This window comes from Drosophila ficusphila, unplaced genomic scaffold (genome assembly GCF_018152265.1).
Source record: "Drosophila ficusphila isolate 14025-0441.05 unplaced genomic scaffold, ASM1815226v1 contig_414, whole genome shotgun sequence".
Classification (NCBI taxonomy): domain Eukaryota; kingdom Metazoa; phylum Arthropoda; class Insecta; order Diptera; family Drosophilidae; genus Drosophila; species Drosophila ficusphila.
In genome coordinates, this window is record NW_025064328.1 from 20,179,404 (window position 1) to 20,251,492 (window position 72,089).

General features: G+C 44.3%; 2 protein-coding genes across 2 annotated transcripts; one reads left to right on the forward strand and one right to left on the reverse strand.

Annotated features, from left to right (window-relative positions):
- Positions 1-27,552: 27,552 nt before the first annotated feature.
- On the reverse strand, positions 27,553-58,002 carry LOC108099993 (mucin-5AC). The gene is given in 5 exon segments (XM_017203689.2): positions 27,553-32,378; positions 32,380-34,459; positions 37,901-38,423; positions 49,835-49,889; positions 57,445-58,002. Coding segments are annotated over 3 exon segments (6,672 nt in total). The 5' UTR covers positions 38,254-38,423; positions 49,835-49,889; positions 57,445-58,002; the 3' UTR covers positions 27,553-28,139.
- Positions 58,003-70,020: 12,018 nt separating this feature from the next.
- Positions 70,021-70,188, forward strand: LOC108099988. The gene has a single exon (XM_017203685.1). The coding sequence runs from the start codon at positions 70,021-70,023 to the stop codon at positions 70,186-70,188; it is 168 nt and encodes a 55-aa protein (XP_017059174.1).
- The last annotated feature ends 1,901 nt before the right edge of the window (positions 70,189-72,089 follow it).

Genomic DNA, 72,089 nt, shown 5'->3' on the forward strand with positions numbered 1-72,089 from the left:
CACAAACAAACATTCGAAAATGTGTGTATGGTGTATATGCGTGGGGTGACTGTGTGCGTGTGCGGGACTGTGACGGCAGCCCAGCGCCACGCCCCTAGATTCCTTTCTAACGCCTCCGTAGTCTGCTTTCAGGTGCCGACAATATGAAATGTGCGGCGACTCAGGCAGATTTCCCGTTGCTTCGCTCTGCCTGCACATTTCGGCACAGTGGCTGCAAGAAGTATATGAAAAGTGTTATCCATTACGACTAATATGGAAAAGTTCGATTTGAGGTTTTGCCGAACCATTCTGAGAACGTTTGTATACGTTGAATTTTTTCGATCGCGCAACATTCGCTCTACACTTCCATCTCCAATAGCATGTTCAAAAAGAAGAATTTCTATTTAGATTTGTTAAAAAGTTCATGAATTCATAGCTGCACATAGTACATAATTGGCAAGCGAAAACACTAGAGTTTATTAAGGCTATAAAAGCCGGAAGGCGATTTTTCTTATTTTATAAATCAGCAAAGCAAGTTTCCAGAAACGTACTTTATTTACCCACTGTTCAGCAAAGGGACTTTGTGATCCCTATTATTGTTTATGTTCTTGCTGCTGCTTACATTTGCTTGGCAGTCCCTTAGTCACCTGCCCCAACCCGTCCCCGCCGCCCTTTCTTCAGGGCGCTCAATGAATCGCTCGATTCCGTTGTGTGCATCGGTATGTTAAATAAATTTGCATACTTTAGTTCATCGTTAGTTTGGCAAAAGCTCAATTTTCTATGCAAAAATGCAGGTCTGATGATGGCAAAAAAGCAAACGAGTTACAATGCCAAAATAAAGAAAGACGGCAACAAGAGAATTAAGCTGGAGATTCGGCCGGGAGTTCTGAATGGATGTGTGCGGGCTCTGGACTGGGGGTGTGGATACATGCTAATGAGGCATTTGTTTTGCACAATATTCCTGTGTCCTTTGTCCCATGAATGATTTTCTGTCGGCACAAAAACGGCGATGCCTGTCAGCTCGCTAAGACTTGATTTATAAGCCCGCAATGTGTGGGCATCTCTTTTTGCCGGCTGCTCCGTTGCCCAAATCTAAGCTTTCTGCTCCCCTGCCCCGGAAATCTCGCTTTGTTTTTGCTGGCCGTGGCTTTAATGGCGCATTTAAGCGCAACCGCAGCCCGTAACAACATCAGCAGCAACCATCCTGACTTGCATGTGTGCACTTTATGTACTGGCCATGACTGTAGTGTATGCCGGGTGTATGCGGCTTGTTCGCAGGAGCACGTGTGCCACGGTTTGGCCCAAAACCCCCTTTGGTTAAAATGCCGAGACACACGCTTGCGCGAAATTTTATGATAGTATTTTGGTGTAATGGCTTACCGCATTGTAGCTTTCAGCACAGCCGCCTCTCCCACTGCTGCCGCTTTGGCTGCTGGCTGCTCATGTAATCTAGTGCTGAAATATGGTTTTAAGGTAAATTCAAGGCAATTTACCATATTGGCCGCAATACAATTTCCGCCGAGCAACACGACAGCAGCGGCTGAACAACGGCAACTGCCGCATAAGGCCACATAAATACCCAGCGGCGGCGGCAGCGGTAGCAGCAACAACAACCGCAGCAGGAATAACACTGCAATGGCAGCGACATGTGTATTTAAATTTGCTGTGGCTTATGTTATTTGTCTTTGCGCTGGTTGTTGTTTTTATTATTATAACAGAGCTGCAGCAACAACCCAATAGCGAATAGCAATTACTTATGATAATAAGCCCCCGATATACAAGCGGATATGAGCTTATAATACCTTAATCTGAAGTGTGTAATGTCCCAAGGGGCTTGCAATACTTACCTCATTATAAAATTCGTACAATACAATCAAACTCTGCAACGAAGGTTAGAAAACAATGTTTCGTAAGCTTTTAACTCCAATAATAATAATATAACTGATATTCAGGTGGAAAACGGACACAGAACAACTCTCACACAGCCTCAAACAATCAATAAACATAATTAAAGGCCTCTCAAGCCCAAAATCCAACTGCAACACATCCACATTTCTAAGCGTCACAAAAGCAACTATCACAAACAAATCTACGAAAAGTAAAATCAACAAATTTTGGCGCACTTCGAACGACAACTATCGACAACATTTTATACGAAGCACGCGCAGACCCACTAGAAGATAGACGGAACCTTCTACCCACAAAAATTATAAAATCCTTGATTGACGCCATAAACTCTCCAATAATAAAAATCCTAAAATCATACCGACCCTCAAAGCGACCACAATACAAATCAACAATAGACCGCATAATAGAAAACTCCGAAGCCCACAAACTCCCTCTTAACCAGGTTACTCAACAACACACACAGACCACACCTCTCTCGGCAAACCGAAGCTTATATACACTTGCAGTCATCAAATATGTCAAAATACATAAAGGCTCAACATCATCGAAGCTATGACGATTTTTCTATTAATTTTCCATATTTCGACCATTGTTCATAGCGCAGCTTTATGATATAGTCGTCTGATTTTAATAAAATTTAATTCGTAATTCAAGAGTCCTTAGAAAACTCTATATTCCAAAAATCATGTTTGTCTGATGAAAAACAACGATGTTATAATTTTATTTCCATTAGTTCTATATAGATTTTTCGATCTTTCCTTTGGCAGCTATATGATAATCCAACAACTATGGATTTTAATGAAATTTTTTCTCAATTCAAGGGTTATTAAAAAAAATCATATTTTGAAAATGATACTCGTGGGATTAAAAACAACAACCCTACTACACAACTTTTAGGAAAGTTTCATCAAGATAGCTTTAAAACTGAGAGACAAGTTTGCGTAGAAACGGACAGACGTACATACATACGTATTTGGATTCTGATCGTGTTGCTGATGAAGAATATAGAGTATATACTTAATGGGGTCTGAAGTGTCTTCTTCACTGCGTTGCAAACTTCTGACGATAATTAATTCGTTAGGATAATGGATATTAACGAACGATGTTCGCGAAACCAAAAAGCAAGTCCTGAAGGTAATCGTTACACTACACCCAGTTCACCTTTTCAAATTACGCGAATTCTAGCCTTTGGAAAGTATTTCAAATTTACTAGTGGGTAGCCTAGGATTGGTATGGCTTTAAACACTCCTCCCAAAATTTTTAATGTCAGCCAATGATGGCATAATTACAAGCAGTGATTTATTAGATCAATTTTAAAGTGTACCAGAGGTTGTAAACTTGGTGCCTGAGGTGTGGTCGTATTTGGTACTGAAGTTCACCCGAATTGACGGCAATTTCAAATACTCCACGCCCCTCTTAGGGAGGAGACTTGTTGTCTGGCTGTTCTCTGCCCCAAAGTTGGTCAGCCAACTGCATAATTAATGTACTTTGCAAACACGAGGGGTGCACTTGAGTGCCTGCTGATTGATTTACCTGCACCCCCGGCTACAGGTTACTATTAGCAGCGCTGCCAAAGTACGCTTGATTAGCTTTAAGGACTTTAAAACGCAAACAGCAATTTGGCAAATGACATTCCGGAAAGCACCAAAGAAACGGAAGCTAGTTGTGCAAAGAAACACAAACACCAGCGGCAGAAAAAGGAGGGTTTGGAGAAATGCAAAATTAATTACCAGAATGCAAATTAATTGCTGTCCGTTTGCTTGCTTGCAGCTTGGCAAGCGCATAAATCTCTTGTCTGAGCTTCAGCCATCGCTGACGATTGCCTCCAGTGGGAGATAGCAACGGCGCAAAACGTATCAGCCAAAAGAAAACGGAGACGCCCCAAATCCGCACATGTGTACACTGCGGGAGAGAGTTCGAGCTTCAACTTGTGATTAGCCTTACTGGTAAATTACAGAACATTTTAGTTATACTTGATGACCTAAATTTTTTCTAACTGGTATAAAAATAATGGTATAAATAATTAACAATGCATTTGATGTAATACTAATACTAACAAGGAAAAGAAGTAGCTTTACCAGCAAAATTTAAAAATAGGTAAAGTTAAAGTGTGGTTCGTTTTATCTTATATGTAAGTTACAATATAACGATGTGTAACGTTTAATGGTTTCGAATAAAATTATTTTTGTTCAAAACTGGGCCTGGCCAGATGAAAGATCCTGCCAACTATTTGAACTTTTATCAGGCTTCAAAATGGTTCGACTTTAAAGATTGTAACGCAATAGCTTAAGGTCGGAAGGTCATGTAAATTTTTGCAGTGTAGCAATACACATGCTACATAGACATGCATGGCAATGACAAACAAATTGCCTAACGCCGCAGCAGCAACGAGCCAACCAAAAATCTAGTTGTGGCTGGCGGCCCAGAATGGTAGCGAAATGGTTGAAGGGGTGTGGATGGACTGGCTGAGCGACCGAATGAATTGCGTTGCCGTACGAACAGTACTCCTAACTCCACTCCAACTCCACTGCCAACCACCGCGGTAGACAAACCAGGAATTGCCACTGCCACTGGCAGCTCACGTCCGTTGTCAGCGTTGAAAGTGCCAATTGTGTAAGCTTATTTGCCAAAAACTTGAAAGGAATTAGCTGGAAAAGTGTGATTTTAAAAAAGCCCGGAATGCCTAATAGGAATAAGGAGATATGGAAAAATACTGAATGGAGGAAAGTTAATGTAACCTACAGGCACTCGAAAGCCTCTTAGCAGCGGAATGAAAGCTATTGATTTAAAGCTAAGTACTTAACTCTATAAGGGGCTTAAGGATTGAAAATCGTTTAAAATGCCGATGCCGTTACAATTTTTAACATAACTTTTTTCTGATCTAGTAAAAAATTAGATCAAAAAGGTTATCTTCCTTTCAATAGGGTGTGAAAAATACCCATTGCCTACTCTGTAATTTCTATACCCAGAAAAATCATAAACTGTTTTTTATTGACTCAATTTTGTATAAAACAAGAACGGAAGCTAGCTTCGGCAAGCCGAAGTCACAGTCACAAGCAAGCCCTCACAGTCATCAAATATGTCAGTCAAAATGCATTAAGGCTAAAATGATGAAGACCACCATGTTATAATTTTATTTCCGTTATTTCTATATAGATTTTTCGTCCCTTTTATGGCAGCTATATGATAACGTTAAATTTGATCAAAATCGAACAATTATATTATATAGCAGCCATATGAACAATAGTCGAAAATATGTAAAATTAATAGAAAAATCGTCATAGCTTCGATGTTTTTTTAGCCTTTATGCATTTTGATCGCCATATTTGATGACTGCAAGGATATATAAGCTTCGGTTTGCCTTCCTTGTTTTCCAATATTTATATAAATACATTAGAATCCGCTTATAGCGACTTTCAAGGGACCGACGAGTTTTCGTCGTTATACCCGGAAGACGCACTAAGCAAATGGATATACATAAGTGTATAAGTCTGGGTACCAATCAAGCCATCGAGTTTTCGTCGCAATACCCGGACGGACACTATAAGCGGAGTCGTTATAACAGGATTCTACTGTACTTTAGAATCCGGTTATAGCGACTTTCAAGGGATCGACGATTTTTTGTCGTTATACCCGGAAGACGCACTAAGCAAAAGGAGAAAAAAGATGTTTTTTTGTTTATTTATGGTTACCGTAATACCTAGGTTTTTCCTGGCTTTGTCACCGTTTGAGACGACTCACCGTGCTTCGACCAGGTTCTTTTACGCTTTATGTTGTCATATGTGATCCATTTTTCATCACCAGTGACTAACCGATCCAGAAATGAGTCGAGTTTATTACGGTGCAACAAAGATTCGCAGATTGATACACGGTCGAAAAGGTTTTTTTGGGATAACTCATGAGGCACCCATACATCGAGCTTTTTTGTTACATTTTTCGCCTTTAAATGCCTATGGACGGTTTCCGTGCTTAGTTGGAGCTCCTCTGCGATGGTTCTAATAGTCACATGACGATCTCGATCCACTAATTTCATGATTTTATCCGTATCAACGGTCACTGGTCGTCCGGAAGGCTTGGGTGTCTCGGTATTAAAATTGCCACTTCGGAACCGCCTAAACCACTGTTCGGCGGTTTGAATCGAAAGTTTGTTATCTTCTAAGACAGCAATAATCTGTCTGCGAGATTCCGCAGAAGTTTTTCCCTGTGCGAAATAAAATTTCAAAATTGCCCGAATTTCTGCGTTTGTGAACTCCATTTCAATCGATTGTAATTTTTTAACGTGGAAGCTCATGTAAACAAACTATATGTCATTTTAAAGGTGATACCAATACCTTTCAAACGATATACAGCATTGCCAGATATGATTATATTTGACTTCACAAGCGAAGCGCGAAATTTGAATCTAAAAACCGGTATGTCATTACCAAACAACCTAATATTTACCAGTGATTTTGGCACCCTACTCTCTCTTTTAACTTTGGCTGTCGCATTTACAACGCTGCTGCGAGAGAGAGAGAGTCGAACTGCAATACCTACAGTGGCTCGCAGCTTATTTCGTGCAGTTACCTAAAAAAAGTTCAAATCGTTATTCCTGCTAAACTAAAAAAGATAACTGAAAAATTTAAACGCAGTATTTTAATATGGAATATTAACTTATTTATTGAACGAAAGCGATTTTCTTAATCATAAAAACAAACAAATTATTTAATAAAAACAAAATGTACAGGGTTTTCGATGCCGCAGCTTATTTCGTGCAGCAGATTCTTCTTAACTTATTATTAGTAATTTAACAGATACGGTTTTGTATGTCCATTTTTCTGGTTCAGGACATCTTTGAGATGATTTCCCATGAAGCAAAATAACTTTTTAGTGGTTTCCACTGGAATTTTTTGCCATTCTTCCATAAGAACAGTTTTCAGGTCGTTTTTGTTCGAAATCTTCCTCTTCCTTATAGCGATGTCCAATATTTCCCAAAAATTTTCGATCTCATTTAAATCTGGAGACTGTGCTAGCGTTATAACGACATGTGGGCAGTTCCAGGTAACCCAAGACTTCACAATTCCTGCTGAATGCTTCGGATCGTTGTCCTGGTAAAATCGAAAACGATCGCGTATGCCCAGTTTTTTAGCAGTTTGCAGTAGGTTATCCTCTAAAATGTTGAGGTACATTGTGGCGTCCTTGATGCCATCCATGAAAATGACTTTACCCATGCCAGAGGCTGCCTTACAGGCCCAAACCATGGCCTGACCAGCGCCATGTTTGATCGTAGGTTTCAGGTGCTTATTTTCAAACTCTGTATTTGGTCGCCGCCTCACAAATTGTCGTCCATCTGAACCAAAAATGTTACATTTTGACTCGTCAGCAAAAATAAAGTCATCCCAAAACAAAATCAGTGAAAGTATGTGCTCCTGTGACCAAATACAGAGTTTGAAAATAAGCACCTGAAACCTACGATCAAACATGGCGCTGGTCAGGCCATGGTTTGGGCCTGTAAGGCAGCCTCTGGCATGGGTAAAGTCATTTTCATGGATGGCATCAAGGACGCCACAATGTACCTCAACATTTTAGAGGATAACCTACTGCAAACTGCTAAAAAACTGGGCATACGCGATCGTTTTCGATTTTACCAGGACAACGATCCGAAGCATTCAGCAGGAATTGTGAAGTCTTGGGTTACCTGGAACTGCCCACATGTCGTTATAACGCTAGCACAGTCTCCAGATTTAAATGAGATCGAAAATTTTTGGGAAATATTGGACATCGCTATAAGGAAGAGGAAGATTTCGAACAAAAACGACCTGAAAACTGTTCTTATGGAAGAATGGCAAAAAATTCCAGTGGAAACCACTAAAAAGTTAGTTTGCTCCGTGGAAAATCTACTCAAAGCTGTCCTGAACCAGAAAGAAGGACATACAAAATTGTAGCTGTTAAATTACTAATAATAAGTTAAGTAGAATCTGCTGCACGAAATAAGCTGCGGCATCGAAAAACCCTGTACATTTTGTTTTTATTAAATAATTTTTTTGTTTTTATGATTAAGAAAATCGCTTTCGTTCAATAAATATTCCATATTAAAATACTGCGTTTAAATTTTTCAGTTATCTTTTTTAGTTTAGCAGGAATAACGATTTGAACTTTTTTTAGGTAACTGCACGAAATAAGCTGCGAGCCACTGTACGTCACTCTGCGTATGCAGTCCACATAGCCTATTCCATGAAATATCCCGTTATATTATACATACATTTCTAACAGTGTGTTTTTATGCACTGTATTTTTTGAAAAATTTGGTTCCTATAAGCGGTTTGTCGCTAAAAGCGGAAACGCACTAAGCGGAGGCCCTTTCATATAAGTTTGTATGGGGACCAACCAAACCATCGAGTTTTCGACCCACAACCAGCGGAGTCGTTATAACAGGATTCTACTGCATGTAGATAGATACATACATATATCATCCTGATTTTATTTTGTTTTTTTCCTGTTTCAAGTAATTCATTGAAAAAAAAAAAAATAAAATCACTAACAAGAAATTAGTGGAAAAAACACGAGAAGAAAATTAAATCAATTACAGGGAATTCGTGTACAAACACAAGCGATTTAAAAATTCGGGAAAATACACATATGACAAAGAAAAATACATTTATGGCGCGTTCATCTCGTTGGTTTCCGGGTAATCACATCAGAGTAACGAGATAGAAAATCAGCGATATTTGATATATCAGGTGAAAAAATATAAAAAAATATCGATATTTTGATATATTTTCCAAAAGGCTATTTTCAAGCCAAGTTTTTGCTTTTACTGTATTTTTTCGTATAAAAAAAAGCAATCAGGACACGAAACTCCTTTTTTTATATTGTGGAAAAACCCAAAGGTTTTGTAACTTAGAAGCATGTGGTTCCAGCTTATGGTAATCGACACTATCGATAAAAATATCTATGATTGCTTGTTACTGTCCCCTATATGTCGGGCCGGGAACTATACCATTCGATAATTACACAAATGTTAGAAAACTTTCAGAAATATAATTTTAAAACTGAGAAACATTACCATCAAAATAGACAATTAAACATACGTAAACGTCTAGATTTAAATGGTTGTCAAGAGCATATTATATATACTTTAAGGATGGTCTAAGGTGTTTTAAAATCCCCTGCAAGTTCAATTTTCACAAATTTTTTGTGTTTTGAAAAAGGACTTCCAAAATGTTCAATTTTTAAATTAACCTAATTTTTTAACTAGTTGACGGTTGATCAATGTGTCAATCTTCAAAAGTTAATGTGTTGAGAATGAGTATGTCCTCAGTGGCGGATTTACCATATAGGCAACATAGGCAGCTGCCTAGGGCGGCAAATTTTTAGGGGCGGCAAATTTCGACTGTTAACACTACATAAAATACTACTTTTTAATAGACACAAAAAATTTTTACTCTAAGGTCTTCAACTTTAACATATTGTTCAATATACTTCTTTTCGCTGCCGCGAACACGCGGAAATTCAAACGCACAATCATTATAACCGAAAATTACCGTGCGTTTGAATTTCCCGCGCGTTCGCGGCAGCCATCGAGTAGTTCGACCTTTGCTGAAAAAAGCCAAATTTCAATGTGGAAATTCATGCAACCGTGTAACACAAGGTCAATAAAACAATGATATAAAGGTGAAAATTAGGCTGCAGTCTAGGGCGGCAAAATCAAAACTGCCTAGGGCGGCAAATTGTCTTAATCCGCCCCTGTATGTCCTGTTAGTCAAACGGGACGCTAGTTTATTTTTGATTACTTGGGTTTTTATGACATGGGTTTTTATGAACTATTTACATAGTTCAAAGTTATACCAAAGCTATTGTTATTCTAAGGTTATGATGCAAACTCACCTATCCATTTATAACAGCATTTGCGATTCGCAAATGGAAAGGAGATCAATATCCTTGTTTGTGTAAGACAAGGAGTTTATGGAGCTGTAAAATTTTCGAAGGCGCATGGCGTCATGCAGGAAGAAGCATTTGTCGCCATTGTCGTAGTTGTCGCGGCAGTTCATAAAGCCTGCACCAGCTGCAAGCGACTTGTGGATTGTCGTGGGGAGAGCAAGATATTGTGGGCATGGAGTGGAATAGTGCGGTAGAGGAGGCGTGGCGCCGTGCAGTGCATTCGACTGCACTTCATTATTTTGCTCATTTCCTTTTAACGACAATATCAATGGCTATTTTACGCCATTGTCTTGCACTGCATTGTCTATTGTTTCAGCTGGGATGCCATTTTATTTGATTTTCAATTACGTTTAATTAATTAAGTGTAAAAGCGTTGACACCCCCGTCCTCGCAGGACAGACGCACACAGACTCAGTACGGGTGCTGTAACTGAGACTCAATGCGGAAAATGGTGCGTAAAAGAATTGTTCGATGTTTTGTGAACGTCAGCATATCAACCCATTCAAGTCAAACGAGGCATCTCATTACATACCCACACTTATGGGGCACATGTAATGACGACTGAAATGCGTATTAAAATCATCAGAGTTCCATCCAATTTCAATAATAATAAGTTTATATTTTAAAACTTCAACTCAAGTACACTCCGATTACTGGTTCTTTACTAATATTGATGACGCCTATTTCACTTTAAAATTTTAAAATTGCACCCTTGCTCTTTAAAGTATTTACTGACCACTTAACCCAAAGGGTTTGTATGCCATCGTATCAGTGCTTGTTTCGATTAAAAGTTGATAATAACATTTTTAAGCTTTAGGTTTATATATATAAATTTTTTTCATTGGCGAACCAGCTTTTAATTTTATTAAACTTTATTTAATTGCAGTTGTCGTGCAACAAATCACTTTTAAATTTAAGGTAGACCTAATCGTTCAATGACTGCATATTTTCTGTTGTATATTTTAAATTAAGCATAACCAAAAACTGCTAAAGTAAGATAAAACAATTTAAAACTCTCAATTGTACTCGTACTCAGACATAAAATACCAAAAACATTTTAAACAATTAATTTATAAATAATTATTAACTTTCCTTCATATTAAACCAGGAATCATACTTATTTCACAATTTCGATTTGATTTCTTTCAGATGACGTTTTCTAACTACTATTGAATTTCGGATTAAATTTTATCAAAATCGGATAACTCTATCATATAGCTGCCATAGGAAACATCGAAAAATATACATATAAATAAAGAAAAAATTAATATAACGTCGTTGTTTTTAATCCCACGAGCATGGTTTTAAAAATATAGAGCATTTTAATAACCCTTGAAAGTAAAAAAAAATTTTAATTAAAATTTTACAACGTTATCAGCTGGCATATGAAAGATAAAAAAATCTAAAAAGAAATACGATTCTTGAATTACGAATTAAATTTCATCAAAATCGGATAACTATATCATATATTTCTCGGTGCAAGGGTTGTTAAAAAAGTCGATATTGTAAAAATCATGCTCGTGGAATAAAAAACAACGACGTTATTTTTTTTCATTATTTCTATACATATTTTTCGATCTTTCCTATGACAGCTATATGATAGAGTTATCCAATTTTGATAAAATTCAATCCGAAATTCAAAAGTAGTTAGAAAACGCCATCTGGAAGGAATCAAGTCGATCTGATCAAAAACAACGGCCTGAGAATTTTTTATTTCATTCTCTCGTATTGGAGATATCCGATATAGTCGGCCGATCCGGCCCGTTCCGGCTTATATACTGCGTGCAATAACTACACAACTTTTGGGAAAGTTTCAGCAAGATAGCTTTAAAACTGAGAGACTAGTTTGCGCGGAAACGGTCAGGAGGACAGACGTACAGACGTATTCTGATTCTACTCGTGATGCTGATCAAGAATATATATACTTTATGGGGTCTGAGGTGTCTCCTTCACTGCGTTGCAAACTTCTGAATGAAATTACAGTAGAATCCGCTTATAGCGACTTTCAAGGGACCGACGATTTTTCGTCGTTATACCCGGAAGACGCACTAAGCAGAAGGATTTAAGTGTATAATTCTGTCTGGGGACCAATCAAGCCATCCAGCTTTCGTCGCAATACCCGGACGGACACTATAAGCGGAGTCGTTATAACAGGATTCTACTGTATAATACCCTTTTGCTCTGCAAGGCAATAAAAATCGTTAAAGCATCAATGTTGTAAAGCCGACATACATTTTCAACAACATTTACCTATTCGTTACGATAATAAGTATTAAAAAGCTGAGAAGATCGGACAACACAGCTGGAATAGAAATGAACGAGCTAATGGGAAATTCGCAAAACTGGAGAATTACTATATAGTACACTTGATCATTGACGTTGTAAGGATCAAACTAAGCACAGGAACAATAGGAAACAAGGTTTGTGATGACTGCAAGGATATCCTAGAAACTCCATCTGCAATCGTTGTCTTATTGGAGTTTTGGTTGTTTAATTCTATAGATTTTTTTTTTTTAATTTTCGTAAAAGATCTCCAAGTGGCAAAAGCGGTTATTAAGTTTCTAAATGAACGCATAATATAAGGTCATGTGTGCTGGACAGATCATAAAATGGTTTTGTCACAAACTCTCAAAGCGGCTAAAGTGAGTGTTTGCTTACCCTGTTGAGCATGCAAGCCGAGCTTAGTCTTAAGTTTTATGTCAACACAGTTTGGATGTAATCATTTTTGAAGCTTGCTACTGACGTAAACTGGATTTCATTCACTACTTTTACCACACTACAACTCTTACAATGCTCACAAATTTTGGTCAAATGGTGAAATCTTAATTTTACAATTTTCCAATGCATACATCATAAGTAATGGCTTCTAAAAACTCAAAGCCTTAATAAAAGATTTAATAGTGAACGCATGTGAAACCCAAAGTTGATATGATTTTGGGGAGAACCGCGAAAAGTTTTGCCTGGGATAATAATGTCTTTTTTTGAGAGGGCCAAAGCTCATGTACACACATATGTGGGTCTGCGCATTATTCTGGGGTATTGCAAGTTAATTTAAGTTTATTTCCAACAGTTTTTCCCGTTTCGTTTTATGCATAACCCTTGCTGCATGCCACTGTAATAAATTCATTACGAAATTGTCGCTCTATAAAAAGATAAACAAACGCAAACGAAAGAGTTTTTTGGGCGGAGTTGAGAGGGAAAGCTGGGCGGAAATGCACACTGCACAAAACACAAAAACAACAAGAAAACATTTTTATGAGCTTGAAAACGGAACTCGAAACTTTGGTCCAACGGGAAAATGCACTCGGAAATAAAACAGCAGAATGGAGACAAAAAGGGAAAAGAGAAAAGCAGTGAAGAAATTTGCTGGAAATTTTCCGAAAATGCGCACAAAATGAGTGTGCACAAATAATTTCAAAAGTTTGGCCGTTTGTATTGCCAACCATCGCTGGATCGTTGGACGAGAGTTTCCCATGAAGTTAATATATTTTTATAAATCATTTTCCGTTCATGCACGCATATTATTTATAGGGAAAACGTCAAAAAAATAATAATATTGTGTAGGGGAATGTTGTCAGGGTTGGGCCATATTTTGACCTATGCCCATAAGTACTGAACGAATGACAATTTATAATAAGTTTGTACATATTTGGAAAGGTACAAGCAAGAGAAAGTGTTCACAAAAAATAGAGAATTAAAAAACAAAAAAAGTTATAGGCGTTTAAAAAAAAAAAAAAATGTCAGGGATGGGCCATCTTCAGAAAATCGTTGACAATATCGTAACGTGGCGGAATAAAATTGAATTCAGGTAAATCTCACATTATTTTGTTCATTTATTTTATTATTCGGGATTTTACAGTAAATGTCGGTTGAAGAAAATTATTCAGAGTTGCAATTTTACATATAAAATAACTTTTAATGTATTTTTATGCTCAACTTGCGGATGACATGTTGAAATTTTGAGTTATGACACCTTTTTGGCCAGGTTAAAAAAACTTTTCCGAACACTTTTCCTTCACATATCAAGGCTCAAGCCTGACAACGGTCCAACCCTGACAACATTCCCCTAATTTTTTGACATCAGCCCTTTGGACAGCAGAAGCATTGATTCAAACTGAGTAATTGGCGAGTTCATCGCTCCGTCCGTGTCTGCGGACACCGAACACACAATCTCTCCGGAGCCGGCATTTATCTGCAAATCCCCAAGTTGCTCAAGCTAAAGGCCAAAAACAAGAAAAAAACCATCATGTACAAAAAATCCCTGAATTGTTCAGAAGTAATAGAGAAGGAATTTGTCTTTGACTAACCCAGCATAAACTCTAACACGTTTGGCTTAACATGTTAGGACGCGTTTTAAGCTCCGTTCGTTTCAGCTGTTCGGCAAAGGGATAAATCTACATACATATGTATGTACATATGTGTGCACTCTGCCCGGAAAGAGTTGGCTGACAAAAAGCAGGGTTAGAATTTCCGTAATATAATCATATGGAGTCGCGGAGTCACCGCAGAAGGGTAGGTCATGCCGACTCTTGGTTGCACTACTCCGCACCGCTCGCGAACTGGGGCTGCAGGAGAGGGACTCTTAATGACGGTCTGTACGCATACACTTGACTTTCCTAATGGCCCAAAGGGGGTGTGGGTATGGCCAAAGAAGCTAACCAGCCAAGTTGCGTTAGCCAGTCATTCAGGCAGCTAACCAACCAGGCAACTGTCTTTTAATTACACGACTTAACTCCAGATTCTTGAAAGCGCATAAAATGGTGGGCATGTGCGAACGCCTGCTCTTCTTTCCATCAGTGACGTAGGCAATCACGTTTTGGGGTTTCTTTTCTTAGTTTTTTTTGCTTATTGTTCCGTCGAAAATGTTGGTAAGAAACCACTGCTTGATATTGGACCTCCAATGCAATAAGACAATAACTTATAGCCCCTTTTCTTTTTGCTACGTCACTGTCTTGCTCCAGTACATTATTTTCCCGCTTTGTCTACCGATTCAGACGTGTACTTCATGTTGTTTATGGAAGGCCACAATTCGTTTATAGAAAATATGCCAACGGCTCTATTATGACTCCTTGAAAAATTTACAGTCTGTTGCTTGGCGCAAAATAGAGAAGCTCTTTTCTCCTCTGCCTTTCTTATTTCGTGTTGTACCCCTTATTCTCCATTTCGTTTCTCGCTTTTTCCGCTGAAATACTGTGTTCGTGGCAAGCCAAGTTTGGCTGCAATTATGACTGCTTCCAATCTCCGCTCCTCCCGCGCTCCACCTCTTTTGGCCGTTTATATGCCTTCTTTCGTCCATTTAATGTATTTCGCAAGTTTTGCTTTTTGTCTTGCAACTGCTGCTTTTTTTGCGTTGCCTCCTCGTTGCTGATGCTGCTGCAGAGCTATTGTTTTTTAGCCGGAAGTTGCTCAAGTGTTAATAATTTCATTATTTCCGTAACGTTGCACACACACACTGACTCGCACGCCCACACATGCACATGGACACATATGCGCACACTACGGCTGAGACTGGCAGGCCTGCTCCTCTGACTCAGGCCTGGACCGCTGTACTCTACTTGGCCGAATCGGGGTATTTGTACTACAATATGTCCGACTTAATGGGTGGCAGAAAGGCTCGGGGTGTATCTCAATCGCAGCACCGACTAAATCAATGGAGATTCCAGCACACTCTTCAAATTCACAAGAAAAAAGATCATTTTATCTTGTCAATTGTTTTGAAACCAATTAAATTATTTAAAAGGACCTCTGCTATATTCTAGAGACAACAAAAAGGAACTGAAACCATTTAACTGGGAACTGAATACACGAATATTGTTGTTGTTGAAGGAATATTGTTAGAACTGTTAATTAACGATCAAAAAGAAACAGAAGCTTGTAAATGAATGTGACTCGTTTAGTTTAAATGTCTTACCTCAGCTGTATCGCCGGAGAATTTGTTTTTCAAAAGCCCTCGTCTTTTTTATTAAAATTATTTTTTTTAGTAAAATCATATGCTGCATTCTGTGGTCCCAACATGGTGTTACAATAGGGTATAACGGGGAAACATCGTTATATTTCAAAATTCCTGTGATATAAAAACTAAGAAAATTGCTGCATGTGTAGTTTTTACTCTTTTTTTTGAATAAGGCCGCGCGTAGTTTTTTTGCATGGTGTCTTTTTCTGATTTTGCTTTCGGTGTGAGCGTGTGTTTGAGTGTGCGGATGGGGTAAAAATGTAATTACACACGCCAAAAGTAGCAGGTTGTGGGCGTGGATGGCTAAGCATAACTGACTCACAAAAAAGAGGCGCTGCATGTGGTGGGGAGGCAAGACCGGCAACGAAATGTATGGTTTACATCAAAGGATATAATTTAAGGGTCTTAAATAAATTAATACGCCGCCCGGTTTAAACTCGAAACTTTTTTAATCTGCTTTAGTTCTACCGTCGAGAAGGGGTATCTCATTCCATGCCGTCTTCTGTGTGCCTGCGTTAGTCCTAGCAGCAGATAAAAAGCGACCATTTGGCTTAAGGCTAAAGGACTTCACCGAAACGTATTTTGAGCACATGTCAAAGTCGCCAGCGAAAAGTTTTCCCCTTTGCACAGTTGTTACAAATTAGTTTTACTTGTTGGTTTCTATTTTTGGTCATTTTAAGCTGTCCCAAAAATCCACTTCTAATGCACGCCCTTTCACGATAAATCATTGCCTTGGCTGTGCCCAACCATTCGGTAGTTGAAGTCACAATTATGCAGCCGATTTTGTTTATACAAAAAAGCAGAGACCTATTGTTAATCAACAGTTTTGGTAAACCAATCAACGTTCTCGTAAATTAATATGAACAAAATCTCTCTGAATATGCTCTTGCGGCTAGAACGAAATTATATAAAACGGCTAGATTCATTCTTCCTGATTACCTGCGTATTTATGTGGGTTTCAAAATTTGAAAGGGATCGGTTAAGTAGATTTTGACGTCTGATGTTCTCCGACTTTCAAAATGACGTTTTCTGGAAAATCGATTTAAAGTGTTTTTATACGTCAAAATACGTCCATATTCGGTTGTTTAAAACGCTGTAACTCCGTTAGTTAGACTCCAATTGACTCAACATTTTTACACAATGTTTTCGACATATTGGTCTTTAAGAAAAAAAATGCTAATTTCTGAGTGAAATTATAATATATATGATTGTCTGATGAAAAACAACGATCTCATAATTTTATTTCCGTTATTTCTATATAGATTTTTCGATCTTTCCTTTGGCAGTTATATGATAAAGTTGTCGAATTTCAACGAAATTTTTTTCTCGATTCATGGGTTTTTAAAAAACTCCATATTTTGAAAATCAAGCTCCCCATAAAGTAAATATATTCTTGATCAGCATCACGATCTATATCGAAATACGACTGTACGTCTGTCCGCTTGTCCTCCTGTTTGTTTGTACGCAAGCTAGTCTCACAGTTTAATGCTATCTTGCTGAAACTTTACCAAAAGTTTTTGTTTTGCACGGAGTATATAAGGCAGAAGGGGCCGGATCGGGCGACTATATAGGAAAGCTTTCACACGAGAGATTAAAAAACAATTATTATTCGGTTGTTTTTTATCATATAGACTTGATTTTTTCCAGTTGGTGTTTTCTAACCACTATCGAATTTCGAATTAAATTTTACCAAAAGCGGACAACTATATAATGTACCTGGCATAGGAAAGATCGAAAAATCTGTATAGAATTAACCAAAATTCGCGGAAAAAAAATGATAAAATCGTTGTTTTTATCAGACATGCATGATTTTTGGAATATATATTTTTCTAACTACTCTTGAATTATGAATTAAATTTTATCAAAATCAAAAAACTATATCAGATAGCTGACAATAGTCGAAAATATGAAAAATTAATAGAAAAATGATTATAGCTTCGATATTCTTTATCAGTTATGTCAGTGGCGGATTTACGGGGGTGGTTTTAGGGGTTTAAACCCCTACCAAAAAGCCCCGCAGAGCGGTAAAATTGAGTTGAAACTATTCGTTTTCAGATTGAAATTCTAAATCCGCTACTGAGTTATGTATTTTGTTCGACGTATTTGATGACTGCAAGGGTATATAAGCAAACGGCTCGTTTGTCGTGGTTTAATTCATGCATTTTCTGCCGTATTTCCATCATGAATTTGACCATGTCTAATGTCTGGCTAATGCATTGCTACCGTTTGAGTCTCCTGTTATTGATTGCGCCGAATTACAGGCCATAAAACAAATACGATTTTAATCATTCGGTTGATGGGCGGGCAATATGTGGTGATGCTACAAAGTAACGTGAGTCGGTCGTGTAACACACAATGCAGAATAAACTAGCCTGGGACTTTAATATAAATGAAAACGTAACTACCATCACGTCGTTCCTCACGTGTGCTTGGGTTTGTGATGCGGAGCGGAGCAAGGGGATGGCGCGGCAAAAGTGGGCAGCTTCGACCCGCCGATCCGGGCTATGGCTTTCCCACCATTTTCATGCCAAATAAGCTTTCATAAATAATGAAAAGCGCCACTGCGAATGGCGCTAAAGCTCTGTAGATGTGTGCGGGTAATAGGCAAAGCCAACACCACGGGCAATAACCAGCAACAGCAACGAAGCAGGCGCAAATTAGCAGCCAAGGATTACCGGCAATTATTTTCGTTGTATGCATTTGCCGTCATTATTTTGATTGCTTCGTTTGCTTGACGTTCGCCCGCTCCAGAGCCGTCAGCTTAGCCATGAACAGGACAGGATCTGGTCCGGGGCGCCATTGGGCGGCTGGCCAGCAGGAGCACCATTAATGGTAACCGCAATATCAAACGCATGACTGCATACCGAATGAATGGTTTATTTATATTTATAAATTCATCATCATACCCTCCTTGTGGGGCAGTTACCTGGCAAAGTGTGGGAGGGGAGAGTGCTGGATGCCTGAAACCACTCAATCCACCAGGGAAAATATAAAAACTCCCAGTTTAAAGCTTAAAATACAACAGACTTTGAGTATAAATAAATATTTTTTTATATGGGTTTCAACCTGGCGAAAGACCTCTACCCCAACGCACCGCGACTTTGTTATAAAACCTTTGCATTTCCGTTTAGCCACGCACCAGAATAATTGAATTAAAATCATTGATTAATTTTAATAAAAGGGTCCGACATACGCATGTGTTGATTAGTCTTTGGATTCTGACATTTTCTTGTATTTCTGGTCTACAAATTCTAAAATGTTAGAAATATTTAGATAAAAACAAGAAAGGAAGCTAGCTTCGGCAAGCCGAAGCTTATATACCCTTGCAGTCATCAAAAATGTCGAACAAAATACATAAAGGTTAAAGAACATCGAAGCTAAGACGATTTTTCTATTCATTTTCCATATTTTCGACTATTGTTCATATGGCAGCTATGTGATATAGTCGTCTGATTTTGATAAAATTGAATTTGTTATTCAAGAGTCGTTAGAAAACTCTATATTCCAAAAATCATACTTGTCTGATGAAAAACAACGATGTTATAATTTTATTTCCTTTATTTCTATATAGATTTTTCGATCTTTCCTATGGCAGCTATAAGATATAGTAGTCCGATTTTTATGAAATTTTTTTCTATTCAAGGGTATTTGAAAAACTCGATGTTTCAAAAATCATGCTCATAGGATTAAAAACAACGACGTTATAATTTTTTTTCAATATATATATATATATATATTTTATATATATCTTTTCTATATCTTATTATATATTATATCTTTTCTATGGCTATATTATAGAGTTATCCGATTTTGATAATATTTAATCCGAAATTCAATAGTAGTTAGAAAACGCCATCTGAAGGAAATCAAGTCAATCTGATGAAAAACAACGGCGTGAGATTTTCTTATTTTATTCTCTCGTATTGGAGCTATCTGATCCGGCCCGTTCCGACTTATATACTGCGTGCAATAACTTCACACCTTTTGGGAAAGTTTCAGCAAGATAGCTTTAAAACTGAGAGGCTAATTTGCGTAGAAACGCCTTTTGAAATTGTTGACCTGAGCTAAAAGTATTTGATAGTTAAGGCACTAGAACATAGTCTTTGTTTTAAGGGGCACAACTAGTGTGACGGCCTAAAAAAATGGTGATTTTTGGGAATTTTTATAAAAAAAACTACTTGATCAATTCTTTTCAAATTTTCAGAATATATTTATAGATGTTTGAAGAATATACAGTAAAATTTTTAAAGAAAAAAATTAAATATTTTTTAAGCTAGAGCCGATCTCCAACGGCACTAAAAAAAAAAGTGCCCCAACTGCTGCAGTGATTCCGGCCTTCTCGGTGGATGAAATCAAAATATGAAAAATTCTCGTTAAACTAGATGATATTGTCCATACAATGACCTACGATAAAAAAAAAATATCAAAAATTGACAAAATGGCGGCGTTTAGAAAAAAATAATCAAATTTTACCCAAAATTTTGGTCGTTTTTGGCCTGCCAAAATTCGATTTTTGATCAGATCAAAAAACCGATAGGTCATTGTAGGGAGGACTATATATAGAACACGTAAAAAAAATTTGATAGTGATCGGATCATTAGTTTTTGAGTTATCACTGCAGCAAATTCGGAAAATGCAGTTTCGAGAAAAACGCGTTTAAAGATAAAATGATCGTATTCACTGCTATACGAGCGGCTGCTCTTAAAATTGCTATAACTCAAAAACTATTTAAGATATCGATTTGAAATTTTAATATGTTATTTTTAAAGGTTGTATCTACCAAAATATGAAAGAAAAAAAAAAAGATTTTTTTGAAATGTCACACTAGTTGTGCCCCTTAACCTTCGATGTGATTTTTTTTTAATTGGAAGATGAACCGATTTTATAAGAAATTGTTTTTATATAACTGAACGATTCCAAGACCCTAAATCAAAGATAAGGCACGTGCAGAAAAAGTTTTTTTTTTCGAATATTAATGAACGCATGATTTATTTCAAAATGCAACGACATCTTTCGCCTGTGTCCTTTGCCATTTTATGTGCGGCTTTCCCGATGGTTTTTCGGCTGAGCAGGCGGGTTATTTCAAAAAGTACAAGGACAAACATTACATCTATTGAGATGATCGATACACGTGGTCGTGTTTCTTACTTCCAAAAACCGTTTGACTGCTTAGGTAACGAAGTAAGTTATTGGCACAGGGAGAGCGGTATACCGATTAGTATTATCCGTGGGTTACTTTGCTTAATTTACGATGACGGTCAGTCAGTCAATGGTATATTTAATTACGGACCGAAACATCTAACAGTTGCAACCACCTTAACAACAAAATAACAAGGATAACAGCAGGAGCAACATCAGAGCAGACAACCACAGCGTCTACAACCGACTAATTTTAAATGCAGGCGATGGACACGAGACAAAAAAGGAGCATTTTGCAGTTTTCGAAAAATTAAATCAAAGTTTGTGGTGCTGGGCAAAACATGCAAGATTCGCCTAACACCGCAGCACGCACCACCACCCGCATCCATATCCACGTCCTCTCACACACACGGACTCGCAGAAACCCATATTGAGACATATGCATTCAACGGACGTAGGAAAACGTTTATAAACACTCGATACAAAAACCCCGAAATGCGGTGCCGGGGAGTGGCATCCTTTGCAGCGCAGATAACGAAAACTTGTTTAGCAACCATTTTTGGGGAGTGCGGTCGGTACTTGTCCCTGTCCTTGTTGCTGTTCCTGTTGTTAAACCACGGATTCGTAGGGTATAGGGTCACTTGGCTTGGTTGGTTCGCGTTATCGATTACGATTTAAGTCGAAATTCCTTTTTTCGAATAAAGGCCGCTGCTGAGTAGCTCACGATTTTAAATACTTTTTAAAAGAGCAATTGTTTTCGGCTTTGAATTTCTTTTGCGGAGGGTATTTCAAAACCGTTGTGAACTTGTTTCGCTTTGTACTCTGGCGTGCCGGAGGACTCGTGGATGAGGACATGTAGTGTTGGCTAAGCCCAGATCCTGGATGTTGGCGAACTGCCTAGACATGCCTGTTTAAAACCGTTTGCATACATGTGCGGCAACTGGGATGTCCTCGAGAGCGAGTGGGCGCCCCGCAGACTAACGCTGCATATTTGCCGGCCTGTCCTGCCTGCTCCTTTTTGGCTCTTTCGCCCGGAATATGTGGCCAAATTTATCACACGTTAACCGGATGTTGCGTCCTTCTAATGATTTTCGTTGGGGTTCAGTCTTCAGCTCGTCGCCTGGCTGGCAGGCAATGTTTGCCTGCTTCCTAATTTCCGGGTTTCTGGACCAAACGCATAATTCTCGAAATGTATAACATTCATTTCTTGTCTTTGAAAGCCGTCCTGCTGCGCGGCTGGGAAAACAGGAGCTGAGCTTTCACTTTTCGCGCTTAAATTAATCCCATGATGGTTGCTTCGGCTGTTGCTGTTGCTTCCGTTCCCAAATTACCGTTCCCCAGTTGCATGCTAGAATGCTCGGAATGGAAATTGTTCTGAGCTGCGTTAGTCTTATTTGCTCTAGGCTGTAAGTGATTTTAGCAAAGAAATAAGAGTATCAAATGTGGTCGACGATAAAGCTTCTTTTTAAATTGGTTGAAATTTGCAAAATTTGTTGTCTCCCAAAATCGTGAATAACAGGAAAGGAAGCTTTAACAAGCCTAAGCTTATAATCCTAGCAGACAAAACCAAAATCAAAACTGACTATACCATTAATAAATCTTTTTTAATAAGATGTGCTTTTGTGGTTTGTTTAAATTTATCGGATAACTTATTCTAAATGCAACTTTACTTTGGCTCTTTCAGAAGTCATTATTGTTTATATATACACACTTTTTGTTGATCACGTTCTATTATGGTGTGTAAATTGTATCAATAAGTTTTCCATCCACTTAATAAGCAATATGAAAACATTTTGAAAACATAATAATTTTAGGTACAACATTTGACATCAACATTTTTGTTGTTTAAGGTGTTATTGACACAACATTGGTATATTTTAGGTAATGATAGTAAACTTTATTTCAGAACTTAGGACTTTTGATAAAGGCTTAACCCTTTTTGGATGCAAAAGTGATATCTCACAGTTTGGGAACTTAGGAATAGTTTTCGTTTAGTTTCTTTTTTTGATGATTGCCGAGCACCCTGAAAAGTTTTAGGCATCCAAATGACTAAATTTGGGTGTGGTCAGCTCAAAGTTTTTTGCCTATTAAAATTAGATTTATCCAGGAGCATAATTAAAAAAAGAAAGGAAGCTAGCTTCGGAAAGCCGAAGCTTATATACCATTGCAGTCGAACAAAATACATAAAGGGTAAACAGCATCGAAGCTATAACGTTTTTTTCTATTTATTTGTCATATTTTCGATTATTGTTTATATGGCAGCTATATGATATAGACGTCCGATTTTGATAAAACTAAATTCGTTATTCAACTCAGAACTCTATATTTCAAAAATCAAGATTGTCTGATGAAAAACAACGATGTTATAATTTTATTTCCCGTAATTCTATAAAGATTTTTCGATCTTTCCTATGGCAGCTATATGATATAGTTGTCAGATTTTTATGAAATTTTTTTCTCTGTTCAAGGGTAGTTAAAAAAGGCGATGTTGTAAAAATCATGCTCGTGGAATAAAAAACAACGAGGTTGTTCAAAAAGTGTCGCGAATTTTGTATTTTCGCAGGTTACCTCGTATCGAATTTCGATTTTTTTGTGGCGTTATGTTGGCACTCATGTCTCACACTTATGCCGACAAGCTCGGGCCATTTTGAATGTTCACTTAATTGTTGACAGCTGCTTTGCTTTGAATCGTCTTCGATTTTTACCTATTCAAAAAAATGGATCAAAGAACCTGTATCAAATTTTGTGTGAAAAACGAAAACGAAATAAAGTGCGTGGATGCATTCCGAATGTTGACTGTGGCATACGGAGAAGCTACCTTAGGACCGAAGCAACGTTTATCGGTGGTACAAAATGTTCTCAGAAGACCTAGAAGATGTGAACGACGAAGAGCGTGCCGGACGCCCGAGCACTTCGAATGTGAAAGTTTTGCTGACAGTTTTCTTCGATTGCAGGGGCGTGGTGCATCATGAGTTCTTGCCACAGGTAAGAACAGTCAATAAGGAATATTACCTGCAAGTTATGCGCAATTTGCGCGAATAAATCCGCCAGAAACGCCCGGATTTGTGAAAGAACAAAAATTGGCTTTTGCATCACGATAACGCCCCTGCTCACACATCGTTGCTTGTGCGCGACTTTTTGGCCGAAAACAACACATTAATGATGCCGCAGCCACCGTATTTCCCAGATCTGGCCCCCTGTTACTTTTTCTTGTTTCCTAAACTGAAGATTCCATGAGAGGACGACGTTACGCTACGCTTGACGAGATAAAGGCGGCATCGAAGAAGGAGCTGAACAAGACAAAATAAAATGATTTTTTTGAAGTGCTTCGAAGATTGGAAAAACCGTTGGCACAAGTGCATAAAATCTCATGGGGATTAATTTGAAGGAAATAAAATAGATATTCATGAATAAAAAATTTTTTTTTGAAAAAACACAAAATTCGCGATACTTTTTGAACACACCTCGTATATTTAATATTTCGAGCTTTCCTATGGCAGCTATATGATAGAGTTGTCCAATTTCGATAAAATTTAATCCGAAATGCTATAGTATGTAGGTAGAAAACACCATCTGGAAGAAATCATGTCGATTCGATGAAAAACAACGGCGTAATAATTTTTTTCCCGTAATTTTTTTGACCTCTTGTACGGGAGCTATCTGATATAGTCGCCCGATCCGGCCCGTTCCGACTTATATACTGCGTGCAACAACTACACTTTTGGGTAAGTTTCAGCAAGATAGCTTTAAAACTGAGAGACTAGTTTGCGTAGAAACGGACAGACGGACAACTGGACAGACTGACAGACGTAAAGACGAATTTTTATTCAGATCGTACTTTATATATACTTTATATAAATTATAATACCTTTTGCTCTGCAAGGGTATAAAAAAACTCATTTGATGTAAAAACCTACCTAATCAAAAAGATTAAGGGTAAATTCCCATATGCAGGTATAACTCCATAGGTGGTGACTAAAAAATGTATAGATGTTAATGGCAGAGGTATGAAAGTAGTGAAAGAACGAAAACGAACGAGTAGTATGCAAACGGAAAAGGTCGAGCGTGGCGGCAGCAAAGGGAAGGACAACAAAGCTGAAAGGGTTTTCACCGAATCCCTTCATTGTTGCTTCTGTTACCCCCTTTTACTGACACTTGCATAATTTTGGGAGGACCTTCTGAAAAGCAAAATCCATCTCACACAATGCGCAGAGGAAACAAAAGCGACGAAGTATCCAAGTATCCGGCAACAAAGTCCAGATCCGACATCGACTCCGATTCCAGCACAGGAGTCGTAGAGCACGGATCAGGGAAGCGGAAAAGTTTGCTGAACAACAATTACAATAAGCTGGATGGGGCAACAGCTGCGGACAGCTGGGGCGGCCTTGTCCGGCGGAGTCCTGGGCAAAGAACACTGCAGGCAATGGCGGATCGCCGCGAGGAGTGGAAACACTTTTCTTATTACACAATATGCAATCATAATAACAATCATAATAATAACAATGACAGATTTGTCTCTTCCGCGCTAGCTGCTTCTGGCCCTTGAACGCAACACGTGCGGAAATGTTTCGTAGCCACAATAACAATGGCGACAACAGCATCCGCAAAGGCAACAAAAGGCGGTTGAAACTTGAATTTTTTGTGTGCAGAATAAGCTGCACTTACGCGCTTTTTGGTGCATAAATCGCTGCGACACAGCAAATTAGTGACATAATAATGAGAGGCCGGCAGTAGCAACGTGTGTTTATGCAGAAATACAGTAGAATCCGGTTCTAGCGACTTTCAAGGGACCGACGATTTTATGACGATATACCCAAAAGACGCACTTACAAAAAGGAGCAAAAAAAAAAAAAAAATTTCGTCTCAAAACCCGGGCGGACATTATAGGCGAAGTCGTTATAACAGAATTCTATTGTATTTAAAAAATCAAAACGACAAATGTGTAGAAGACGGCAACCATATAGTATACAAGTTACTATATGTGTTATCTTTCTCATTCATAATACCCTTGCAGAGGGCATTATAATTTAAGCTACAATTTCTTGATCAGCAACACGATCTGTACAAACTAGACGTCTATAAGACGTGTGCGTCTGTCCGTCTGTTTGTTCGTTTTTCTGTGTAGACTTGTTTATCGGTTTTAAAGCTATCTTGCAACGTTACCAAAAGTTGTGTAGTTGTTGCACGCAGTATACAAGTCGGAACAGGCCGGATCGGGCGACTTTATTAGATAGCTCCCATAAGAGAGATTGAAAAAAAAATCATTGACTTGGTTTTTCCAGATGGTGTTTTTTAAACTATTTCTACTTAGATTTTTCGATCTTTCCTTTTTCAGCTATATGATAACGATATAGTCGGACGTACTTCGATTCAGATCGTGATGTTGATCAAGAATATACTCTATACACTTTATGGGGTCTGGGGTGTCTCTTTCACTGCGTTGCAAACTTCTGACTGAAATAAAAATACCCTTTTGCTCTCCAAGGGTAAACAAATAATAACATCTTGGTTTTCATCAGACAAACATCATTTTTGGAATATAGGTTTTTAACGACTCTTCAATTTCGAATTAACTTTGATTAAAATCGGACGATTATATCATATAGCTGTCATATGAACATTCGTCGAAAATATAGAATCTTAATAGAAAAATCGACACAGCTTCTATGTTGCTTATCCTTTATGTATTTTGTTCGACATGTTTTATAACTTCAAGGGTTTAGATTAGGTTTAATATAAAAACTGTGGGCGCCTGGTACAAATATATTTTCTTGCTGGCCGTCTAATTTTTGGCCTGAAAGTATGCCTCATGTTTACTTATATGTGTTTAAGCGTGCTCGCGTTGTCGTAAAGCCGCATCAAACTCTGTCAAGTAAGGACAACAGCAGAACCAAACAAAAGTTCTGCCGACATGCAGCCACACACAACAGGGAACAAAGTGCAGCACGACAAGAAAAAACTTTGGAAAACTTGTAGGCAGCAACAACTCAAGAAATAAAGTTATAAAGCCAAGAAATAAGAAAAGTATTTGGATATTTTTATGTAACTGAGATTTGTACATATTTATACGTACTTTTGATATACGATGTTAAATATATTCGCATTCAATTATTGTCACTGCTTTGCTCGAATGACCGGGGCTTTTGAAGCTAATGTTGTAAAGATGGGGTCTTAAAATTCAAATTACTCCGTAATAATTGCCCACATTTTGTGTGATGTGTATCTATCGGGAATCTACTTTGCCGTTTTGTTGCATTAAAACCTTGCTGCGTTTGAGAGTTGTCAGTTTTTCTAGGCAAATGATTTTTTTAACCAAAAAGAAATCGATCAATTAAAAATATATCAAATATATTAAACAATTTATGACAATAATATTTTTGGAAAATTTCGGATATCGGTTTCTTTAAAATTTGCAATTATCTAATGATGCAGATTCTAGTGTACTCTACGATTACAACAAACATGGAAATTATAGTCTTGCATATACGGTAATTTCAAACTTGGAGAGAAAGCCCGAACAATTATTTGATAATGTGTTGATATCGCAAAATTCGCACTTCATTTGATGTACTCACCTATTTGTCTCTTTAATGCTTGGGCTGTAAAATATGCTTACTAAGTGTTTGCCTTATTCTTCTTACGGGGTATTTAAGTTTTTTTTTGTAGAATGTATTTATATTTGTTTATTAAGAGTTTTTGTTTAAGCTTACATAATAGCATACATAACTTTTAGTTTGCGTATTCGTAAAGTTTATTTTACTAAATTACATTTGTTCAGTTGCCAAAACATTGACGCATTCCATGATTGCATTTGCATTTAATTTTCGATTGCATTCGCATTCGCCGCCTACATATTTGTTCACCATTTGTTTGCGAAGCGGGCGATTTTCGGCGAACAGCGAACGAAGTAAAAAATGCATTTCCATACCATACACAATGCCGCATTCGGTTAGTATGCGGCAAATTAAATGCAAGCCAGAAAAATTGGAAATAAATTTGCGCAAACTGTATTTAAGCATTTAAGATATTTGATTTCATATTGCGCGCGGAGAGTAATTGCAGCTGCCACTGGCAAATGCAATCGATTGCTGCGCATCAATCTCGTATCCGGCCAGTCCGGCGAGCGGCGACGCGGGATTAAGGCACAGCAAGCAGTGTTCGTAGGGATAAAGTTACAAGTACGGCGTAAATTCACTAAGTCACATTCAAAGGATTAACAAGAGAACGGCTGGCAGCCGCTTCACGGCAGCAGGCGCGGGTTGAAGCGCCCCATGAACAGGATCATGCCCGTGGGGTTGTGGCGCACGAAGTACAGGAAGGGCTTGTCGAAGCGCAGCCGCGGGGCGTCGGGCACGCGCGCCTGCCGTGGCCGGAGGGGCAGCGGCAGCTCCAGGTACTTGGGGTCCAGCAGGTCGTCGTAGAAGCCCCTGCCCAGTGCCGACTCCTGCACCAGCGAGCCGAAGTCCACGACGGCCTCTGACGAGTCGGCGGCGTCGTCCTCGGTGGCGTCCACGTCCTTGTTGCGCTTGCGCAGCGGCGGCGCCGGGTACATTTCCACGTGGTGGTGCTCTGAGATCTTCTCCTCGCCGCAGGTGCTGAACGTGTTGATCTGGATCATGTCGGACAGGAAGATGTCACGGTTCCCGGCTCCGGTCAGGCCCCGCAGGTCAGCGAAGTCCGACTTGAAGAGCCCGCGCAGGCCCATCTTCTGCAGGCCCAGCGAGGCGTTCACGAAGGAGCGGTGCGAAAAGCGCGGTAGCTGCACCTCCATGCCCGGCCGGTCCATCAGCGAGGTGAGCAGCCGGCTCCATGCTTGCGGCTCCCCGAACGCAGTCTCCACCAGGCTGCGCTCCAGGCGGTCCAGGTTGTCCATCGGCGAGATGGAGCTCTGGTGGCCGGGCATCACGTAGACCATACTCACCGTGTCTTGCACGCGGCCGAAGGCCACCACAGTGGCGTCCAGCCTGGGCTCGTAGCCCGCCGAGAAACCGGAGCGGTAGAGCACGGCCGGGATGGGCACGAGCCGGCGCTGGCGCACGGTCGGGTGCACTTGGAAGAACATCTCCCCGTCGCGGTCCGCGGTAGAGCCGCGCGAGCAGTCGGTCTGGAAAAGATTGGCCGAGATAGTGGCCAGGGGTCCGTTTACCCACACGCTGTTGGTGCGAAGGTATTCCAGCACCTTGCCCATCGTATGCCGCTTCACCAGCAGGTTTGTGCGGCGCCGCACGATGTCGTTCACCACGTGGAAGTTAACCTCCTCCACATGTCCGGCGTATAGTTGCTGGGTCTTCTCCTTGAAGAAGGGCAGGATTTTTCCATTGGCCCGGTCGCTAAAGATCTCCCGCACGAACGCCGCGGTCGCGATGTCGCTGTCCGAGGCCTGTTCCACGGAAGTGGTTATGTTCTTAAAGATCAGGTGTGGGTTGAAGGTGACCATGTCGTCCAGCTTCAGGATTTCGTTCATCTCACCGGAGGTGCTTCCGCGCGCGCCGAGGAACACCATTGATAACATGGAGGTGAGGGCGAACGGGGAGATGACCAGGCTTCTGGCGGAGCTGATCTTCTCCGAGGTGATGGCGCGCCAGTAGCTAAAGGCCAGTTCGTTGCAAAGTCGGGCGAAGGACTTCAGGTCTTCGTCCATGAGCGCGGTGGAGGCCTCCAGCCCCTGCGAGTATTCCGGACTGGGCTCCAGCTTCACGGGTGGTCGGGTTGACTGAGTAGAGCTGGCCATTAGATTGGTTAGAAGCGGGGGCCGCTGGGAGGGCCTCTGCTGGTTCAACGAGGCTGGAAAATGGCTGAGGGTCGAAGTTTGTGGCTGAGCCGGGTCTGCCTTGTTGGCACTGTAGGGCAGCACCTTCGGTGGCTGAAACTCTACTTGGTTGTAGCCACCCAGAAGCGAGGGCTGTACATAGTAGGAAACTGGCTTCAAGGTGTTCAGTCGCTTTGTCGTCGTTGCGGGAGCACTCGTGGTAGTGGATTTAGCTGTGGTACTCGGGCTCTCCGTAGCTGGTTTCCGGGTAGTCGTCGTCGTAGTTGTTGTACTGGATGGTGAAGAGACCTGCACCTGGTAAGCGATTTGATCCTCCTCGTCTTCCTCATCGGCCTGGTCCGGTGGAGATTGTCCGTAACTGGACACAGGTAATGCCACTTTGTAACTGTCCACCTGCGGTTCAACGACGGTCTTGTCTCCACTGCCCTCTTGAGAGTGTGAGTTTAGGGGTCGCACCACACTCGCCGTCGTTTCGCCGAGCTTCACGTAGGGATCCTCGTCATCCAGCTGTACTTTCTGAGCACTCGTCACTCCTTCGGCGCCCGAGGAGTCTTGTTCGTCCGAAATGGTGGCTGTCAGCTCGTCGGAAACCTCCTCCATCGACTCATCGTCCAACTGCTGCGACTTCACCGTACTCACTTCGATTTTTTCGGTCAACTGTTCGGAGGTCAGCGACATGTCCGAGTCAGAAGACGCCAAAGACATGTCCCCCGGTATTTCCGTGACAGGCACTTCGGCCTCTTCCTGTTCCCCGCTGACTGGAGCCTGGTATTGGGGCAGTACCTGTGCTGCGTTGGTGGCGCTGTCCACCACATGGTTTTCATGGGATTCCTGGGGCTTTTTTTCTGGATACTCTTCGCTTACGGTTGTTGGAGATTCCTCCTCTGTCTGTGCGTCTTGGTAAGTGCTTGTGGCCGATGTCGTTTCATCACTCACAGACTGTTGCGTTGTCGTTGGCTCTTCCGTCCCAAACTTCTCCGTGGTGGGAAAAGGCTCTGGCTCTCTTTCCGGGACGCCACTTGACTCCGTCTGCTGCTGCTCGTTGTAACCATTCGTCAGGAGCTCGGGCATTTCCTCCTCGCTGTTGTGGTGCGTGAAGCCTTCGGGAGCCTCGCTATAGCTGGTCGTAGACTCTGCGCTACCGGAAGCCTCCTCACTGGAAGTGGTCTCCTGGCTGTTATCCTGTGGCGCCTGATGCTCGGTGGTGGCAGTGTGTGGTTCTGCAGTTTCCGCCTCTGTGGTCTCCACCGGCGGGGCTGCTGTGGAAGGCTCCGGAGTCTGTTGAAGCTCGAGTCGTTCATTGGCAAATTCCTGCTGCTCCTCATCTTCGTCCTGCTGCTGCTGCGCGTATATCTGGGACAGCGAAAGAATGGGAATCCGGTGCGTGCTTGTCTCCAAGTTTATTTGGGACAATGGAACTTCAACAGTGGGTCCTGCATGTAGAGCGTTTGGCGTTGAGGATTCAACCTTGGGCGCGACCGCGGCTGTTGTAGTCTCGGTCGGCAGACTTGATTCTTGCTGCGGCTGCAGTTTTAGGAATTCTTCGGACTCCCCAGATTCCTCAGATTTTTCTGGCATTGGTTGGAGCAGGAAAGAGGTATTGAGTTGGGCAAAATTGGTCAGGCGGAGTGAGTCGTCAATGGATTGGGCTTTTTGTGGTGGCTTGCTCTCGTCGGTCTGGGTGATCTGCTGGATAACATCGGACATAAGAAACTCCAGCTCGTCTTTTGTCTCGTTGGAGTTTACTGGGACATCTGGGACAAGCGAGTTGCTGCCGTCCACCAAAGTGGAGGCCACGGTGGCCGCCTGTGTCTGGAAGTTGGCCATGGATATCTGATCCGTGGGCTTCAGCATCTCGAGGTTGAGTTGCTGCACTAGGTCGGCGATCATGGGGGTCACTTCCGTACTGTCAAAGTCGGCCACTGTGGTGCTCTCCGAAACTGGCAGTCGCAATGCCTGTTCTGTGGGGGCTACCGGTGCGTCCGACTTGTCTTCTATCTTCACGGGGTCTGGGCTATAGCCGCTGGCGGGATAGGGTCCGTTTGTCTCCGACACATTTTCACCTAGTGACTCGAGCTTGAGCTCGTTGTCGGACTCGATAACGGACTGCTCGGTGGCGGCTTCCAGTTCTTCCAGCGGTGACATCGGAGTAGTCACCAGGAACTGGGTCTGTCCGGGCAACTCTGTGGTCTCCGGCTCGTCCGGGCTTCCGTTGGACTTAGTGGGCATAAGAGGCTCCGGTTTTCTGGTTACTGCAAAGTACTGTGGTTTGGCGGTGATCACCACTACTGGGGTCTGCTCCTCCTCGTCGTCCTCGAGGCTGCTGAGCGTGGTCTCAGCCGACTGCTGGTGTGTCACAGAAGATTCGGTGGAGTCAGTTGCGTCCTCCCCCTCTTCGGAGAGCATAGTGGCCAAAGTGCTACCGCCGTAGTGGGATGTCAGGGGCTTGTTGCTAGTGAAAATTGTGGTTGGCTTAGAGGACGAAACAGGAGTCTGAGTGGTAGTTGTCGTTGACGTAGTTGGTGTTGGGGTGGGGCTGGCGACCACGGCTACCTTCTTCTTATCAGCCAGCTCCTCCATCTGCAGCTTGCTCTCAGCACTGTCGTATCTCACGGGAGGCGCAGCAGATTCCTCTTCGGCGTTGTCTGAGCTCGAGAGATCCTGGGTGAGCGACTGCACGATTTGGTCCATGGAGAGAATCTGGGCGGGGGGAGAGTTGGGGGGCTGGCGACGGTGAGCTGAGGTGCAACTGCTGCTGCAGCTGCGCCAGCGAGGGCAATGGAGTCTTTTTCAGGGGCGAGTGTTGCGCCGGAGGCTCGACGAGTAAAGTTGGGGTATTCTGAGCGGAGTCGTCGTCGTAGCTGGGCATCGGATAGAACGGCTTGTGGGTGGTGCTTGAAGCCGTAATGACGTTGACCAGCCCGTAGCTTTCGGGCTGGGGCTTTCCAGCCATCTTGCTGGATTCGGTTGTGGTGCTGTGAACAGGCTTGGCGTGGATTCGGTTGTGGTGCTGGGTTGTCGATGTGGATGGGCGGTTAGCGGGTTTGTTGTGCAGTTTCTGGTGGTGCAGCGCAGGTGGTATTGCTGTGGTTGCTGTGGGAGGCTCTGTTGTTGTTGTCGTTGTGGGAGCATTTGTTGTAGTCGTTGTTGTTGTTGTGGCAGCCTCTGTTGTTGTAGTTGTTGCTGCAGCTTCTGTAGTAGTTGCTGGAGCCTCTGAAGTAGTTGTTGGAGCCTCCGTCGATGTCGTTGTCGAGGGGACTGTGGTTTGGGGCTCCGGAGTAGTGGTGCCCGGCTCTTCTGCCGGTGGCTCAGTGGTGGGAGCCTCTGGCGAGGTAGTCGTAGGTTCGGCAGTGGTCGTGGTCGTTGTCTCTTCCGGCACTGGCGTAGTTGTGCTGGTTGTGGTAGTTGTCGTGGGCGTTGGCTTTGGCTTCTTATGGGGTCGTTGCGGTCTGGACGGCTTCTGAGCGCCCGCGATCTGCGGCTTTGGAGCAGAGCCAGCCGATGCCGACTCACCCTCCGGCTGGATCAGGGGCTTTGGTTTGGACGTGGGCTTGCGCTTCGGTTTCGAAGGCTTGGAGCTGACGCCAGAAGGTCCTGTCCCCGGGGTTCGTGTGGGCTTCCGCTTCTTCTTCTTCGTCGTAGTCGCCGACGGTGCTTGCGTGGTGGTTGAGGGCGTGCCTTCCGCCGGTGCAGGCTCCTCTTGCGTCACTTGCGTGGGTGCCTCCGTCTCGATCTGGGGGGCTGCAGTGGTCGTCGTAGTGGTTGTCGTGGTGGTAGTCTTCTTTTTCTGCTTCTGCTTTCCGCCAGAGGGCTGGGACGAGGTCTCGGCCGCGGGGCCACCGCTGGGCTTCTTCACGCGCTGCGGCTGGGGCGGCTTGCGCTGCACACTTCCCGGCTTTTTGGCCAGCTGGTGAGTGAAGACCACCTCTGTGCTGGAGGGGGCGCTGCTCGAGGAGGTGGGCGTGTGAATGATCTCCTGGTTGTTGTAGAACACGCGCCGCGTGGTTGTCTCCGGCCGGCGGGTGGTGGGAGGCAGCTTCTGGTAGATGGGCTGCATGTGGAGGAGCTCGAACTCCGGCATGTTGGCGGCCACCTGCTGGTACTGCTGAACCCCCGTGTATACGGACTCCATGGGGTCCAGCTCCTCCTGCACCACTTGCGGTGTCACCGGGGTCGTGCTGGTCGTGGTGGCGGGCTTGCGTTTGGTGCCCGGCTTCCGCTTCGCCGGCTTCGGCTTCTTGGTGGCCCGCGTGGCTGGTGGCGCAACCCTGGTAGAAGTCTCCAGAATCTCCGACTCGGGCGTCATCACAATCTGCTGCGGACGCTGCTGCGGGAAAATATCGCCACCCGTGTTGCCGAAAATGGCTGGCAAGATGAGCGACCAGGAGGAGGAGACATCGGGTGTGTCCAAGAGAGGGGGCAGCAGCTCCCCGGAGCTGTTCTTAGCCGAGCTGGAGGCGACCTCCTTGTTCAGCACGCTCTGCACGCTGTCCACGATGTTCTGCACGCTCTTGTCCGGACTACTCTCAGACACCGGGGCCGGGTGGATGATGGACGGTCCCTCGCCGTCGCCGTTGGCCACGATGCTCTGAATCTCCTGCATGGTCATAAGCCGTTTAACCAGCTCGCCGTGCTCGTCGAACGTGTAGAACTCGTAGCGGTCTGGGTTGAGGAGCACGATGGGGCTGGCCACCTGCAGCGACGGCTGTGGCTTGGGCACCTTATGTCCGAGGGCATCCGTGAACTGCGGCTCGTTTCCATCGAGGACGACGGACACTGGCGCGGTTGCACTGGAGAGCGGGAGATAACGGGGAAAACAATTTACTTTTACTTTCGGAGTGGCGGTGTGAAATTTTTTAGATTCAAAATTATATACTTAATAAGATACTTAGTTTTAGCCTTTTCAATACACTTCTGACCCCATTTGTATCTTGATATGTCCTTCGAACTGTTCTTTCGCATACCAGTCTCTTAGTTTTAAAAATATATCTTCGAAACTTTAGAAGACTTGAAGCAATTGCAGGTAGTATATATGTTGCAAATATATCAACTAGCTGCCTTAAAAAAAGATCAAAAAAATATAGTGATTCTTAAAGCCTCTGCAATTTTAAATTAAATTTCTTTTCATATAACTGAATGGAAGTATAATTATCCCGCTTTCTTATCGTTAAACCATAGTTTTTAAAATAAAATAATTTTTTAAAAAATTTTGATTGTTCAATTGTAAGACTTAGATTCCATAGTAAAAACAGAAAAATACTTGAAGCTAGCTTCGGTTTGCCGTAATCAAATATGTCGAACCAAATACATACATAGAGGCTAAACTACATCGAAGCTATGTCGATTTTTCTACGAAGTTTCTGTATTTTCGACGAAATAAGCTATATCGTCGTCCGATTTTTATGAAATTTAATTCGGAATTCAAGAGTTATTACAAAACTCTACATTTCAAAAAGTTGTACGATTTTTATGAAATTTTTTTTCGATAAAAAACAACGACGGTTTAAATTTTTTTCATTATTTATATATATTTTGCGATCTTTCCTGTGGCAGCGATATGATAGAGCTATCAGATTTTGATAAAATTTAATTCGAAATTCGACAGTAGTTAAAAAACACCATCTGGAGCTATCCTATATAGTCGCTCGATCCGGCACGTTCCGACTTATATACTGCGTGCAATAACTTCACATCTTTGGGAAAGTTTCAGCATCTTGCTGAAAGCTTTAAGACTGAGAGACTAGTTTGCGTAGAAACCGACAGACGGACTAATGGACAGACGAATTTCGATTCAAATCGTGATACTGATCAAGAATATATACACGCTATGGGGTGTGAGGTGTCTCCTTCACTGCGTTGCAAACTTGTGACTGAAATTATAATACCCTTTGCTCTGCAAGATTATAATTATAGAAAACTTTATGCCATATACATATATATTGTGAGATACAGCAATTTTTTTAAAACTAAACTATTTTTCAATGAGATAGTTATATCATACGTATGACTGGGATGAAATAACAAAAAGTATTTTTTTGATTCGAGACAAAATATTTTTTACAATATACCTTAGACTTAACATTTTAAGTATCGAACCAAAAATGATTAATTTCGATCAAACAATTCCCATTGATGTCTATTATTCTGTCACGAGCCAAATGAAATTGCAAACTTAACCAGAGCTTAATAGCAAGCTTATCCTGCTAAGAAGGTCGAAAGTCAGGCAAAGACACGAAGACACGCTCATGTGGACTTTGCCCTCGCCACTTGACGATGCCGTTTATTCTTGGTTTTTATGTTAATGTTAATCATAAGCTTATGGCAGCTGTATTTTCAATTCCGAGCGGCGTTAATGACTTTTGATTTTTATAGAGTCGTTCTGGCGAAAGTGCGGTTTGTCCCTCTGGCGGCGCGAGTCATGTTGCATACTTGGCGGCGCATCGTTGGCATTTTAATGGAAATGGAGAACCATGCAATGGTTGCGGAAAGTCACGCAGTCAGCCATCCCACCACCCTTCCCCCACTTCCGCCCTTCCGCCCATCCCTCCATCACCCGCCACCGGCTTACGCAACTGCATCTCCATCCTCCGTCTGCATTTGTGCAGCGCTTAGTGGGAATATCTCGGCACACACTACAGTTTACATATGTTAGCTGCGTCTGTGCGATATGAGTATGCAAGTAATTCCGCGTGTGGCATGAGCACATCATTAACATTTAAGCACGTGAGTCGAAGCGTGCTTAGTCATATGCAGCTGCCACACGCACACAAGCTCCCTGTGTGGACATACAGGCAAATGCCACTTGCCATAGAGCAGCGGGTTTGATGCCTCTGCCTCGTCAAAATCATCGACGCGGTGGAGGCAAAGCGCTTCATGCGAGAATTAAGTGCAGAAATGTGTTGCAATGGGATTAGGGCGAAAATATTCCGTAAAATTTGTGTGCATTTCTAAACCTATTCCCGTCGATTTGTAGCTTAGTCCGAGCTGGCCTTTGAGGCGAAAGTAAATGATTTATTGACTTATTTCCAATTAAATTTTAGGTAAACGTGACCGGCCGAGTGGCGTTGTATCGTAAAGGTCCAAAAGAATGTCAGCCGCACAGATTGGTTTTAATTGGAATCCAGAGGCAATGCAGCACAATCAAAAATGCATGTAAATATTGCAGGTGCGCCTGGCTGCAGTTACCAGCATGTAGCTGCGCGTCATCATCGTCGTTATCGTCGTTATTGTCGTTATCGTCGTTATCATCGTTATCACCATCGGGCAACAGCTCGCAGTCATTACCACCGGTGGGGGCGGGGGAAGTGTAGGGCGCTCCAGCAGCTGACGCAAGAAGCCGCTGGCTGTGAATTTGTTTATGCGCGGAATTAATATGAAAGTGCCGGAACCTTTTCAAACAGATGTCTTCGGGCAGCAGAGTGGCAGAAAAGGAAGACGGAAAATGGAAAGTACGCTCCTCCATTTGTCCTGTTCTCCTCTGAATGGATTGGGGATAAGCCGTTTCGGGTTCACTCCAAAGAATCGCGCCCACACAAGCCCAATTGATTAGCATTGATTTGAAGTTAATGAGCACTCAATTTGGTCGCTGATGTTTGCTCCGTGCACAGCCCACCTTCGCCTTCATCAAAACCCTCCCTCCAAACCCAGTGGGATGCCGAACGCGTGCCACAAAGTATGCAACGCTTTCGGCCCACTCCAGCACGCTTTGCGGCCGCAGAGCAAATTAATTAAAAATACTAAGGCGAGTGCCCAGCCCGACCAACCCACGCTCCTCAATCGGCACAACGGCTACAACAAAGCGGGAAATTCTATTTCAATTAGTGGCAAAAATTGCAAAAAGCTGCGCAAACAAAAGATTTTCCCCAGCAACAGCAACAGCGATAGAAACAGCAAACAAAGGGCAAGTAAAAACGGACGTGTAAAACAAAGAGACCCCCGCTACACGGAAAATAATAAGATTGCGGATTAACAACAATATGATCCGGCTCAGTTTGATAATGATAAAGCTACTTTGCTGCTCCTAATGCTTTTCATTCGATTGTTGTTAATAAAAACCTAATTTTACATGTAATTAAATTTATGTGAGCAAGTTAATGTGAACGAGTGCCGAAAATCACTTAAAGAATGTCTTCTGTCCAGTGTTTTTCTTTCTGTGCGCATTCCTTAATTCAGGCAGTAAAGCCGCAATGAGCGTAAGTCTGTACCGGTACAAAACCAGCGTGTGTACTCACCTGGAACCGATGACTTTCTTTGAAGGCCCAGTCTCTTCGGTCTGGACATTGGACGACGCCGACGACGTGGACGGAGAAGTTGATGTGGCTGAGGAGGGAGCCTGGGCATCACGGGCATCCTGGGGACCCTCCTCGCCCTCTGGGGGAGGGGAGTCGTAGACGAACGCCGGCTGCAGGTGCTGCCTGGCGGCCGGGCTTCGCTGGCTGGACGATGACGAGGACGAGGACGAGGAGGTCACATAGGTGACTAGCGGCTGGCGGGACTGGCTGTTGGGGAAGGCCAGGGTGCCGGCGGTGGCCAGGACCAGCCAGGCAAGAAGCCAGAGCGCAGGGTGAGTGCGCGGCAGAGGCATTGCGGAACGGGGAGACTCGCGAGGGGCGTGCGTTTGTTTTCGCTTCGGCCTCGGACTAATCTTAAAATTGTTTTCCTCTCCCTTTTACTGATGGGAGGTCGGGACCTTTGGCTCACTGAATCCGATTGGCGCTTAATGTCGAAGGACGCTGCATAAACATCAAGCGGGAGCTGCAAAGTGGAATAAAAAACTAATTAAAGCAGTGTTAATGAAGGCGAGTTGCGAGAACGCCGTGCCTGAATTTGCATAAGGTGCGCGAATCCTTTAAGGAAGCGGCGCAACTTAAAGCGTTGTTGCAGGAGGTGCATTGTGGCATGCGGCGCGCTTTTAGGCCCTGTCATAATCAGGCGCCCTGGCAGCAGGCAAATTGCCAGGCACCTGAAACCTGGCACGCTAATGCGCCTGTAATTATGCTAATAATAACGAGCAGCCACATGAGGCGAGTGGGGGAAGTAATGCCATTGGAGTTGGCGTCTTTGCAGTAAAGCATGCTTTCAGAGCCTTGGCCTAAGTGCCAGGCAATTTGGCCCTAAGCACGGGGATACGAAACATCCCCTTCCAGGAATGGCCGTGTGCATTACAGAATGCATACAGCGGCTGATGGAAACTAGAGATCCGCAATAACTTGGAGCGGCGTTCGGGTTGGCCTACGTGACTTTGGATTGGGTCAGGAGCCCTGCCAAGTGCGTTGCCAGGAATCGGGAAAATGGCTTTTATTTTTAGCCAGCTCCCGCTTTGTTTTCCCTTGCCTTGTCGTTGTCTGTCACTCGCTATCAGCATCAGAAATCTGTGCAAATACTTGGCAGCCATTTTGACAGTTCTCCTGTTCTGCGTTGTGCCACTAAGCCTCTTCTTTGTGTGCGTATGGGTGTGTGTGTGTGAGTGTGTGGGATGGCTCAAACGAATTGTCAATGGCGCGACACGAGGGAACAGAGCAAACAGGCAATATGTTAATAAGCACAATGGCCAACAGCAGTGGCAAAGCCGAGGAATGCGCTGACAACTTAAAGCCGCCGCTGTCAAAATGTTAGCTCGCAGAAACGTATCCTGAAAACCCTCCCCCCACTCACTCACACACACACATACGCACACACCCTTAGTCCTGTGAACTCGACAAGTTTTGCCACATCACGTACGCACACCAACACAGGCGATGAAACCAGTCTATATACGGCAGATAGCTAAACGATTCCTGGTCAATGAGGAAAAAATCGGGCATAAATACCGGAGCCCGGCCATAAAAATATGCTCGCTGACTGGTTGCCGACGGCATTGGCACTCTGGGTCCTATTTTTGATTTTCTCCGTTCGTTTTATGGGCACGGAGCAGCGAGAGAAATACAACCGAATTAACATAAATTGGGCGTAAAATATTTCAGCATAATGTACGGCTCGCAGGGAGCGTCCGTCCGTCGACATCGGCGACAAAGGACTCGTCACGGCCGCAAGTTGGCAATTGATTTGTAACGGTAAATTACGATTGTCAGCGGTCCTTCGCAGGATAGCATGGTTGGATAGTTGGGAGGTTGGATGGTTGGAGGGGGAGGTTGTTTGAACGGTGCCGAAACCGAGTGACATTGAAATGTAAATGGAACGCCGGCCCCGAGGAGTGGCTTACCCTTTGGGAGGAGCGCCCGAGAAGTTAACTGAGGTGAGGTGCCAGAACAGATTGGTCGGACTGCCATTGTCTGGGTCGACAATGATGCCGAGTGACATGACAAGTGGCCGACAAACACACACAGGAGCCCGGACAGAAAGTCACAAAGGAGCTGAAGAGCTGAAGAAGTGCGCTTGTTCGGGCTCCCATCGCACCATCCTGTGTCTGTTTCAGTTTCAGTTTCAGGTCCGACCAAGATTGAGCCTGACAGCTGTAGGAACAAGCAAACGAGTCGAGTCGAATCGAATCGAGAAGAAATGAGACCGCTTACGAGCTGGACGTTTGTTTAAACAAATCACTCCGGCGTTTCCATATGTTAGGGGGAGAGGAGTGGGACGGCCAAAAAGCGTAACAAATGCAAATACTCTGCGTAGAGGGGGGACTGGCTATAAATCAAACGACAAAAGGTGTATTTAGCCAAAATGACAATTTGAGGCCTGTGGCTGGCAGACTTTGCTCAGGACACGACCCAAAGCCGGGAGCACAGCCAGGGTGTGGCTCCCGAAGGCCGCTTCCGCCAGATGCTGGGGGGGGTATACATTTCGGGGAAATGAGTGTCGGATGCTAGACTTCATTAGCAGAGGTTGAGCGTAGAATCAATAACCTCAGTCCAAGCAAGGTCTGACCTTCGGTTTTTTCATAATTGAAAAACAGTCTCAGGACATAATTGAACAAGCCCACATTACACCTTTAAACTTAGATTGCTTTTCCTTCCACAGGTCAATACTTCCCAGGAATTGGGCTTGAATGTTAAGTGCAAACAACGTATTTGAGGCCAGGGACGGGGGAAACTTATGTCTATTGAGTTAGCCAAGTTGCGTGCGACCAAAATATCCGCAGAAATTGGTTTTAAGGCTTCAGAATCAACCGCAAATAAAGGAGACAAACGGTCAGCAAATGAGCCACTCACACGAACACTGGATCTGAGTGTGTGGGCGGGCTGTAAAAAGTTCAGAAGAGTTTGCAACGTCCGCAGCGACCAATGAAAACGTGTCACGTTCCGTGGGTTTGTGGAAAATTAAGATTTTCCACCAAGGCGAAACTTGTTTCGGTTTGTTTTTGCTTGTTAGCCATTGATTTCTTATTGGATTTACTGTCCCCTGCACACACAGCAGGACTTTGGAGCAATCAGTTATCGCTTGCGGCTAGGAAATTAAAGCAAATCGCATTACGGCGCTCGCCGTTTGGCGAAGGTCGCGCTCCTCGCAATGTTGCATGGGTCGGGGAACTTTAAGAGGAATGGCCCTTCACGGTTAAGGGCTCCCCGAATCGGTGTATCGGCAATCTGTTGAGTCTGATTTCTGTTTCATTGGCCTTTCCCCTCCAGGAAGCGCAGCCAAGTGTTGGCCGACATTTACACGCTGCTTCCTGGCAGCTTGGCACTGCTTGGCTTTTGTCTTGGCAAGTCCTCGTCCTTCGGCCAGCGGCTCCAGGACCTCCAGAGCTCGCACTTTCGCACTTTTGCGCTCTCGCGGGTGCCCGCCGTGGATTGGAGTGCGCTACACTAACAGAACTTTATCGCTCTGTTTCCGTTTCCGTTACGTTACGTATACGCTCCCCAAGCGTGGCCTCCCAACGCTCGTAAGATGTAATTTCAGCCGCTGGCCCGGCTTGAGAACTTCTCCTCGTGCGCAGAACATTTGATTTTATTTATTTATTTCGATTTGCGCTTTTCTTTCGCAGCGCGCACAAAAGGAAAGCCCCCGCACACGCTGGGCTGTTGTTCTTGCGTCCCGGTCGACGAAACAATTTCCTTCCTCCCAGCCACAGTGGGCAAAGGGTATAGACAGCTAGAGCTTCTCGAGCACTCTTTCAGTGACATCGGCCTATTTAAATGAAAGCTCATCAAATATCAACTGCATATAAAAGACCAAATATCGGAAACCCAATTGTTAGGGAATTGTTTTTATTTAAAAGTAAAGTTAAGAGTCTCAAATATGTTATAAAATATATGTTTAATACAACAATATGTTTCAGTGAACTTGTTGTCAAATAATGCTATCCTGAACAAGTTAATTTTGCAGAAAGAAATGTTTCATATCGCGAAGTTAATTATTAAACAAATCTGTATATCTCCAAATCGTACCTTATGTAAATGGTTTAATCGGCTCACTGTACTACAAAGTTACTCATAATATTAGTCCTGTGCTACTGTGCTGTGCGGTTTCTACTCCTAACCGATGTGTCCAAGGGCGATTAGTATGTGCCACCACTCTGAAACGAAGCTAAGTGCCAATCTGGCCCACTGTGAATTGGCGCAGCTTTTCCGGCAGCACTGCTCCTGGCAGTTGTGCGCCTCTGGCCGGCTAATGTGCATTTTATTTTCCGCTCCCACTGCCGCCGGAGCTCAGTCGATTCATTGGCCATTTACTGGCTGGCAGTGCCACTTCCGCACGGGTTCTATCCGGGCATGTGCATGACATATATTGTTTTGAAAAAGATTTCGCACGCCGCAGGAGCTCGATATAATTTTCGGCATTCCATTCCCATCACGTGCATATCTCGCCTTGCCAATCTTCATTTGGCTATGAAACTTTTCAGCTGCCGTCCCCTTATCTCGCTGTCTATTCTTCCCCGACTGTTATTGTTCGGATCGAATCGAGTTTTGAGAGGACGTAGGTGGACTGTTTATGCCTGGCAGGCCCCGCACAAAGGCCAAGGTGGATGGAATCTGCGACGAGTCTGCCACTGACACCGCACTTAACCGTAAATAAATCCCCGCAAGAAGCTCGCCTTGGTTTATAGTTTTTCGAGTTTCTGCGGCTCAACGGAAAGCGCCTTGTCCCGCATTATTCCTTTTCGCACGTGTCTCCCATCGAGGCTCTGGATCTTCCTGCCTTTGTCATCGCCGGGCTTCTGTCCATCGATTCGATTCGATCCCAGTCCGGACACGTTTCGGTTGCCACTGTCCACCCGTCCAGTTGTCCTCTTGTCCAGTTGTCCGGTTGCCCGGTTGCCCGGTTGCCCGGTGCCCTTCCACTTAGCCAGCTGGGCCGAAAGTGCCAAAGTTATGGGGCCAGGGCGTGGACGGGATTAGGACACGTGGCGCGGCGGCGTTTAATATATAACTCTTTGGCATTAATTAGCTGGGACCTGCCACGCCCAGCGCGGCGTATACGTGATTTGTAAATGCAACCTGCCAGTGGCGCCGCAACTTTTCGCCACGCATTAAGCGGCAGGCAACCTCCTGATTGCCGCAATTTATCAAATGGCGCGTGTCCGCCGCGCACTGCATTTGCATCCGACTTGGCTGCAGGTCAGAGTGCGCTGCTGCTAACGACAACCGGGCACATCAACATTTTAATTAATTTCGTTAAAGCGCGTCATCAGGAGCTGCACCACCAGCTTTAAAGCGTGAGTGAAATCGCACCGAATTAAGCAAAACTGCAAACAGTTATGCAGCTTTGTCAGCGCGGCTGCATCTCGCTGCACTCGCGGTTGCATATTTATTCGGATTCGAATTGATAAAGGCTTAAATGGGACCGGCCGAGGCCGCGAACGAACGACAGGGGAATCAACACCAGGCCGTGCTTAATCCATTATGCAATCGCCTGCCATTATCACATTTGTAATATATTTATTGTAGCACACTTACACCGTGAGCAGTAATTTACGCTTTAAAGTCGGCTGGGGCTGTCATAATTGTTCCCCCTCACCGTGGCCCGAATGCGAGTGTTCGGCTGGGAGGCCTGGAAATCCGGCTCCTAACAAGCGTGTTCTTCATGGCCCCACGCCTTTGAATTCCACATGAGTGACCCTTTGTCCGGGCTGTGACATATGGAAATACCGGGGCCGAGGGACCCGAAAGGGCCAGGCGAACCTCCTCGCCAGCACTTTGATTTCGCAAAATTTCGCACAACAGCAAATTTTTCAATTTATAATCAAAACAAGCGAGGAGCCACTGGAGCGGAGCAGAGGGATCCTCGAGCCTGCTGTCTGGCTGCGGCTGATTAGTACGGACCCGGGGAGGACATCCGAGCCCCGCAACCTTGGCACATTCAATCTTCGGGCATTCAAGCATTCAAGCAGCCAAGCAGCCAAGCATTCATCCACTCATTCATTCCTGGACTTTATAGTCAACAAACTGTAAAAAGGGACCTTGAAAGGTGCACAAAATCCTTTTACTGCTCCGTACAAAAAGGCGTCGTATCCTTTCATGCCCAACTGCGCTTCCTTTGGTCAGTGTTAGTGGCCGCTATCGCACTCCGTGTGTTCGTGTGGGTCCGCTGGGGTGTGTGTGAATGGATTAAGCCCGATGAGCTAGTGTGCGCCGAGGAGTACCCCTTTTCCTTATCCCGGCGCTCGTCCATCTGCTTTTTTCCGCCTGCTGCGTCATTCGCTGAATGATGATAGGCCCACACGCGCACCCTCATGTTCGCCGTATCCGTCTCCTTTTGAGTTATGACTTGCACATTCACTCCGCCTTGTTTTATCAGCCCGCCGTAATTGCCGGGCTTTCAAGCCCATCTTAGTCGGACGTTAGTGGGCCGGCCTAGGACTGATTAGTGGTCGCAGTGAGTCAGCTACTTCCAGTGCATTAGTCATGTTAATTAACCCAGGCGGAGGGCTTTCATAATCTAGTCGCCCGAATTACATTACGTTGCGCCCGAGCTCAGATGACCCAACTGTAATATTTAATTGCATTTTAAATTCGCCAGCGACTACAGCAGGCTGAAACCTGCCGTCGAACCTGAAACACTTCGCCAGGGGCAGTGGGCGCTATCAGGACATTCAGAGGGGCCCACACCCCACACCCCACACCCCACACCCCACACCCCAACCTACAATCTGGACAGGCAAGGACCTGCAAACCAGCCGAACGGATAAAGGCGCTAACTACGGGAATATAAACATGCGAACATTTTTCATGCGAGTCTGCCGGCCACTCGGACCTGGGATCAGGAGCTGGGTCCTGGCAATGGCAGATGAGCGCGTGGGCCTCAGATAAGATTCTATTTGCCACCACAACCACTACAACCACTGCTGAATGGCCTTAGTTTCTGCTGCAGGCGCAGCGGGAAGCAGGAAAAACTGCGCTGATACCCGGGGGAACTTTTTCGTCTCACTTTACTTTGGCCCAGATATGCGAGGCGGTGGCGAAACGGTCCACGAAACGTGGCCGAATGTGTGGACAGTTATGAAGATTTGTGACATCGCCATGTGCACAGTTCAGGGCGAGGCGGAGTTTGAGGCGGAGCAGCGATACGAGGAGCGATAAGTTGGCCTGGCTGGGCAGAACCCCTCCTCGAGATAACCTTTATTGCTCTCAATCTATTTTGTGTAATGATTTTTACTCAGGCATACTACACGGGGATGTCAGTAAGGCTCTTTACTTTTAGTACTTTATTCGTCCTCTGATTTTGTAACTAAAAAACCCTTTAAGCCGTATTGCTGCCAGGGCTCACAGCATTTAAGGAGTAGTAGGACGTGAGTGGCACTCGACTTTGGCAGAGATTTGGAAACGATGGCTGATTTATTAAATGGAGCGGGACTTTAAAGTGTCCTTTCGGGCCCCAGGAGCCCGAGCCCAGTCCTTCAGTGGGATCGCCTTTCAGAGCGACGAGCGCTCTGCTCCAAAGCACATAATTTAGTGCCTGCAGTTGAGGTTCAGTTTCGCCAAAGCAGCTTTACCTATTTTGCATAATTTCCGCTATTCCCCGGCCGTCGCTGAGCCACAATGACAACGTCAACAGCAGCAGGAGCAGCAGCAACGGGGTTCCCCCCGCGCTGCGCGCTGCGTTTCGGCCACTCGGTGCATCCTTTTGGACATTAGCCTGCTGTTTAACATTTTATGTGCCGGCTGGAGTGGCAGGTGCAGGAGCGGCTCGTCAAGTTTGGCTCCGCTCGCCCTCCTCGAGATGCGAGCCGGGCTGGCTGACTGCTGTTGACACAGTTAAACGCCGGCCCATTTATTATGCGAATTTATTGTGCCACAGACAGGAAGTTGCCGAAACTTGCGTTCTGACCGCACGGGGCTCAAATATTTCCGCCCGAAATCCCCGGCTAACTCAATTAGGGTGTGTGCGCGAGGAGGGCCTGTGTGTGTACGTATCTCTGTGGGCTCAGGTGTGTACAAGTTTATGAACTTTGCAGCGCCAAGTGCCGCACACACTCTTACGCACACACACACAAGTGCACAGCGCACTCACACGAATGGGCTGCATGTTAGCCAAACACGCAACGCATTTTCGCACTCACGCAAATTACCAAATAAGCGACGTGTGAATTTGCGCCTGTATGTGTTCATGCCCCGCTGTGTGAGTATGCGTGTGTGCGTGTGGGGGTGGATGGCCATTCGCTAGTAGCGCTCAAAGTTTACCTTTGGTTTTTCGTGCAAATTTGATTTGGTTGCCGCTGTCTGCGCCAAGGAACTTTAACTTGCATTTCGGGCCCGCGCCGTGATTTTCGTGATTTTCAGTGCTCGCAGAGCTTTGTGTGCGTTCGCGGGCAGGTGCATAGTTAATTTGCACAACAATGCGCCGCTCCTGGGGAGTGCAGCATGCAGCATGCTGCTTCCCTGCCATTAAGTGGTGCAAAGAGCTGGTGTGGGACCGCTAACAGCTACTAAAAACTCAATTACCAGGCCCAGCCGCCCCATGTGTCTGCCTCCTCCAGCTCCCCAGCTCACCATCTCCCCAACTCCCCAACTCCACGCCTGTCGCCTGTTTAGGGTACTTGCAATGTACCGAAGCACACCCGAGTTGAGGGCGACCTGAGACGGCCAACTTGCAGCGGAGTCGTTCGGACGGACTGGCAGGAATTGTAATTAAACGCTGCTTAGCGGAAGCTGATTAGGCAAATTTGATATTTATGTGCAGCCCCAACGAATTCGCAGTAGCGTCAACAAGCAGCTGCAGCTGTTCGCGGAACCCTCCGATACATGACTATATACTATATCATATATGTAAGGCGCAGCTTGAAGGGTCCAACTCCCAGTTTTCGTCGGAATAGACAAACTTTCGACTGAGTGGAATGCTCCGCAGGCCGCACTGCAATTTCATTCCGCATTCATATGCGAAACTTTGGCGCATGCTTAGCTCGCACTCGAACAAAGGCGCTTTAAATCGCCATTAAAACTCACTCACATCCAGGAGCAGGGTGGAGCGGAGCAGAGCTGAGCTAGACTGACCCACATGCCGCCTGCCACGCCCACCCATGTACGTCTCAACCAGGAGCAGGAGGGAGGCGGAGTGGGGAGGGGCTGGGCCATCAGTTGCCAGAGGAGCAGAGAGCAATATTTTGGCAACATTTTGTGTGCGCGCATTAATTTATGCAAATAGTTGGAAAATATTAATGGCGGCCAGCAGCTGTTAAGGTTACAGGGTCACAAAGGCAGCAAAGGCAGCGAAGGCAGCAAGACGAGCTGTGGAAGCAGTAAATTGAACATTCGGCGGACCGGGAGCAACAGTTCCGAGGCGGCGGCGCTGAATTAAACATTTACGCCTTTAAAAACTTGGACAATTTCCGTTACATTATGGGAATAAGGGCCAATAAGCCGCACACACCAACTTGGCCGAATCTAAGGGCAATCGACATGGACGTCGCCCAAAAGCGAGCTGCACACTCGAAAATATGTAAGCAAAGTGGAGCACAAGAAATAAACTTATGGCGCACTTCCGCAGTAGTCAAACATTTTATTTCATTTTATATGCCCCCCGTCCACCACCTCCTCCGTTGTTTGGCCGGAGTGTGTCTGCTTGTGTTTGTGTGCTTACCATCAAATATGGCCAAAGAGCAGTTCGAGAATTAAAATGAAACAAAACGGAAATGCTACAGAAATCAACCAACTGGCATAAACTTTGCGACCCGGCCCCACCCACAGCACAGTTCCATTCACTTTCAGCTTTGTTATTTCTGGCCGGCTGGCCCCGGCCAAATCAAGTAAAAAACGTTTGTTCTGTTGTAGTTGGCTGTGGAAAACGTCCATTTCCCGTGCCCAATAAAAGGACCCCGGGGCTCGCAGGACTGGTGGGCTCTCGGAGTGACGTGCTGACCACCAACGAGGCCGGCACTAATAGCTTCATTAGCTCGGATGCGCGGTAAATACTCGACTTTTGTTCCCTAACCAATTCCGGACGGCCTTTGTTCCTGGCTAAACCCACACATTGTCCAGGCGGCGAAGGCCATCCATCCATCCACTCGCCTCGATATTTTCAATCCGCAGCAGGAAACTTTTCGGCGGAACCACTCACCGCAACCGACGAGAGTCCATCGAATTGTCGAATTAGTTTTCCCGAAAAACACAATAAATGGCAGCCAAATATGCCGAAATCTATTTACTTTTATTACTGCTGCAGAACTTTTGGGGTTCGGCTGATGGCCGCACGTTCTTTGATGCAGCTGCAATGAATTGCAATATTGGTTGCCCGATAAAACAGATGGAGATGAATTTTGGGCAATGTGCGCCAGCTCTTTGTTCGCCCGAATATCAAAAGCCTCGATCTAGTTTAATTACATTTAAAATTGCTTTAAGTTCGGCAGCGAAGAAACCGAAAACCCAGTACATTTAACTATTTGTTATAAGTTATTTTCCCTCTGCCCATTTTTCAGTCCCTTTGTTCTTCCAGGCGAGTGAAGAATCATTGCTTCCCGTCCGGTCCGATATTGTATTTAAAACCCCCTGCGAATTCCGTGCGGCTCAATCGCATTGATGGGCACCGACTGGCGGTATTTATACACCAATATAGCAACAAGCACTGGATTGTGTGGAGTGCAGGTCGGTGGCGGAATATGCAGAGCCATGGCTCTATGGCTATGGCGGCCCGAATTCTGTTTATTTTGGCCCTCGCACATCAAAGTATCTGAAAAATGACATGTGCTCCACCCCGCTCCCCTCCTCGGCCGTAGCGGCTTAAAAGCTCAATGAGCGAAATTGTTTGATTTTCCCTAACATTTCATTTGGCAGCTCGCCCCGATGATTGTTGTTGCTGCTCCAAACATCGATGCTGTTTGTTTGGACGTGTGCCTGTGTGTCCTTCGTTTATTTGCATTTGATGTGAGTGTAAGCTGGCAGCCCGCTGCTTTTGTCGCTGTCATTCCAAATAATTTCGTTGGCAAGTTGGGGTCGTTGCTTTTTAATAAATACTCCAACCTTTGCCAGCCAGAATTAGCAATAAAATTCACTTTCCGAGCGCCAGCCCTGCATGTCCGCTGGTCCGCTGTTCTGTCTCACTCGCTCTTTGTGCTCGCAACTCAATTGCAGAGTACTGATAGGAAAACAAGGCAAACATATTAAAATGCCCAAATAGGGGCTTAGGCCAATACCCCCACATACCCCCACACGACGGCCTTGCTTCTCCGGCCAATATCTACTTTTGAAATGTAAAAGCAGCGCTAGCAGTAAATAATATGAGATAACGAGGCCAATAAATAAACCATGCAAAGGGTATGCCGAAATCCCTTGTGGCCAATCGATTTAAACTATAATAGCTGCGAAAATCAAAGAAACAAATAATTTTCTGAGCTCGGAATATGTTGCCTTCACAAAAATGTCTCAACGACATTTGGGACATGCCTAAACTAAATTAGTCTCGACAAGAGAAACATCCTTTTCCATTTACATATATTTTTATATTGCACAGGAAAACCTATTTTCATCGCTGATTTGAATCATAATGGGTGATTGCAGTTGTATAGTTGCTTAAGAAGCTTAAGATAAGCTAAGACGAATGAGGTTCGAGTACATAACACTTGCTATCGGTTTTATTTGCCAACCCTATTAGAAACTACTTTCTACGCTGCACAAAAAATAAAAATACAGGTTTTTTGGAATGCTCTTTGCAAAAGAAATTATCGCCCAGAGATAATAAAAAGAAATTCTTGATTTCTGATTGATTTGCCCCACAAATTTTCATTCGTGATCCTATTACTTGATGTATAGCAAATCGTTAGCACTCCTTGGTTGGCAATAGTCTTTCTTACTCACCTAATGAATCCAATTTGACAGCAACAAACTCATTCCAGACAACTGTCAAGTTCACCTGCGAATCGCAAAGAGCAGAGGGAGAAACAGAGATAATTAATAAGTGGAATATGTACAAGTTATTCAGTGCGAATAAATTTGGTTTGCGGCTGCTAAACATAATTAGCATTATCAATTGGACCCGCACGTGGCTCTCGATGTTTTCGGTTTGCTCTGACGAGGCAATTAATTTTTAATTGCTTCACTTTCCAAACATTTTAAAAGGCGAATCCGAAAAGTCCAAAAAGAATTGTTAGCGGAGGTGTCTGCGAAAAGCCACGCTAATGATGGGACGGTGCTAATTGGAGTTCAATAAAAAAAACAGCCAAAAGTGATTTCATTAGCAATGAAAATCGGGGGGAGTGTTGGCTTGGGCAAGCAGAAGTTTTTTCACCCTGACTTTTGGTTTGCTAATCCCGAGCTTCTGTGTGCTGCAAAAAGAGTAATTCCCTGTGAAAGGGTATTTTATTACGGTTCTGGGAGCAGGCGCTGATATGCCAACTTCCTCCTGACTCCGGGCTTAAATAAGAGCTTCATGAATCGTATTATGAATTCCGCTCAAGTACGAACGATAGCGAGCGAGACGGGGAAAAAATTGACAGAAGTTTCACGAATTAAAAGTTGGCCAGAGATTGATTTCATGCCGAAATCATGGCAAGAACGCAGCAAACAGAACCGAATCGCTTCGCTCTCCCAGTTGCTTGCGGAGGCCAAAATGCTTGGACACACTCGCACTTGGCCTACAGAACCTGCCGTTGGCCAAGAGAGCCCAGCGAGCAGCCGAGAATAAAGCAAAGCAACAGCCGCAGCAACCAAGTCTTGCGGCTGGGATTTGCTGGCGAGCTGCGAATGTAGGTCACCTGAATGCGTGGCTTTCAGTTTTATAACGTTACCGAAAATCTTCTCCAATCGGCAGCTCCGCTCTCTGAATCTGAACCTGTGTTTGTATCTATATCTGCATCCGTATCTGTATCTGTATCTGTTTCTGTATCTGGGCATGAGTGTCATTTCTGGATCTGCAGATGTGGCGCAAATGGGTTGTTCTCGATTTCCACTCCAGCCCCACGGGATCTCCGCACCGTTCCCATTCTCATTCTCGTTCGCAACTCCAGGTGGGGCACAGGTGGATCGGGCTGGACTTGTTTGCGGTCCCCTAAGCCGCTGCTAATTGCCGCACTCAGGGCCTCGAGAGCACGCTCTCCAAGGCGCGTCAAAATATACACTAGAAGCGACGGCCAGCGACAAAACCCCTTGAGGACGGAAGAGCCAAACAATCGAGCTGCGTGCGCCGGCTTAAGGCAGCCGATGAATGGGGAAGCAAACAAAGCGCTTTGGAAGAGGGCCGCACTCGAATATGCCAATAACCTATTGATGTGTTCGATACGCTTTTTATTGTGCCCATTGTGAGTCGATATTCTACAGCGGCAAAAATGAAAGTTGCCCGTCTGGAAAGAGATCGCGGGTGGGACTCCGGTGGGCGGGGAGTTCCGCGGCTCGGTCACGCACGAAATCAGTAGCCGCCTGTTCGGACGGCACTTGCTTTCGCGGCCAAGAGCCAGCGATCTTGGTAGCCCAGTCTCAGTCTCAGTCTCGGCCAAGACTCATCGCTCAGGTGAAAAGAAGCCGGTGCCAAAAATGCAGCATCATGCTTGGCCAAAGTGAGAGCAAACCGTCATCGGCTGATGAAGGCGGCTGTGGACAACCTACTGACACTTTGACCGATTTTTAGCACACTAAATATAGTAATTTTGTCATTATAGTTTATTATGCGCCTTTCGCGTGCCTTTCATTCATAGGCGCTGCTGTTTCAGCTTCCGTCAGAGCTCTTTCCCATTCAATTTGTGCTCGATTCGAGCTGCATTCTCGACAGCTGCGGAGCAGCCGCGGCAAAGCCATAAGTCCGCATCACGCTGTTAAAATCTACGACTGCATGCGCGAATATTGGCGATCTGATCGGATGTGTTAATTGAGACAAAACCCAATCAGTGGGAAACTTTCTGACCCATTTCTCCTGCTCTCTTTCTTTTCATTTGTTTGCGAGCCGAGGTCTCGACCGAGTTCTAGCCGCGACGGAGGAGAAAGAGCGCTGCGGTGAAACTGGTTCTTGTGCTAAGTATATGCTAATGACACTCACTTTTCGGCTATTGGTCTCTGGTATTTCGGTCAAAGTTATTAACTAAGCCGAGCTCAGACGACGACGCATCAATGGCTTTGTGCGGCGAGCCCATCTGACCGCTGCTGAATGCCACTGCAGTTGCACTCGATTATCCTATGGCCGGTCTAATGTGCCCAAATTGAGGGGCGACTCGGCAGCCAAGACCCAATTTTGTGCTTATTAGGCGTGGAATTGCACAAGCCTCGAGGCGAATGACGAGTGCCGAGTGCCGAGAGGGAAACACGCACGTTGCTCAAGCGTGTAATTGGGATGCCGACCTTAGACTCTGTGCCTCTTTGGCTGCCATAAATAGAGCATTAATTGCTGTTCCGCGCACTCGATTGCAGCGACAACATCAATGCATCACCGAGGCGTATACTTAATACTCCGAGACCAAAAGTTTGTGGCCGTAAAATGGCAAGACCAGTGGGTGGAGCTCCCCGACGAGCGCTTCAAAGTGGCCCAAAGTGGCCATGCACCCTTGTTACAAGAGTTTTACATTTCGGCAAGCTACTTTGGAGTTTTTGCCACCTCACCCCAACCCCTCCAACCATTCCCCACCCCTTTGATCAAGGGAAATGCTTCGTTTCAGCGGAGTATACTTTCCAGCACTCGCACACTTTGTGGCTTTCATGAATTTTTCCATTCTTCGGGCAAAGTGCAATAAATCATAATTTGCTACTTTTTCTAATGGATTATGGACAGTGGCAGCGGCAGCGGCATCAGTGGCAGCATACTGTTAGCATCCACTTGGAGGAGCTCTTAAGTGCTGATTGACCAGCTCATGAATGCGGTGGGAAGGTCGGGCGACGGTCCGAGCGATCGCTCAAAGGGTCAAGAAATTAATCACGCCGGATGAGCTGAGTGCTATCTCGAACGCTCATCGTGGCGAATGAAACTCTCAATTAATACTTTAAAGTCGGATGCACAACTGCGAATAATAATTTTACAATTATTAATTGTGTTTTCCATTATTTTTTTAATTGTCGTGCGCTTTTTGTCAACACAATGCAATGGCCCTGGCAATGGCAATTCAATTTGTATTTTGTGAAAGTGATTGCGTAAACCCTGATAAAGAAATGGCAAAAACGCTGAACAAATTTACTACGCATGATGAGCACTGTTATTATTAATATATTATTGCAGGCATTGAACAATTGCCGCAATGGAAAAAATATGCTATGCTTTTTCCCTAATGTGATCCGCCATAAATTGAGCCATTCAGACCATCAATTGTGTTCGATGGCGCATTGATGACGCTGTGTTGCCGCGATGAAATGCGGCTTGCGGCGATAAGTTTGTGACGAGTGCGTCAGTTGAATAAGCCGCTTAATTAGACATAATAACTCGGTTAACACAAACAACTCCCCCGAAGGTCGTTCCGACGCACCATCGTCGCTGTCAGAGATTACAAAATGAAGGGCTGTCAGATCTGTCCGTCTGTCCGTTTGTCCGTTTGTCCGTCCGCCCGCCCGTCTTTTCCAAGGGTCAAGTCTCATAATTTGGGACATAAAGAATTTATGTAGCTCAAGAGCTCGTGTTTCCCGGCCGAGAGCGGGAGAAAGGACCCGCTCTAACCAAGCATAAATTCCCGAGTGACCTATTACCCCCTGCAAACTATGACAGCCGACTGCCAAATGTGTCAAAAGTTCAAAGTCATCCGGCCGTTCCAGCGCCGAAAAAGGGTTAGCTGTCCGACATCGCAGACCGGCATAATATTAACACAGATGCGCATGAATTATTCGAGGCTCCGACTTCGGCTCCGGTTGTACTACTACGCAAATAAAATTATTGTTGGACAGAAAACAAAGGCGGGTTGCTGCGCATTCGTGATTCGTGACTGGGCCCGACTCGCTTCCCATTCTGAGCCACCAAGAAGGAGAACTTGGCACTGCACGCGACGCACTGAGGCTGTCGCTTGGTCTTCGGCCAGTCCAATATATAAATTGAATTAAAATTCCGCCGCGGCAACTGGGGCGCTGCCAGGCAAATGCGAAAAATGTTTATTAATAATTTGCACCGAACAAAGTAAAATAATTCACTCCCATGGTTTCCCAACTTTGCTGCCTGACTTGAAGTTCCCATGACGTGTGCCACAAAGCACTGAGTGTGTGCGTTAGGGCCACAAGTCATCGTCAGACGATGACGTTGATGCCACTCCAGCCCGCAGTTGCAGGTTGCTGTTGCCGGTTGCCGGTTGCCGGAGCCCCAGCCAAACTGAGCCAAGCCCAAACACACGGAAACCAACGTCAAAAACTTTCAAATGCTTTCAAATTACCCTGTGTGCCCGGCCCGAGAGTCTTGCCGCCGACAGCAGGGATTCAGCAGGGTCCCTGTTTCAGCACTATTTGGGAAAATTGTTCTGAAATAGGCAGCAGAGCGGGCGAAGGGCTGACTGAACCTGCCACCTCCATGCACCTGCCAAATAGTTGGAAAGTAGCAAGCTTTAGGCCAATCAAAATCTATATTTTCCGGAAGAACAGGTTCCTGTTAATCACGGCTACTAAGACAAGCGCGCTCTTAAATGTGAACCAATTGGGACAAATCGAAAGGGAAACCGCAGAGAAATAAATTAGTTAAATATCGAGCCAAGGCAGAAGCTCTTGTGGGCTTATTAAAGAAGCATTTTTGGTGGTTGGCAAGCGCACGAAGTCAGAGACACTTTAGTGTTTGATAAGTAAATACCCTTTCATGAAACCCTAATTCTCGGGCCCCGCGCTGTTGCGAAACTACTGAAGGGGCTTCTCGACAAAACCCAATCTCAACGAGCATCCCAAACTGATTCTGATTCGCACTGGAGCACAGACACTGGCTTGGAAGGCAAATGGAGAACTTTTGCCGCTCAACTTCGATGGCGGCAACAATTTTCTCTTTCTTAATTAAAAGCAATCTTATTTATTAGTTCAGCACACACACAAACACTCGGCAAGGAAGGGGAGCAGATAGAGATGGAGATAAAGACACTGCTGCAGATACAGATGCGGAGTCTAAGCCAAACCCATTTAGATGGCTATGTGCCGGCTCTATAATTGGCGAAAATTATTTAATTATTATTAAGTGCTGCATCCTCCGAGCGAAGCCAGGACAGCCAGTCCGCTCCAGAGGCGAGTTCTGCCGGGTACTTTGGCTGCCACTCGACTTGGCATCGGATGCGATGCAATGGGATGGGCTGGATGGCCTGACTCCGCTCCGAAGTTTTGTTTTTACTGCATCCATTTGTTTATCGTCGCTTGCGCAAACTTCTGCCGTCCGGGCTATTAATTTCAGTTGCAATTTCTTCGGGCTTCGCTCTGCTGTGCTGCTGTGCTGCAGTGCAACTGCCATAATTAGACAGAAATCTAATTTGGTAATCGCACATATGCAAAGCCAGCCGACATCGAACAATGATGATGTGCGGCCGCTGCAATTGGGATTTGGGTTTCGGGTTTCGGGTTTTGGGTTTCGGGCTTACCCTTATCCGCCGAGCTGCATGTAATTAGTTTGCGGCGCGCATTGTTGTTGACAGATGGGGCTGCTGCCACATCTGCTGCGGCACTCCGTTTGTTAACTTGATTAATTAAAATGCAGCAGCTCTTAATGGCGGTGGCGTGCTCGTTTGCCATAAGTTTGCTGTGAGCGAGCTTATCAGCTGCTTATGCAACGGCCGCGTCTCCCAGGTCTTGGCCCTCTCCCGGGGGTCCCGCCTCGTCCCGAAATATTGACTGGCGACGGATGGCTCCATTGATACCTCTTCTTCGCTCCCGGTTCTGCAGCAGCTCCCTAATAGGGCCACGTTCCAGAGGAAGTGGGTTGGAAAGTAGCGGGCAGTGAACAGGGAACAGGGAACAGCGGAACCGACTATAATTTCAGATTTGAGATTCAGTCGCAGCAGCCGATGAGTATTCTGTTGTTGCAACGCAATCTCTGGGCTGCGAAGCTGCAAACTAAGCCAGAGCCGAGAAAAAGACAAGGCAGAGCGGAGGCACAGGCAAAAGCAAAAGCAAAAGCAAAAGGCTGAGACTCGGGCTGAGCCGTGGAGTCACGCTGCTTTATTTATTTAACCGCAACAGTAACAGAAACCGCAATAAGAACAACGGCAACTGTGGATGCAACTGCAGTAACTGCACTAATCTCAGCCAGCCAGTGGCTCTTTTCTGGTGCTACTGCTGGTACTGATGCTGGTACTGGTGGCACCACCCAGCGGCAGGGCGGGTGAAATGCTGGGTAGAAAGTAACTCAAACTCGAACTCGAACCCAAACCCAAACTGTTCTCGGCGGCGGCTGTCAGCTTAAGTCTCTTCTAACCAGGCTCGAGCTCAACGGACAGATGCTGGGAATCGGGGAACGGAGAACGGAGAACGAAGAACGGAGACTGGGGACTGTGGATTGGGGATTGGGGATCGGGGAATGAGGACTGGGGATTGGGGATGGGAATCTGCTAATGCTTGCATAAATATTACACAGATTGCGGCATTGTTCGCCTGCCTCGCTGGGCTCTCAACTGTTGCTGATGTTGCTGCTGCATGTGGCAGCCATAATGCAATCGTAGGCCAGCGTCAAGTTAGTTTATGTTTGTTTTGGGTTTGGCATGCCGAGTTTTTAGTAGTTCATTAAAATCACATCGCCCCGCCCGCCCGTCCGTTACATGGACTGGGATTCCGGGTACTGGGGAAAGAGTTCTCGGCTGCGGCTCTCGGCCAAGTACATTGCCTCATGTAAACTTGACCAAATGAAGCTGAGGCATTTCAACTTGTTTCCACTTACACGTGTGTGGCGGCCAATCCCCCCTCTTAGTGTGTGTGTGTGTGTGTGTGTGGTACTCGTTTCCTCAGCACTTGTTGTTGCTCTTGCTGATGCTGTTACCGCTGCCGTTGACTTTTTATGCGCCCGTTCTGAGCGACTCCCCTATCCCTCTCCCCGACTCCCTGACTCCCTGTCCCCTGTACCTGCCCCCCTGACCGCAGCATGGCTTGCCTCGGCTGCCGTTGATGGCCAGTCCTACTCCTTAATTAAAGACGGGTTTTAATTTCACTCTTTCCGGAGCTCGTGTTTCCACAGGCCGGCCCACAATTGGCCGCTCGGATCCCATCCGATCCATTTAGCCAACTACGGCGGCCAATGCCATAAATATTAATATGCGGAATAACACTCACACACAGAACACTCTCGCTGGGATAAACAATTTAAAACTTGTAAATATTTTCGTGGTAATCCGCTTTGTCGCCACTTGGCTGTCGATGCTGTTGCAGGTGGCGATGGGGATGCAGATGGGGTGCGGGTGCGGGTGCGGATGCAGAGGCAGGAGCGGGAGCAGGAGCTCCGGGCGGTGCATCCTGAGCACCAGCAGCAAACCACCCACCCACCGCAATCCATGCCTGCTCTCAGTGTAGTTGTTTCAACAGTTTAAGCAAAGTTAATCCCGGCTGAATGCAAGGCTTACCTGTTGACGGCTCTGCTACGTGTTAGAGGGAGACGCACGGGAGCAGGACCAACAAATCCATAAACAATACGACAAGGACAGCAGTCAGTGCAGCGGGAGCAGCCGACAGGATTTTCGCGCGCACTGCATGTGAATATAAACGCGAGGACGATGCGATCCTGATTCCGAATCTGAATCTGAATCTGAATATGAATCCGAATCTGAATCTGAATCCGAACCTGGCCTGAACGTGCTACACGACGTGTCTGTGGGTTTCCCGTTCAGCGGAATTGAATTCGACTGTGATGCGTACTCTGTGTTTTGTTTTAATTCTTTCAATAACTGGCGATTTAATTAAAATCGTGCCACATTCGAGTCACGGCTCATTGCACGCACAACTTTAGCACTGTCTGTGTATACGAGTTCGTTCAGTTCGCCGGGATTGTATCCTTTGGCTTGTTTTGTTTGTTTGGCTCTGTGGTCGATTGCCTGATGGGTTTTCGGTTGGTGGTTTACTCGCTCTTCTGTCACAACGCACCAGACGCTGTAAGCGCTCGCAGTGAACTGAACGTTGGGCTGGCGCTTCCGAAAGACTTTTAAACATGTTGCCAAGAAAGTCCAAGAAGTTGGCCCGAAAGAAAAGTAGACGCTCCGAACCAAAGAGCCAGCGCACACACACACTCCCAGGCGGCCCCAAATGGTCAAGAGGCGGTGGCAGAGAGGAGAGAGCCCAGGCCGCAAGAGAGATCGCGAGCGAGTCTGCCTCAGCCGGCTGCGCATGCGCTCAAGCTTCTCGCTCTTAGCCAAGAGCACTGGGCCACGAACCGCGACGGAGGGATGAGTGCTGAGTGCTGAGTGCAACGCCACCAAGGCAGCCAGGTGGAAGTGGGTTCAGGTGTCAACCCGGCCAACAAATGATGCCACAGAATCCGGGAGCCACACAAATTAATTAAGATTACAAAAGCCAGAGAGCTTGTGCAACGCCTGCCATGCAAAAGGCGCCGACCTTTGACATCCAGCCACGAGGCCGTGCCGTGTCCCTCGCAGGCATCTTAAATATCAACAGCATTATCGGTCGTTGAGCAACGCCTGGCCTGCCCAATGGCTGGCCAATAGGTGGCCAATGCTGGCCAATTGCGAAACGAAAGCACACTCGGTGGCAGCAGCATAATTGGGCCTGGGAGAAATCTAGAACTGCAGCTGGCTACTGGCTGCTGGCTGCTGGCAACTGGCAACTGGCAACTGGCGTCTGTGGAGCACTTTCTTTGCCGTTTTCAATTTAATGCATAGTTACAGGAAGAACGCACACACTGGCTCTTAGAAAGGCACACACATCCACACAGCCACACACATTTCATGGCACCGCAACTGTGCCATGCTTATCCTGGTGGCTGCCGTCATTGTTGTTTGTACTGCTTGTGCTGCGACGACAATCAAGCCCATATGTCGGAGAGTCCGGCACGTCTCCTACGGATATAGTACAGATATAGATATACATAGATAGAGATACAGAAACAGATACAGATGGAGATGGCAGCACAGACTCTTCAACTTGGCAGACAACGTTTCGTCGGATGGAAAAACGAATGGTTGGCTTTGCTAAATTACTAGCAACTTAAGCGCATCTGCGGTAAATTCAATTAAACAATTTACCATTTCTGTTGATTTTATTTTGCCAGTGAAAATAAGCAACATTTAGCACGTTGCTGCTTCTAGTGTTGCTCTTGCTGTTTGGATGTGCAACATTTGGCCAAATGAAGTGTGAGTATGAGTGCTTGGCTGTGTGGATCTAACAATTTGGAGAGTGTCGATGTTGCCGCTTGTGCTCCGGCTTCTGCCGCTAAGGCATTTACCGAAAACATCAAGTGTTATGCAAATATTTGGGTATCAACGTTTTTTTCCCCCTCACTCCAGCTCCGGATCTGACCATTTGATTTATCGCTGTGGTTTCAGTCGCCAGAGAAATTTCTACATCATTTCGCATAGAAATTTCTCATTATCCATGGCTCTGGCACAAGCACTTTCGTATACTTTCAATTTCCTCGCTCTACCCATTTATCAGCTAATTAAAAGATGCAAGCAGCTGAACCGTGGGCAACTAGCGAGCTCAACTAATGTGTTAAATGCTAAACTAATGCCAAGTTGCATTTGCAAGTTCACTAATTACATCGGTGACAGTCCGAAAATCTTGGAAACAGAAACAAGTGGCCCGAACAAATTTAGATTGTCAACTTGGGCGTCTGACCGACGTCCTTGCGACCCACAGACGACCAGACATGCCGTCAGTTGCGAAATTCGAAGTTTTTAAGCGATTTCCACTGGCTTTGCCGCCTGTCAGGGAGCCAAACCAAAACTGAAACATTATAAGTTTTCATTTCGCTAAACGAAGCCGAAATGCTCTGCACTGAAGGTATTTTTCGGGGTTCTGTCTTGTCTGCTTGTGTTATTACCTTCCTTATCAAGAGTAGCCAAAGATATCACTTAGGGGTAAAGTACTTGCCAAAGTAATTTTTTCAACTGAACCTTCACACGCCATCCAGCAAATGGTGAGCATTGACTTAGGGCATTCTAGGAAAACCATGCCATTTGGCAATACTCAATTAATTTATCATTTATCAAGTGGTCATTGCAAAAACAGAGACGTGAAGAGTGGCGTAAACCGAACCGGCGGCACTCGCAGTCAAATATCGCGTTGTTTGAGTGTCGGCAATCGGTTGCCATCGATGACAGCAGTGCCACCAAAGTGGTTGTTGCTGTTGTGCCACTGATGGCGCGCCTTTTGCCGCTTCTAACTGGGTAGCCACCGCTGCTCGTGTGCCATGCTGTCCTGGAGGAGGTTCGGGTCTATTACATCCACCCCCAGTCACCCAGACTCACTAAAAAAACACATTGTCCCTGCCAATAAAGCTCCCTAGTCATGAAGACAAGCTTACAAATACTTCAAGTTATTTCAAGTAGTATCCATTGCTTGATGTGGTATTGCAGCTTCGGTCGGGTGGGTTTTAAAATTCCCGACTGGTTAAAGCTGCGTTAAATGCCAAACATATCTAATGCGGATTAAGTTAAGATTGACTAGACTTATTCCAAGGTCTATTTTTTTAACATAGACCCAATCCCATCAAACCTTACCCCTATTTTTTTTACGTTCATAAATATAAGCAAAAATTTAAAAACGCCTCAAAGTTGATTTTTTTCAGTGTTGGTTTGTCAGAACGGCTGGCACCTCTCGACGCTTTTGCCGGGCTCGTGAATTTTGACATTTTCAATTGTCGCTCGCTGTTCGCTGCCATTTGTTGGCGCGGCCCCGCAATCGGCACTGCTGCCGTTGTAGCTGTTGATTTTCAGTTAATTTTTCATTTTGACATTTCCATTTGTCAATAATAACATGTTGACCGGACCGTTGCCCTCAGCCCCCGCGTCTGCAACATTCGGATGGGCGATTGGTAATTGGATTTCTAGCCAAAGAGGCGTCAAGTGGAATCGCTGTTCATTTAAAATGCATTATTGATTTGGTTTGATTTCGTTTGGTCGGCAGTTCAGACTCGTACTCGGACTCGGAGTCGGCCGCACCGCACCGCACCCACGTAGGAGAGGGTCCGGGGTGACGAATCAATTACCCGTCTCGGCCCGTCCCGTTAGGTCTGGGCCCACAAAGCCGCACGCTGACGCAGCATCGATGGAAAGGGGGATAGGGGGATAGGGGGTGGGGGTGGCAGGTTCTGGGGCGGGCAAGAGCAGCTGGGTCATCGCATCCACAAACGCAGCTCCCGTGGTAATGAGATGCAGCCACGGAGCAAGACTCGGGAAGCCGCCAGCACCAGTGGCAGTCAGTTGGGTCTCACGTAAATCCGCTTACGTTAAATGCTGGTTAAACAGCAACAGGCCGCACCAGCAGCCAACTCCATCTGCGCGCTCAATGGATTTAATTTCCTGCAAGAATACGCGTTGAAGCAGAAGTGAAATGCACTCGAGCCGACGATGCTACACTCGATACTTCAATACTTCGATCCCCATGGCGACACACAACCGAGGCGCAATCCATTCCGGCTGCAGACAAATGGAGATGCTGACAGCAAGAGTCTGGATAGACAGCACAAGTGGAGTGGAGAGCTCGCCGATAATCGGGCTAACAATCTCTGCCCGAGGCAATCGCTGTTGCTGCAGCTCGTCGACTTCCTCCGCTGCAGATGATGTTCAAGATGCCACTGCCGGTGCACATGCGCCCCTCTTGTGAGCCACTGAGACGCTTCTGGAACACTAAGACCTAATGATTTCAGTATCATGTTCAGAAGTTTCACATCAATTAAGCCCCTCTACAAAATGGTTATTTAGTACACTGACATGTAAAGATAATGAGTGCTTGATGAAATAAATATACACACGAGTTATCATAATCCATAAAATATAATAATTTATTTAGTATCAAGTGGATAAATGATTAGGTATTATTATACTGGATTATTTGAAAGAATTGAAATATATATTTAAAGGTATTCCCTGTCTAATACCAATACTCTTTTGAGCCACTGAAACGCGTCTAGAGCACCTTGTAATTTGAGTTCAATGTTCAGATGTTTCACATCAATGAAAACCTGTTACAAAATGATTATTTGGTACACTGATATGTTATGATAATAGGTGATTGTCGAAAATTCAGACGTCTGGCATAAAGTAAAACCTGTTTCAAAATGGTCTTTAAGTTCACTAATTACAACGAGTTCTTTTTGAGGTTTATAAAACACTATTTGATATGATACAAATATAAATATATATACGGATATAAATATACTTCGAGTACAGAATGATGTTGTTGGAAGCCACCAATTTAATAACTTTTTTAATAGCACTTTTGCGATCCCCAACTTATTAGCTCCCGTTAAATAAAACGCAGTTACCATGCAAGTTTCGACGCTCATCTTAAACTTATAAGTACGATGTCATCTGACTTGCAGGGAAATAACTCAGTCCAGTCAAGAGTTACAAGTTCTATAAACCGACGTTGTTCTGAGTGTGGCTGCTGACTCTGCGGTCTGCATAACGAAATAACAGTTAAATAAGCAAAAGTTTCCATCTGTCCCGCTGAACCTGAGCCTCGATTTCTTTGAAAACCCGACTAAAAGCCCCTGGCCCCTCTGCTTCTGGCCAATAGACCGAGATTCAGATGCAGACACCACGCGAGCACGCATTTTACCGTTTCAGTTTGAGAATGGAGTGTTGCGTGTTTGGGCCTGGGCCCCAAACATTTCGGATGGTGTTTGCACAGAGAAAAAATATAATTTCCAGAAATGTTGTACTCATAAACCCATAAAGAGCCCCGATGCCACATTTAAGTTAGTTGGTGCAGCTTGAGTTTCTGTGCAACCCTAAAATGGTAAATTTGACATATAAGCGATGTGTTGCCATTCGAAATGACATAAGCTTAAGCAAAGTTGAGCTTGTAAAAGAAGTTTTGTTGGCAGAACAGTGCATTTTTTTGTTTGTGTGCCTGGTTTGTCCGTTGTCTGTTGATGCTGTTGGAGCTTTTCTGGCTACATGTTTAACCGCAATCTCCTGAATGCAGCAGAACAGAATGCTAAAAGAGTTTTCTGGATGGAGAACGGAGCTGCGGCCAGTTTGGGGTTTTCAAAAGTTTACGCTTCAGAACTGCGCTGGGTACTTCCATCAGACAAGTTGAAATGCACACATAATTGCGAACTTTTGGAATATAGACCAGTGGTAGCATTAAGCAATTAATGTTTAATTGGGAAATTTCTAAAATTAGAGCGGGATTACAACATTAATCTGCACTTTATGCAAGCCTTCTAATGGCTGGTGGCAAATGGGGATTCGGGCATCGGATTCACTTCGCAGTCGCCTCCAACACACTAAATTGATTTATGGCATCCGGGCGGACTTGTATTAGTATCTCGTGTAGTTGGCGCATAAATTTATTAGGCTCTCACAATGAAACAACAAAAACTGCAGAAAAACAGTTTCCGATTGAATTCCTATAATTGTAATGATTGAACAAGAGCAACGCGAGGAGTGGGAGAGGCATCATTGGCAGCGCCAGCAGATATTACAACCAAATAATATGCTCAACATAATGGTCAATAGCCCCTCGACCAATAAATCAAATTTGGCGTTTGCCTAAACTATAAATTAAATGCTACAGGCTCGATAAAGGCCATTGTTGTCCGTCAGTGGCAACAACAACTACACCAACAACAACACGAGAAATAGCCGATAAAAGCCAGCAACAACTTAAATAATCGCTCGTAAATGCCTAGTGACAATAAAATTGATGATAAACCAAATTCAATACTTGAACATTTCCATTTCCAGTTTGTCAACAGTACACACAGAATAAACAGCAAAGCGAAATAATGCAAAGCGAAATCGCCTCGTCTGCTGGACGATTCTCCTTGGACGTCTGCCTCCTGGGCCACCAAATGCCCACAGAGTTGTTGCTCGGGGAAGACTAGCATAGTGCTACTTGAGCATTAAATGAAATTAATCCGACGTCTGCACAGTGGAGGGCTGAGCCTGCTCAAAAAGTCACAAATTACTCATATTAAATTGGGCCTTTTTGTGCACGATTGCCTAAACTATTTCGAGGGTGCATTCAAAATCGGTCTAGAAATTGAATCAAAAGTGTTTCAACTTTTCCCGGCTAGAGTGCCCACTGTGGCTCGACTGATTGGTTCTCCGGAGGCTAAGACGGCCCGCAACTGACTTTGTCGATTTGACCCGTCCCAAAGCAAATACAGCAGAACAATTGCCTACCCCTCCGAAGCCAACGTCTAATGACGGTGCACTTTGTCCGCCCCTCAACAGAAATCAGCTGCAATTATGCTGAAAACTCAAAACTGTACTTAATTCTCGATTTTCAATGGTAATCAATTCTGTAATTGAAGATTCGTTTGGAGGCTTCGGGCAGCCAGCAGTGGCTTATTGTCCCCCGTGTGACCGCATCAAAGTTCCGTTCGATGGGCATCTGGGATACTCGAGTCACAAGACTCTGATGTGGCATCCCGCTCGTTGAACAGTTTTGTGCTTTTAATTCTTATTTAAAATTGCCCGCTCATCTCTTAAGTGGGCACGCTGCATTTATTTTTATTTATTCATGTTCCTCGGCTTCCAACAGTTCTTTTTCGTCTGCGTTCTCCGCGTTGTTGCCGTCTTTTGAAGCCAAGCGGCCTGGACGGTTTCTGCTTGGCTTTATCAGAGGAAAAATATGCTTCTTATTAGTTTTGTTGCGCGACTGCGAGGCGACTGCTCTGCTTGAGTGCGCTCCGGGGCTATTATTTAATTATTTTGTCAATGTGCTGTTTTTCCTGCTTTTGGCTCCACCGGACGAAACTGAAAATAACAGCAATGAATTGCAGCTGCCAGAAGAAAAGGCAAAAGGAAAGAAGATCCGATTTGTGTTTTGCAGAGCTTCTTTTATTGATTAGCCTTGGGGATGTGTATTCCCAAATGGAAATGCATAATTAAATATATACACAGAGGACCTGTACGAATTTAATACAATTAAATATCAACATTAACATTGAATTAAAATAAATTATCCTGGGAAAATTGTGAGCATACATATATACGAGTACACCCAAGAAAAATGATTAGAAATCAATTTTCTGTTCTTGTTTTCTATTTTAAAATGCTTACGAAATATATTCTTATGCCTCAACGTACCGACTTTAACCCTTTCTCTCTATTTACATTTAATTTTTCATAATATTTCTAATAAATTTTATTAAAATGATTTTATCAATTAAAAGAAAAAGCCCATTTCATCGAATGAAATACGAAAAAGAACACCATACAGACTCTTGTGGTTTAAACCTAAATCAACAAACACGATTACATAATAGTTGATGTTAGGTACAGTATACCTTACACTTGGTATTACTGTGTATCGAACTAGAAAAAAATTTACAAGTTAAAAGCATTTTCTGGGTAAAAATGGGAATACGATGGTTATACGAATTAAAGGCTTTATTATGAAACGCATGTGCCTTCTTACAAATAAATATTTTTTGTACACTATTAACATACTACTTGTAAAAAATTACTCACTGCCATATGAAAAAAATCTATAGGTTTTATAAATTTATGGGCTTTGTACAAATACATACTTCATGAACTCGGATCTTCAAAAGAGACTTATTAAATTATAGTCAGTTCTTTTCCACTCGTTCTTTTCTCAGTTTCGCACAAATTTTTTTTTTATAAATTTCTTGTGTTTCTGGGTCAATTTCGCAGACGGAAGCCGTTTGACTAGAATAAACTTCGTCGACAAAGCTTTTCTTTGTGTGAGCAGCGAAAAGACATTCGGACCGGAATGCAGGCAGAGCATTATTTTTGGGCCTTTATTGTCTGCTTTTCTTAACACTTTATTTATTATCTTTTTCGCGGGCATTCTCTGTCAAAATATGTTCTTTTTGAACTCGTATTTTTATTGGACTTTATGTAGAAATGAGCCAAAAGAAAATCGACATCAAAAGGGCAAATCCATAGAAATGTAATTGGTTGGGTTTTGGAAATAATTAACTTACTTCTCTTTGGACACATGGTTTTGGGCGAGGCGTTGATATTGAAAGGAAATTATCAAGAAAGAAAACAAAACATTTTATCATTAGAATCGATGAACAAGTTATGCAAACTTTCGTAAAAAATAAAGTATGTATTTGTTTTGGTTGGCGCGATCATCGATGTATCCAAGTGCATGAAAAATGTTAACGTTTTGATTAATTATCTGTATTATTATGTTCACAAAAGCCTTACTTTTAGTTTTATTATTTTTTAGATTGTAGAACAATATTTTGTATTACCACCATATACATAACTGCCATAAAAAGAATTAAGAAATACACGTAGAAACTGTTATAAGTAGAGTTTAAATACATATCTACACACTGCAGCTGACATCCTGAGTATCGGGGTTATCAGGGTTATCTTAAAAGATCCTTTTTTAAAGTTCTTTTCAGCATACAAAATAAGATGCCAAGGCGAAGACGTGATCAGAAAAGGCGGAGGGAGAGAAAACTAAGCGCCTCCACACGGCTTCCAGCACTTTGCTCGGTATTCCAGCTGTACCGATTTAAGGAGATCTATGATGTGGAGTAGCCTGCAAAGTTCGTTGCTGTCAAATAAATCTTCTTCGAATCAGTTTATGTCTTCATGTTGCCAAAGCTCCAAAGTTGGAGCTGCCACCGAACTGTATGTTCCGGCCAAGTTTTGGCCGCGGGCAGTTGGCACTGCGCGCGTTTTTTGTTTTCGCATAATGGAAGTGACGAGCGGCTGTTGTTGCTGGCTGTGTAATTATGTTTTCATTTGAACATCAAATTTAATAGCGCCAGCCGGGCGTAGAACAAACTACTTTCATTTTACCGAATCGGCTGATTTTGATTTGATGGAGTGGCACTTATAAAGCACTTTTCTCGCCCAGACACACACACACACGCACACACAAACACACACAGGCACTCGGCACACACGCACTCCAATTTATTTGCACGTTGCGTGTAGGCAGAGACACCAAGCCCAAGCCCAACGCCAACAAGCCAGCAGCCATCGACATTCAACAGCCGGGGGCAACAGTCAGCGACAAAAAGCAACAGCCAGCAGTGCCTGGCGGATCGGAAAAAACAGGGGCCAGGAGCCCGGTGTCCGAGTGTCATAGCCAAGTCCACGTAAATTGTCAATAATGCTGCTTCGGCATTGTTGTTTTCCACTTTGGCCGTGATTTGATTTCGACCCTCCCGCACCGCTTATCGCCGGCGCTTGTTGACTTTTTCCTTGGCTGGGTTTATGCCAATAGCTTTTGGCCGAAATGTCACTTTTTTATTGCCTTTTTATGAGCGCAGCGTGTCGTTTGGCTTTTTCTGCCCGTTGTTTTGGCCCGATTTGGCTCCGTTACGGCTTGGCCCGGCGATGTTGTTAAGTGTGCGTCGCAACTTTCGATTAACAAAAATTATTTCACTACCTTAGTGCCCAAATGAGGGTCTTTTCCTCAGGTTCCCTCCCGAATTCCGACGACCTCAGACTGCGCGGAAAGCCCTTTCCCCGTGGAAATTGACTAAAGCGATTTAGTTATTCAGACGAGCATTGAATTCCCTTTTGCAGTCGGTCCTCGAGCCACTCAATTGGCCAAGTTAGATGGTGGCGTTTTATATTTCTGTTTGGCGCCGAGCAGATCTCTAAGGTAAATGTGCGCCAAGCATTTCAATTGCAGCCTTTTGATAAATGGCCAACCGGCAGAGCGGTGGGAGCGGCTTTCGTTGCCTAAACTACATTTGACGAGCGTCGTCAGTGCCGTCGTGGGTGAAAATGGCCAAAATGCCATTCAGCTTTCGCCCATTTGAAAGCATCGGTACAAAAGAGGCCGGCAGCAGCAAGTTGCACTGAGCCCAGTTAGCCTGGGGATCACTCGAAAAAAGCTGGCAAAGAACATTCATTAGCAGGTCAACGAAAAGGCGGAGTAACAGAAATCTCGCGAGATTCTTCGGGGCTATTGAAAGTCGTGGTGGCACCACTTCGAAGTCTTTGTGCCTTGAATTTCCCTAGACTGCCGATGTGCTTTCTTGCCAAACATTTCCCTGGGTGTAGACTTATGCGGCTTCCCCCGGTTGAGTGGAACAGCGGAGTATTCAAAGAGTTGTTCGCTAACTAGCTGGCTGGGCGAAGGCCCAAACAAATTTTCTGGCACAAGGTCAGAGCAGTTCTTCAAACATCTCGCACAGGCCCCACATAATTTCCCTGCCCCAGCGACACAGATTACGTGCCAGCCGAGTTCGTCATGCACGTTTGGAACTTGCCGCATGCAAATGGCATCCAAGTGGCAGGCTCCAGCCCCAACTGCATCTCCGAGTGGTGCAGCGACGCCAAGTTCTACCCGCCGCTGAGCAAGCCAATTTTCACGCCTTTGCCGCCAGTCGACAGTCGGCAGTCAGCAGTTTTACTTTCGAACCTAGCCGAACCGACCCAACTCCCACTGAGGGGCAGAGTCGGTCACGCATGCGCCTCACGTAGCGCGCTCACGTTTGTTGGCAGCGGCCCGTGGTCTGTGAACTTTCGTGAAAGTTCTGTCTCGGCGAGTGCATAAATCTCACAGCTAGCTACTGGTCTCTGGGACTGGGGACCCAGCCCCCAACCCGGCCTCTGGGATCTCGGATCTGAAGTCCCATATCTCGACCCTGGAATCTGGTGGATGCGATCTAGGTTCTAGACAATCGCTTCCCTGACTACTTAGCGGCTGCGGAGCCAGCGGTTCCCACATCAGCGGTGGCATTGTTCCGCCTACGCATAATTATGATGGTAATATAATTTACGTTTTTCGGGGAGATTCGCCGGTTCTGGACGCTTCGTGGGTGCGATTTGGGACTGGGCGGGGGAAACTGTTCTTACCGCAACCTGCAGTGGCCCTAATGGCCTCCGGTGGGGCAATAACGTTAATTACAACTTATTGGCATTTGCCAGCGCCAAGTCAGCGGCGCTTCTTCCTCGTCTATAATTTGTTTATTTTATAACATCTGCAGCTGCGGGGACTGCGAATGCGACTGCCACACACTCATAATGGGGCATTATGAGCGCGTACGTCGTCGCATTAAACAAACATAACAACTACGTGACTAATTATGTTGATATCAAACTTGTTCCCCGCCCCTTTCCGCCGCCATTAAAGTATATTCTCTTCTGGGCGAGTTTGTGCGAGTGCGAAGGAAAGTGAAATTAATGTTAAGTACGCGAGAAACATGTGAGTTCGGAGGGGCTTAGAAACTGTTTGGTCAGGATCACTCGTGTCCACGAAACGTGTTTCTGTTTTTTGATTTAGTTGAAATAAATTAACAAGCTGCAGATGAGATTAAAGCTGCAAAGTTACCGCAGATAAGGTCTCCCAGTCTGTGGGCTTTGGAGGTCCATCAGATCGAAGGTTCACTCAACCCGGCTGCCAACTTTCAACGCCGTTCGCTTGCTTAATTTAACTGAAAGTGATACTCTTTTCTGGCGATACGCGGCCAGAATTTTCACCGCGCACAACCAAGAAAGGCAGCGGCAGAAATGCACATAAAAAATAGTTGCACGTAATTTAGTAAAAGAAACGACAAAAACAGAAGCCAAAAACGAAACTACAAGCCGAAACGGAAACTTAAACGCGACCAGACAATAAAAAAGTGAAAAACCTGATGCAAATTGCCAGGCCTGCCCCTTCTATGCCAAGTGCATGGGAAAATATGTAAGCCAGAAATTAGACGATGACAAAGTGAAGAATGGAAACCGAAAGTGCGTAATTAATTTCGTTTTTCGGTGCGGACCAGTGAGAAATACTAAGCAGATGGGCCCACTTCTGGCAAGTTAACAACGCAATCGGATCGCAGTGAGACTGCCTACGTATGCGCGATTCCAGTGCCTGTTCTCTAAAAACAAAGTGCGAAAGTGCTAAATTTAATAAAAGCGTATTTTTAAAAAGCCTGTCAAAGGCCATTTAAGTCCCAGGACAAACAGACGCGCACATGGCGCCCTCCTCAACACCCACTCAGCCGCCCACTCCCACATACAAACACACACCATCAGCGCACACACAACCTAAAACAACAACCAACAGGGGCAAAACTGATGTGCGGTTTTGGTTTCATGGCTTACGGTTTTGATTGCTGCCATCGCTCAATTGATTTTTCACTAATGCCGTCGATTGGCAAACCCAAAACCGAAATAAAAGTGAAATGCAAAGCATTAAAAAAAGCAGAACTTAAACGCCAAAATAAACAATTTGTCAGGCGTTGATGTGTGCGTGCGATTTGTTTGAAGCAAACAATATATAAAAATCGCCGAGAAAGAAAGGAAAGAGCTTATGTTTGACATGAAATTAAATCGCATCCGAAATGGGAAAAGTTCCATGGGGAACAATAAAACTAAAATAGGATTAGTTGCGGTCTGTGCTTAATTTCACAGTGCGAAATGCAGCACCGGTTTCGGATTTGTATTCTACAATAATGCTACAAGTGAAAATAAACAATAAACGATACCGATACACATTTAAGTAGCGGCGGAAAATTGAAGCCGAACAATGTACGCAGATTGGGTCAAGTTTGATGGACTTTCTTAGCTATGAAAATATAATTTACCAATTGTTTATTAACCCCATAAAGTACATATATATATTCTTGGTCAGCATCACGATCTGAATCGAAATACGCCTGTACGTCTGTCCTCCTCTCTGTTTCTGTGGAAGCTAGTCTCTTAATTCTAAACATATCTTGCTGAAACTGTACCTAAGGTTGCGTAGTCATTGCAAGTGGTATATATGTATAGTCAGCCGGATCGGGCGACTATTTCTGAGAGATCGAAAAAAAAATTATCACGCCGTTGCTTTTGCTCATATCGACTGGATTTTCTCCAGATGGTGTTTTTTAACTAAACTCTAACGTCGAATGATGATTTTTAGAATTTCGAGTTTTAAAACTACCTTCGAATTAAGAATAAACAAGAAAGGAAGCTAGCTCCGGCAAGCCGAAGCTTATATACCCTTGCACTCATCAAATATGTCGACCAAAATGCATAAGAGCTAAACAACATCGAAACTATGACGATTTTTCTATTCATTTTCCATATTTTCGACTATTGTTCGTATGGCAGCTATATGATATAGTTGTCCAATTTTGATGAAATTTAATATGCAATTCAAGAGCAGTTAGAAAACTCTATATATTCCAAAAATTGTGCTTGTCTGACGAAAAACAACGATGGTTTAATTTTATTTCACATATTTCTATATAGATTTTTCGATCTTTCATATGGCCGCTAAATGATAACGTTGTCGGATTTTAATGAAATTTTTTTCTCGATTCAAGGGTTATTAAAAAACTCCATGTTTTAAAAATCATGCACGTGGGATTAAAAACAAAAAATCATCAAAAAATCATCCGATTTTGATAAAATTTTATCAAAAATTCAATAGTGGTCAGAAAACGTCATCTAGAAGAAATAAAGTCGATCTGATCAAAATCAGGGGCGTAAGAATTTTTTTATTTTATTCTCTTGTATGGGAGCTATCCTATATAGTCGCCCGATCCGGCCCGTTCCGACTTATATACTGCGTGCAATAACTACACACCTTTTGGAAAAGTTTCAGCAAGATAGCTTTAAAACTGAGAGACTAGTTTGGGCAGAAACGGACAGGAGGACAGACGGACAGACGTACAGACGTATTTCGATTCAGATCGTGATGCTGATCAAGAGTATATATACTTTATGGGGTCTGAGGTGTCTCCTTCACTGCGTTGCAAACTTCTGGCCAAAATTATAATACCCTTTGCTCTGCAAGGGTATAAAAATTTATAACAAGAAATGAAGCAGAAAAGCATGATTTTTTGGAATATAGAGTCTTCTAATGACTCTTAAATATCGAATTAAATTTAATACAAATCGGAAGACTATATCATATGGCTGTCCTCGAAATTTAGAAAATAAATAAAAAAATAGACTTAACTTTGGTTTTGTTTAGCCTTTATATATCTTGTTAGACATATTTGATTACTGCAAGCGTATATAAGCTTCGGCTTGTCGAAGTTAGCTTCCTTTCTTGTTATACCCTTGCAGAGCAAAGGGTATTATAATTTCAGTCAGAAGTTTGAATCGAAATATGTATGTACGTCTGTCCGTCGGTCCGTCTGACCGTTTGTCTG

Coding starts and splice junctions, on each gene's coding strand:
- LOC108099988 (XM_017203685.1), top strand. CDS start 70,021: ATGTGCGGTTTTGGTTTCATGGCTTACGGTTTTGATTGCTGCCATCGC.